Raw genomic sequence first — 72,089 nt, forward strand, 5'->3', positions numbered from 1 at the left:
GCAGTGCGAAAAGGGCCTGGCGGGGGCATGAACTCCCCACGCTCTTATCCCACTGCGCCACTCACCCCTAGTAGACCCTCATGCCCCCCCGCCACCCTTCCGACACCCTGCTTTGGTCCCATCACCTCCCCCATCCAACTCAACTCCTGCCCAACTCTGTCCTCCCTCCATGTGTCACGTTGTCCCTCCTTCCTGTCCGACTTTGTTACCATCAGAAACTTAAGCTGTACATTCTGCAGGTCAGCAGAGTTGCACCAAACTGTTGTGTGGGGCTCCATGTTCTACAAGAACAACACCTGTCTTAACTATAGTGTTATTTAAAAGTTATTGCTAGTTATTTCAAAACTATAATGTGACATAGATACAGTAGTTACATTGGTCTGTTAATTACTCAGCAGTGATAATGTTTTTTATCACGTTATTACCTTGATGTATTTAAGTTACATCTACATTGCGAGTTAAGTATCTAACTTAATTCCTTTACTCATTAAGAGCTGTATCTAGTGGTAGAGAACAACCCTCTTGTTTTGCTTACATTTCCGTCACATCTACTCAATTTAGCATGCTTCAGCTAGCCTTAGCCCACTTTGCACGGCTTGCCACTTTCCGATACCGAGTCATTGTAGCGCCCATGCAGCCTGCACTGACTGTTAACACAATGATGATGAAGACAAAACTAGTAAGTTAACAGATATTATTGCTAAGAGTGGGTAATTACCAAGAGTAACACAACAACTTTAAATACAAACTCTTGTTACTACTTTTGTATTAGGAAATCCATACATGAGCAGACAGCACCACACCTCTGGCCTTTTCAGGCCAGTTCATCTCCTGAATGAAAAAGCACAGATATCAAATTTACATCAAACACCTGGTAAATCATTGACCAAGCCAACCCCAACATATCACAGTAGCAAAACATTACATGACTTACTGAATTTCAAATCATTAAAACAAATTAATCACATGATTCATATGAAGAGATCAGTGCCAGTAGAAACTGTACTTAAATTCAATGAATGTGAATTGGTCATGCTCATTTTAGAGCAATAAATTCAATCTGGAATGAATCAAACTTAATAAAATAAAACTGCAAAAAACAATTGGATGCCAGTTTGATATGGAAGAGTTACAACAGAATTTTGTCTTTAGCAATAATTTCATATTCAGTATGAATATCTTTATGAGTATCTTTATTAGGAGTCATTATTTCAACATAAATAAGTTAAAATGGACTGCACTACTGCAGCCTCTTTCCCCTTTCTTCTTCCCTCTTTGTTCCAGAGTGCCTGTTTTAATCAAATCACATACTTCTTCTCTCCCTTCATTCGGGCCCTCACCTCTAACCTCTCTCACATAGCTCTCCTTTGAAGTCCTCAGTAAAACGCTCTATTCAGTCCCTGGCAGTATGTATCTGATTGTTTGATAAAGTCTGTGAAACAGAACAATTACAAAGCACTAGTGTTTTGCCTAACAGATGGTATCATCGGTTGGTCAAATGGTGGCCTTTTGGCAGGTCGAGAGGAGCTGGTGTCGTGGGCAGTGATGTGTGAATGAGTTGGTGTGTGAGTCCATGTTTGTATGTCTGGGTTGGTGTACGTGTCTTTGTATCCGTGTGTGTCCATGTGTTCATGCAGGTGTGAGGGTTACAGGCGGTTTGTAGGTCAGCGCCCTGCCCCTGGTGTCACCTTGCTCTGTTTGGCCCTAAACAGCCACCATAACAGGGCCTCTTCTCTTCTCTTCTCTTCTCTTCTCTTCTCTTCTCTTCTCTTCTCTTCTCTTCTCTTCTCTTCTCTTAATTGTTGTATTCAGTTCAATTAATTTTGTTTCTGATAATAATTTAGCATATAGTATGTGCTGTTTCTTCAGGTCTATAAAAATATTTTTTCATACAGAATGGGGGTGTTTTTTTTTTTTTTTTTTTTTTTGCCAAAGCCATACAAATTTTAAGTAATAATATTACTAATCTCCACTCACAGCACACAACACTCAGCATGCATGTGTAGGGATTGAAAGAAGCACTGTTTCTGGCAGGTGTGTGTGTGTAACAGAGAAAGAGAGGGAGACTTGGAGAAAGCAACAGTGAATAGGACAGAAAGGTTTTATAGGGCTAAGCTATTCTTGGTGGTAGAAACAGTTGTCATTGGCCATGGAAACACGTGTAGCTCTTTTATTAGCATAAGCTCCCGCTTTAGGTGGTCCCCACCACGTAGTCAAAACAAAACTGAGTTAGTTTCAAGCAGTAAATTAGAACAACTAAAACCCCACGCTTGTTTATCAATGGGGGGTGACACCAAGGAAAGTGTTAGAAAAGTTTGTCAGAAGTGAAATAAACATCAACATCTTGGATAATTTAGATAATTAAAGACATATCTATTAACACACAGTTGTCACTTTGTTTGACCATATGTGTAGCTGTTGGTTGAGGATCTCTGAAAGGCTGTTGCCCCGAACTGTGATAGTGACAGCTCAACAAAAATAACACTGGCCTTAATTATTTCACCTCATGACAGGCATGTGCCTGTTACGCAGCTTTGAACTCCAGTTGAACTTTTGATGCCAGTCAGTCAGTTCAGAAATCTTAAGCCTCCTTACTGCTTCCCATTGTCTGATAGTGATCCATATAGTGTTTGATCCATATTTCAAACCCTGAATTATCTGCTTGTAATTTTAAAATGGACAATATCAATATGTATAAAATCCATCTCACACTCTTATATTTTGACCTTCAATTATGTTTTTTTCAAGAGGTGAAGGTTGAATTGTTGTGTTGCCTTCAATGATATTATCAGATATGTGAATTGCAATATCAGTGATCAGCCTTTTCTCCATGAATACTGTCTGATGCCCAGACTCAGCCTTTCAGCTGACATTCCCTTCACCGTTCAGCTATCTGAGGAGAGATGGCTGGATTAGAAGGCAGGTGTGCACCCCAACAGTCCTGTCAGCCCAAAATAACTTGCAAAAAGATTGAAAATCCTGTAGTTACTGATATGGTCATTGTCAACTTATTTGCAAGTTGCCAAATATGTAAAATAACAACATAACTTAGTTAGTTAAATGTATTTGTCCCGTAGGAAATTTGTCTAGGAAATGCATGCAGGCTGCTACTGTACATACGTACAAATGATGCATGGTGCATGGACAGGACATTAGTGCATGTACAGTTAAAGTGCATCACAATACGTCTACAAATATAAATACAAAAACCACAATCATACAATCACAATACACTATACTCAGCGTTGATACTGCTTTGAGTTCAGGAGAACCACCGAAAGTGGAGTTATGTTGGTGACAGTGGAAATGCATGTCTTAATGGCCTTGGTTTGGTCCAGCATGGCTAAAGAAGGCTACATCCACACTACTTACTCTACATCTCCTAATGCTGTCCACACCACTCTGAGCCCTGAAAACCTAGACTGAAAAAACAGAGATAGACTTAGATGCTCACTTTTATCATCCTCAACTACCATTGGTGAAAGCAACATGAAGAGCAACCAATGAATAAACCCAAAATGGACTTTATTGTCTTTGTCCCATGAGCCATTGCAGTTTTTAAAATGCCTGAATGAAGCATTACTCACTTAGTTTATGTCAAGAATTCATTCATCAGTGTTACTGTGTATGACACACAACCAGATAAACACCATTCCCTTAAGTTACAGCAAACTCCAGTCAAAGCTGTCTCAGATATTTAGTGTGACAGATGGACAGACAGGCGGGGGCCAGGCATTGTGGGGGGACAAAACAAATGTTGGTGGGTGGCTACAGATCGTGATCCTCAGTTATTTGGTAAGCTGCTGTAGATTCATGAATCAGAAAAGCAGGCAGGGAAAGATCTCGCAGAGCAGGTAGGACATCTCGTATTCTCTCTCACTCCCAGCTCCCACTCAGGAAGTAGCAGTCACACAGCTCCTCTGTCTTCTGCAAACTGTTCTGTTTCCTTAACACAAGATTTTTAACATTCCAGCCTTTTGGCCAAACATTTCCTCCTTTAACAACCCTAAGCCCCGTTCCTCACAGGGGGTCAACCTGATTTGACTTCTTCCTGACCAAAAAAGACTGCAAGTCTACTCTCTTCTTTTCAAAAATACACATTTCCCCTCATTCTCTCAAACCAACCACATTCGATTTGACAATCACAGCTCTTAAATTTCTACCATCGATGTGTAAACTTAAGTAACAGAGAACTCTTACTTCAAACTCTTTTTTTTGACGGATTTCCTGAGGGAAAACAATGTTTCCACTGGGATATACAGTAATACCCTTAACATCAACAGGAATATTTATGATATCATGATTAAAGGGGTGGACTGTTCTTAGTTTTATCCCACCCTTGCCACACCTATCCACATCAATGACTTTATGGAGGTTGTAAAGTGATAGAGTGAGTGGTTTCACAATGACAGTAACAAGCTGTAAAAGTCATTCCTAGTCCGACATTAGGCCTTCATTAGGTTTAAATGGCTTGACACCTACCCGCGTGTCTGTGCGTGCATGCATGCATGAGTGTGTGTTGTATTTTCTTGTACATTACGTCATATACATAACTGATAATTGATTCCGAGTGTAAATACAATCAAAAGATTGATCCATTATGAATGTGAGATTTTCTGTCCCGTTTGTGACTGTGTGTCTCTGCACTTGTGTCTTGTGATTCGTCCTTTGAGTGCTGTCGTCACTTCGTTTTTTCACCCTTCCTGACCGTGTTTGTGAGAAAAGATTTGCTACTAGTGGTGCAGGGGGATTTTCTCCAAAGGTGAAAGGTCAGTATAGAACAAATCAGTGTTGAGGTCAAAGGTGGTCCTGACAGACTTCTTCTCTGTCACAGAGTCATCATCATGCCTCACCTCACTCTGTGTGTTATCCCTTGTTTTCCTAATTTCTCTCCTCAGTTCCTTGGGTTGTTGGATGAGTAGTGTGTTTGTGATGGGGAGTAGCTGAAGGCTTCACTGGGCCTCAGTCCCAGGACTCAATTCTGAGGTTATCTGCAACTCGTGGTGAAAAAGGTTAAACACTGTGCATATGCAGCCCTTTTACTCGCTGACTGACTGAGTGATTAATTTGCAAAATTGGTAACCCAATGCTGCATGACTTTGTCACTGTATTTGTTGACTTTCAAAACCCCTTAGTGAAAAGCAGCCAACAACAATTCTGGCAATTTCTTTATACAGCCCAGAGCTACTTTCTGGAAAAGAGAGTTGACAGCACTGCCTCACGAGTGTAATTTTGGGCTTTCCTGATTTTGTAAGACAATGTCACGGTTATAAAATCTAAATTTAAGCAGCAGGGCAGCAGTTTGGAAATGGCTTGAATGTGCCTGCTAGAAACAAAAACATGTAAATAAGATTTTTTTTTTAATTAAGCTGTATTATAATGTTGTGTGTATATGAGCATAATTATGGATAAGGAGGTGAAACTCTATATTTTAACCTGTCTCATACTTCTATACTCCACCACTTACACATGGACCTGTTTTTCATGCAGTTGCTGTTTGCCTTCATCCATAAATCTTTCACACCTACGCCTTCACCATCCTTCCAAACAGTTTCCCGCTGTTTACATTTTTGTGGTCTATTTGAAGAAAAAATGTATTTTTGGCTTATCTGTGGCTTCTTCATAGACCAAAATAAAATGACTTAATTTCTTCTCCACCGTATATGTAATCACAAGGCAGAGAAGTAACAGGAAGAGGAACTCCTGAAACTTTCACACACCTTTACAACCACACACTCATACACTCACATGTTTCTCTGCATCAGTCTCTCCACAGACCATTCAGGCAGGATAGATTGCTATGTAAATGCATCAGTGAATAGCAGTGAATGGACAGATTTAAAGCAGATTATGTTAAACTGCTTGTTAGTTTAAAGACACAATGAAGTGCATAAATGGAGATTAGCAGTTGTGCTGCTGTGCCACAGAGGTGTTTCTCTAAAACGGACTTAATCCCTTGTCTGTTCACACATCAAATAGAGGGATAAATGCTTCTAAAAGTGAACCAGGAAAAGGTAAGGTGGTCTTTAAATCCTGTGGTGCAGATGGAAATCCCAAAGCAGGGACGATTTATTTGAATAACAAATACCCACGTATCTGAAGCCACAAGTATGCCAAGTGTATTAGTAGGTTTGCTGCATTGTAGAGTCCATTCCACCAGTTGTGGTGGTTGTGTGCTTCTTACATATTAAATCAATTCTTTCTTTCTTTCTTTCTTTCTTTCTTTCTTTCTTTCTTTCTTTCTTTCTTTCTTTCTTTCTTTCTTTCTTTCTTTCTTTCTTTCTTTCTTTCTTTCTTTCTCTCTGGTTTAGCATTGCATTTCTGAATCATGTTGAACTCGCACTGGACAGAACAAAAGCTATGACAAATCGATGCAAAATAAACCTTTTTTTTCTGTTGACCACATTTTGTTTCTTCTTTTGCTCTGTGTTCTTTTAAGTGTTGACACTGAAAGCTGCTGACATGTGAAGTTGTCGTGTTATGACAGCATGTCAAAAATGATGAGCGAGTGAATGCTGAATAGAGCACAGTGACCCCCAGCGCTGGTGGAGAAACGTCATCTGAATGTGTAAAGGGACCTTGGATACAATTAGCATATGAAAAACAGACACATTCTGAAAAAGCAAGACCATCTGCTTCAGATTCAAATGTCTGGGCAACTTTATTTTTAACCTAAACTAGAAATGTCTTGCATATTCATGGCCTCCTTTTATCTTTCTCTGATCCCCACTGTCCATCACTCTGTCCTCCTCTTCCCATCCACATTATTTCTCCTCTCTCTGAGCTCCTTCTCCCTGAAAGGTCAATACCTCCATTTATTATCTGAAATCTTCTACTTCAAACCACCTCAATCATCATTCTCCTCTGATCTCCTTTTGTTTTTCTTGTCAGTAACCTTTTCTTTACTCTTCTTTCTTTTCTTTTTCTTTCAGTTTTACTGCTCATCCTTCACTTCTGACAACCTCCGCCATTCATCATAGGCCCAGCAGGAAGATGACACTATGAAAGACTAGCAAACGTGTGTGTGTATGTGTGTGTGGCACTGGTCTACAATACCTTAAAGTAACTGTTTTCAAAGGGGTCATTGCTCAATCTGCATATGATATCCTGTCTTCCAGCAAATCGCTCTAGACATTCATTACTCTCTCTCTCTCACACACACACACACTCACACTCACACACTCGCACACACACAGCTAGTGGGGATTGGGGGCACATGCTGTCACAGTTTTTAAAAGGCTTCCCGTGGTTAGACATGCTTGAAATGACATTCTGGTTCACTGGAGGAGGGGAGTGGGAAAAGGAGTGAAGGAGAGAGAGACAGGAGTAGGGGGGGTGGGCATTTGAGGGCAGTTAGAGAGTTAAAAAAGATCAAAATGAAATGTAAGAATGATAACTGTGATTTAGAAGATCAGCAATTTTTTTTTGATTTAGCAGGATGAAGGGTTCTGAGGTTAAGGATACGTGAGTTTATTGCGTTTTTTAAAAGATTATTTAACATGCATAAATCTGGGTTTGTGCCTCTGGCTGACCTGCTAATACAGTATGTCAACAAAATATTCCTGAAAAGAACTGTCAGGAACCAAGCTGATCAGAGGTCAGACTGACACAAGTGTTGTCCTGAAAATGTTTTCAAATTTAATTGACAAAAAAAGCAAAGAAATACCAAATATACTTCTACGCAGCACACAAGAGGTCAAAAGGGAAATGAATAGACAAACCACATTAAGTGGCTGATCAGGCCATTTAGACTGGCGTCCACAAAGAGATAACTCCAGCAGAAACTAGTGGCTCAAAGAAAACTGACGTAACTGAAAAATATGAAAATAAAGGTTGATGAAACTTATATAGCTGGAGATAAGATGTGTACATCACATTTGTGCTCCAATCATGTGTTTGGAGTGTCATGCTAAAAAAAACAACAACTAACCAAATAAGTGGAATGTGTGAAATGTTTGTTCACTATGTGGCTGCTGGTGTTCATCTTTGCATAATGTTGCTTGAACTCATGAACACATGAGCTGATTTGATATTTTCAGCTTTAATGTATTATGTCTTGTTCTTACTGACGGGCCTGTGCAGTAGGTTTGTGCTATACGGTTTCAGTAAGGTTCATGTGGGAAAGGGGCTTTAGAGAGGAGGGAGACAGAAGAAGAATACTGTTTATTTATGAAGTGATTTTCCTTCTCATCGAGGAGCGAGGCAGCCAGGGCGCCTATTGTCTGTCACTAATGAACAACGTGAACAAGTGTGAGAAAGAAAAGAAGTGCAAAGAACAGCAGCAGCTACAAATGAGACAGATTAACATGAAAACAAAAACTGTTTGCCCAGTCTATTTACTCACGCGATTTCAAAAATCACCATTATGTGTTGTTGGGGGGGGGGGGGGGGGGTACTGTTTCAGGGCTGTTAAGTTTTTTCTCAGCACACACACAAACTTTTGTCTGCTGTAAATGCATTGCAGGCAAAGGGATAGCTCTGAGAAGGAAATGGTCTATTAGAGTGTCTCAACCAATTTATTTATTAGTATAAAAGCTCCGGGCTGGTATGATGTAACCTCTAACAGCTCTTTTAAAGTGTCTCTGCTACCTGGTTTGTTAATAGCACACCACTTTGTGAAGAGGTGTTTTGTGGAGGCTTTCAGAGTTGTTTTTGGAATCCAGGTCTCCTATTTTAATTTATGTGCCAGGCTCAAACATTTTCCTGTCTTAGAAAAAAAAAAAAAAGCCCTTCCTATTAATCCCAGTGTAGACTGTAAAGTTATCTAACGGACAAACTTTGGTACAGTTTGAGTTGAACATTGTTTTACATAGGCCTGATCCAGATCTTCTTTCAGGCTAAGACTGAAGGTCATTACCTTGGACCCAAAACCTTAGCCATAAGGGCATGTTAAGTACACTGCAATTTGGCCTTCTCATGTATCAGAATGAACAATTGAAACCCACTCTGTTTAGCACACTTGAAGTAGGCTCTTGCTCTTAATTACTTTGCCACTTTGGGCTGCTGCACACAGTCGTTGCACCCACAGTTCACACTGTTGTTACTCTGCTTAAGAGCTTCACATATATTTGCTGAACATATACTGGTCAGATATCCACAGTTAAGAGAAGGTCAATTGTGTAGTCATGCAAATAACGTGCATGTGATGTTTATGGGATATTAGACAAAACTGACTCTGGTTGTTTATTGAGTCGTATGTAATGGTTTCCCAAGTCTATAGTCATGAAATGCTGCTCAAAAACCAGTTTGATCAACGATTTGTTCCACTTTCCCCCTGACAGAATTCAAGCAGTAAATGAAAAGTGGGACTAGCTATCTTTTAAAGCTGCTAAAGTCGCAGAAATCCTCAGATCCTGCTGCTTGTTTTCAATATCCTCCTCCTCACCCTCCTCCCACTTTTTTCAAAACCCCATCTTGCTCCTGTCTGCTCCCTGCCCCCGTTTTCTTTCCACCCATGTCCTCCCACCCTGTGTGTGTGTGTGTGTGTGTGTGTGTGTGTGTATGCGTGCGTTTGTGTGAGCGGGTCAACCCTCCCTACTAGGCAAGTGAAGTAAACTCCCCCCTTTTGCCTCTCTCTCCCTCTCTCTCTCTCAGCTGGGCTGCTACTGTCAGACTGGGCTGGAGGACAATCAACTGCAACTGCTGCTGCTGCTGCTGTGTCTTGTGTGGTGTGGACTTTCTCACGTTGTGGTGTACATACACACACATACACAGACACAGAGGAACTTGCATGCCCAGTACTCCCCCCACCTCTCTCTCTCTCTCTCTCTCTCTCTCTCTCTCTCTCTCACTCCCTCTCTCCTTCTCCCTCTCTCTCTCTCTCTCTCTGGCACGTACACACATACACACACACACACTCTCAGAGGAAGAGGCAGTGTGAGTGGAGGACCCTGTGGAGTGTGGAGTGTATTGAAGAGAGGAGAAGAGAGAAGCGGAGCAGCAGACTCTACCATGCCAGTGCAGGGAGGAAGGCTGAAGCGCTGTGTCTCTCTCTGTCTCTGGAGCCGGAGTCCTCTGCTGTTGCTTGGACTGTTCTCTCTTCACGCGCAAGCACACGGTGAGTTACTACAAACTTTCTCCACTCGCTGTTGATTTCACTCGTGTTGCTGTTTTCACTCAGCTTTGCCATGAAGCTGCTTTGCTGCAACTCAACTAATGTTGGTAAGATTTTCTATTTCCACACTGTAAACGTAGTTGTGAGTTTTCTCCTTATTTCAAATTGCCTTGGTGGATTTATACTCTATACTGCCTTCCATGTCTTCATATCTCTCCATGTATCTTTTAGAAAGTTGAGACTTAAATCTGTGTCCCGCTATACAGTGTCTGTAGTCTGCAAGCAACTCGTGATGATGGTCAGGTTTACGAACTGGCTCCAAAACGTAGCAAGTGATATAGATATGAACTTAAAGCTACAACCTGTGTGTAGTTGTTTTATACCAGAAAATCACTTGTATACAAAGTTACGTTTGTGCATCACTGCCGTATGTTGCAGTTTTTCGAAGGCCAGCAGCTTTAAAAAATCCCGACTGACATGGTTGTTGTTTTGCAACGGACAAATTACAGTTTCAGTAAAGGTGTTTTGTATTTTTATTATAATGATGCCAATAACATTAAGGCAAAAAGTCAAAATGTATTACAGAGCAAATAAATCATTGTTTTTAGATTTTTATATCATATAAATATGATAAATCAACAACAATCTCTTGAAGCTAACACTAGCTTTTATACTGACTATATAAAAACAAAGGAAAAGACAAAGACAGTGTATTTGTAGAACTTATAGTAAGGTCATATTTCATTGATTATCTGACCACTTTGTCAAATTCACACTCATCCTGAAGTGTTAGTTGCTCAGACGTCCAGTAACACATCTCCAATATCCACAGTATGCTTGCTGTGTTTTCTCAAAACAGACAGTTGAGTTATATTGTCATGAAGCAACACCGTTACTGTTAGCCACATCAGCCGCTTTGTCTGTGACCATGTTTGGTATCTGGAGTGTGATTGGTGAGGTGTTAAGAGAGAGAACATGTCAGATTTAATAGTCTGTTATGTTTAGTGTCACGATGTGTGTCATTAAGGTTTGACTCTGCTTCCATTGTTTTTCCTGCATGAGGGTTTAACTCCTGCAAAGCAGATCTGTGTACACAAAATCACAGATTCACATAAGAGTAAATACTGAAGATATATAAAAGAAAATGTGCTGTTCAGTTGTCCACAATTCAGGCTCGTGCTGTTTCTTATGAGTGATGGTGCCTGAACATATTTTTTCTCTCTGTCTTTATTGTTGGTCTATTTAAAGTCATTGGAGATTGTTTCAGCTGGGAGCCCTGAAGTTAAGCCAGCAAGAGCTCATACCTCATACCCAATGTGCTATGAGCTGAGGTCGTCCTGCGACCTCTGGCTGCATGTCATCCCCTCTTTCTCGTCCATCTCTCCTGTCATTGTCACCAGTTGAGTCGACTTTCCTATGGGGTTCATGCTGAGTTACCCCTCCTTTTGTCGTGCCCCCTTTGTTTGCAGATAGTGTAATCATTCAAAGCCAAGCCTCAGAGGGACTACCAGTTAAAAAAAAAAAAAAAAAAATTTAAGCATTCGCATTGCACACATCGACACAAACATAAAAATCGCCTGAATGTTTCAGATTCATGTTAACACCGACTGCTCTGTCCAACACCCCACACAGAACAGCTGCCAATGAAGAAGACATATGTGAAGCAGACATAAAGTTGGACCTCTACCAAGATTTCTTTTTTCCTGTTTGTGTTATACTCCCATTAAGTCTTTCACACCATCATTCCCTTCATATTGGCTGGACAGAAAAAGTATATTTATTGCTTTTATGGTTGAAATCCCTCTCAGGCTCTATGGTGCATGTAGGACAAAGGTAAGATCTATGTGCTGTGTCGTTGATTAGGTGTCAGGTGTTGGGATGTAATATTTCAGTCCTTTAGTAATGCCAGTGTAATAGAAGTGTGCCACCTAGGTTAGTGAAACAGGTCCCTCATCCATTTGACATGTTATATCTGGGCTTAGAGCTCAATATAATATCTGGACGACATACTGTACAATATTCTGTCTGCTTCACTTATTTCCCCAAATTTTTGCCAGTATGCCATTACCCTTACTGCCATAGGCTAAAGAATAAAAATGGCAGATCTTTTATTGTAAATGTGAACACAATGTCAACACAATGTGTGCCTCTTTTTTCAGTGTAATGTTTCATTCATGAAAAGATCAATCAAGGTGGGTTCAAGGAAAACACTCCCATGTATTCAAATAGCATTTAGCCAGAGGCCTGGTAGCAACAGGTTCATTCACTGGTTGACATGTAAGATGATTGATTGGACCAGCAACAGGCTCATTCATTGGTCGACACACAGATGATTGATTGTCGTGGCAATACATTCAGCGGTGACTCAACAAGCAAATATTTGTTTTCCAAAAACTGTGTGCAAAAATGATGCAACCGGTACAGATACATATTTCTATTCATAACTATCTATGCATCACTTTACTTTATCTGTGTTTTACTCACAGGTTTGTACCTGTGTCTCCTGAACAACACATGGATGCTTGATAGACTGAATAGATGTCTAGACTCGGTCAACTAGTGTTTCTTGGTTCCATGGCCACAGGTGAACTAGAGTTATTGTAGGTTTTAGACAGGCAGCAGGCAGCTCTAGTGTTGTGTCTGCAAGAAGGTCACAGTTTGCCCTGCAGCATGTCCAGGCCATTGTCTCTGCAGCGAATGAATAGAGGACGATGTGTTCATTATTCTTCAAGGAGAAATGAGAGCGTAGGGAATGCACACACTTATGCACGCTGTATAAAACACACACACACACACACACACATGCATGCACAGATCTGATGTGACCTTCCACCTACGCCAGGCTGCAGCCTTCAATGTGAGTTCTGGGAAGTGAACAGTGAGCGTGATAGCTTACATTTCATTGTCCTTGGTGGAAATAAGCACCGCTGTATCAGTTTTCACAGTCAAAGCTCTGCCAGTTGCTTTGCTTTTGTCACTGCCCGCTAATGAGACTCTGTTGCTCTCTGCAGAATTGCAGGTTTTTGTTTGAACAGAAGAAAACACCTACCTAGTTTGTAGCCAAAATAATCCCTTCACACACTCACAGACACACACACATCATTTGACACTGTGTTCTCTAAGCACCGTGAATGTGCTATGCCTTTCTTAAAATCTGTCAGTGAACACCTTGCTGGGTGAGTTTGTTATTAGCCTTCATTGTCACTAAATGGGTGTATCACCTCAAAGACATTCAGTTTAGTCTTGCAGGGACTCAAGAATCCACTGACAAAACTGTCATCCCTCTGGAAATCTGATTAAGAAATTTGTGAATGAAACACAAACAGTTTTGAGAAAAGAGACGTAAAAATCATGAGAGCTGATTCACTCTACCGAAGTGCTAGTAGTGCTTTCTGCTCCTCAGTCTCAAAGCTTCCTGACAGGATGTGTTGAGTTCCCTCGCTGGAAACTGATATCTCATTAGAACTACTGATCTTCTGGCTGTGAAGCTGAAACAGAGAGGTAAGGTGTTGCTGCTGGCAGCTGAAAACAAATAGCTGGTGTCCCGATTTAAGCTCACACCTTAGATTTACTCCTTTTGTTATATTCATGTTTTATCTGTTATTATTTCCTCAACAACTGGGCGCCACAAACCCAGCTCTGCTTGGGGAGTGTGTGAAGCGATGAGGGGTTAATAAGGCAGGACCTGAAGGGCTAACGTAGTGGCAGGAGCTGATGGATACAGGAGTTTAGTGACAGAGCAACGACATGAATATGAGTCCCTGATGTACGGGCTAGACACTTGGCCCTTTTGGCTGAAAAACACAGGAGAAAAATTTGTCTTGAAATGACCTCTGAAAGGTGGAAGGTGAGGTTTGGGACTGAGGGGTATTACATCCTGTAATGGATACAGATCCAGTAACTTCTATCCCAGTCAGATTACCGGTCTGGCCCTGACTTCTTAAGACGCAGCTGGAGCAGGGGAAGTTATATATCTGTGTGTGTGTGTGCGTGAGGGAGTGAGGAAGAGAGAGTCTTTGTAACACAAAGAACAAGCAGTGTTTTTAAGATTGTGAACATGTGGTTGAGTTGTTTTTATAGAAATGAAAATTGATTTTGGTAAGTGTGTGAAAGAAGCAGCAAAAATAAAAGCGGTATTCTCACGTGTGTGTAGAATAAATGTTACATTTATGCAATGGTTCACATCAATGACAGAGAGCTCAGGGCAGCACTGTACAACACAATACAGTGATGGACAGATAACAGGTGAAGCGGAGCAGTGCAGAGATGGCTGTTGTAGGCACAGTGCACTGGGACTATAAGGGCTTAGGGTTTTCCATGCACTCACACGCCCTCATTTACATGTTTCTGTGTGTGTGAATCTAAGATAAATCACCTTTTGATCTCTTAGATTTTTTTCATATTGTTTATTCGTTCATCCCAAGAAAGGAGAGCAACCAAAGACTGTGAACGATACACACAGAATCAACCAGCTACTTAAACATGGCAGTGAAAAATGAATACATTTGCAAGGTATAATTTAAGGTAATTTGTGGATGTCAAGATGCTCACTTTTGATCAAATGGCTTTATAATAGAGACATCATCATACGCTGTGATAGGTACCTAATGGGTGTCCAGATGGGAAGCGTGTGTATGTGTGTGTCTGCGTGCGAATGGGTCTAGCCGACAGCATGTTTGTCCAGTGAGATAGTACAGAGGAGGCCTGGAGCCAGTGATGGGTGATATGTGACTTCGTTAATGGGAAGCTAATCACACAGAGGAGACAGTGGGGCGCATACAACTGTAAACACACGTACACTTACACAAACAAACTTGCACACACTGATACACGTAGAAGAAACGTATTGGCGTTATGGATGTTGTACCAATACACACTAATGTCCACATTCCACACATTATCCACACAATACTATTAAACATTAATATCCCCTCTGTCCACAGCTATATACTGTATGCGCACACACACATATACACACATTCTGTACACACATGCACACATTCAGGCTGTAAATGGATGGAAAGTTGGTCAGCTTGTGGAGATGACTGAGACGCCACAGGCCAGAACTCTGGGAAATAAACACATGGCAGCTGTAATGTTAACACCATCAGCCCTCCCTCTACACACACATGCACAGACACACACAAGCTTTAAAAAAAGAGAAGAAAAACGCACACAGTAACACACTCTGCGCTGCCACAATCAAGGCACTTACCTACTCACAGATTGGCATGTTTTCATTTTCAGTATAAAATTTTGTTGATTTATTAATTAGCTTCACCAATTTTTGTCAGTGGTTATAAGTTCTGCATGACAATGACTGTGTGTGTGTGTGTGTGTGTGTGTGTGTGTGTGTGTGTGTGTGTGTGTGTGTGTGTGTGTGTGTGTGTGTGTGTGTGTGTGTGTGTGTGTGTGTGTGTGTGTGTGTGTGTGTGTGTGTGTGTGTGTGTGTGTGTGAGATCATTTTGTAACTGACTAAGAGTGTTTTGATTGCCCCTACTGAGGACTAGATGTGTCCTGAAAGAGAAATTATAGTTTCTGGTATCTTATTACACACTGTTTGTGCGCACTCTGGAGCTTTTATAGTCGTACCACCAACTGTTTCATTTGTATGATGTGTGTCAGATCTGTGTGTGACACTGCATTTCTTCGTCTCATCTTTTAGTTGTTTATAATTTATGTAAAATTTAAATCTCATCAAAACCAAAGATTGAGGGGAATATGTGACCTTGAAGCCATTTTATTATTTATTGCAGTAGCTTGGCTCTATACTTTAGTTTTCAGGTAAGCAACTCCAATTACCCTTAATTTAAATTTTCTTGGATGGGTACGACCTGGATGACTGAGAGTCTTCACAACAAGCAAATATAGAGGCATGGTAAAAAAGCCTCTGAAAATGTTTTACCTGGACAGAGGGGATCAAAAAGTTTTTAACAGTTTAATTTAAACGTATTGTCAAACAGAGTTAACACAAAGTTCCTACATTTTCAGTTTATCTTTCTTCCTTTATCAGTATGCTACGACACATCATTCCAGAAATTACCTTCGAAGCAGCATGACCTGGGTTACTTTGTCTGTTTGGTTACTGTGACCCACGTAAACAGTCTAAACAAATTTTAACATTCAATGAATCAAGCTGTTTGTGTGCATACCAAATTAACAAAGTTAATCTTGTGGGTTGAATATTTGGAACCAGCAGCTATTAAGGTTTTTTACAAATGCCAGACTCACTATTGACCTTTGAATTAGCATTTAATTTCAGTCAATTCTAAATCTACATTTAGATTTGTAATGTCTGTCCTCCCTCTCTTTTACACGTGTCTGTCCTCTCAACAGTTGCTTGTCCTTTATGTCTTTCTTTGTGCTGTGCTGTGTATTTAAAGTGTGTGCGTGTCACTTGAAGTATTTATTTAAGGAAATGATGCAGAAAATGGATGTTTTGAAGTGGTAACATTTCTCAGCCCTCCAGGAAGGGAAAAAAGGGTGTTTTTATGTCTGTATTTGGCGCTGACCATGAGATGAGTAACTGTATAGCATCAGTGTCTTATGTTAAAGTTGGATTTCATAATTTTACTGATGCTTATAGTGCAATGTTCTTAATATTTTTTTTTTAGATTGTAGCTTTCTTCAAAATGTGTGATAGCACTGGCTTAGAAGTGGGAAAGGAGACTCATTACATGGACCCTGTACACATACACAAACAGTTTAATGTGATTGTGTGTCTCTAAGACCCCATTCAGACCTGGTATTAACATCTGTCTCGGGTTGTTTTACCGTTAAGTAGTTTAACTTATCTCCTGCTAGATGACACACACACAAAGTGCCATCAACTCCCCCCGGGTTTCTAGGAGCAAAATATTACATCTCCCAAAAATGCAAGCTATCTGTAATATGCTGTGATTCTCCATTTCCCAAAAGGAGATTTGACTAATGAGAGCTTGTGTGTGCGTGTGTGTTTGCAATTGCCCTGTTACAGAGCAAGAGTATACACAGTTGTGTGGAATTCTAAACTTGAGTTGCTATATTCGCTGTGGCCGACTATCAACTTGGCGAGTTCAGGGCTATTGTTTATCAGTTTATCTGCTTGATTTCTGCATACCTCCACCATGATGGAACATTGAGTGATAGGATGATATCATGGGAATAGCATATCCAATAGGGTAAAAATAGCTACCAAGTTTGAATGGAGTGTGTGTATATTGTAACTCAATGCTACTTATTACACTGTGATGTGTGTGTGCATCATAGTGTAAACATGCTTCATTCTGTGACAAAACAGATTCAGATTATGCAGGATTAATTTGGAATTATATCACGTTTAGCCTTTCAAATGAGAGTGCTGGGTTTATAGTGGGAATATGTTTTGGGCAGACAGTCGGATCAGGCTACTGAGGGAGGCTTTATTAACCTATTGTTTTGTTTGCAACACATGCCAGTTTGCAGGTGAAATCTGGTTTTACCATTTAAGGAATTTGTTGTCAAGATCTGACTGACTGCAGAGATTCAGCATTATCCTTTTCAGTCGAGCATTAGACAGCCTGATCTGAAGTTTAGATTTCAGGTCAGCATCACTGGATCACACACACATATTGATTCACAGTGAGTGTTTGGGGCAATATGAGTTTAAAAACCACATGTTGAAGGCTGTGGAGTTGGTGTATGATTTGTTCTGAGGTCAATATTGCTTAGAATTTGTTGCAGAACAAACGTGTTGGTGTACACTCACAAAAAGAACAAACACCATAGTGAATCCGCCAATGGAACTAATTGGTAAAAGTTCATCAACAGTTCATTTGATGTCAGTAATTGCCACAGTCACTGTGGTTAATGCAAATGCTACATGTTTGGGTGTGGAAGAGCTTCCTGATTAGAGTGTTGGTTATTTTTATGCTTTAATAGAACAAATTAATTAAACCCAGAGAATTAAAAACATTTTTTTTCTCTTTTCTACCTATTTTCATATGTTCGTAAATTGTTTTTATACATTATACTTGACCTTTGTAAAAGATATATAGCTGAGTGTCGGACATGAATCAGAGCATGTTGCATTGCAGTAGACTATGTTTACTCTCTGATACGTTGATAATGTGCCAGGCACTGTACATGTTGTGTTACTCTGTATGCTCTCATACATGTTAAAGCATTCCTTTGTGACACACACATTCGTCTCATAGAGCAAAAGAGCAGCTGCTTTAAGGGATCTGGAGGAGATGCTTCTTCTAGCTTCATTTGTCTTCCACAGCAGTTATTTGAAAAGAGATGTAGGAGGACACTATCCATCTTCTTTGCATACATTTTGAAATGCACCAACTCCGTTGAACTATAACATTTGAACTTTGAAGGAAATGTTTTTACCAGCCAGCTGTTCTCGCGGTTGCATTTAAGCAGTGCCTCTGGGTACTGATTCGAGTTTCAATAGTGTTTATCAGGTGAGTAATATATGCTTTTTGAAAAGTTTATCTAAAAGATGAATGATAAAATAAATTTAACATTACTATGTATTTATAAACAGATTGCTGGGAATATTGGGTACCAGGTGCAGAGTGATGCAGCTCAAAATGAAAACACAGCCTGTTAAATGAGCTGAAACATTAACTGCAACAATAGTTTTTTATATCACAACCTGGTTTGGTTCATTACATGCATCTGTTGCTTTCCACTTTTGGACAAATGTGCTTTAATTTGGTACTTTTCCAATCAAGACAAAGTTTACCAGCCACTTCTGAACTAGTGGCATCAGAATTACTTACAGTAGTACACAGCCACAGCCTTCTGATCCAGCCAGATGCCCGGTGCCGGGGAATTGATGTGGGCTGTTTTGTGATGAGTAGCCCACATATGGCCATGAGAAGGAGCAAAGAAGCTTTTGATGAAGAGACCAGCTGGTTTCCTTTCCCTCTTTTCTATGCTTCCCTCTCTCACACCTCCTCGAAGGGCCAACACCATCATTTCCTTGTATTCCAAAGGGAATGCTCAGGGCCTTCTGGACTGCACTCAGTGTTCTGGGATCCTTCTTGTGTACCTGTCACTCATCCCCATGAAAAGAGATGCACACAGACGCACACACACACACACACACACACACACACACACTGGTGGCCGTATACAGCTGGCAGATGACAGCTGTATAACCAGAGAGTGGCACTGGCTCATTACTGCATCATTCATCAGTGTGACATAATGAAGGAATGCTTGAAGAGCTGTTGATGATGATGTTGTGTTTGAGGATTGAAGGGCTGAATGCAGCTCCAGAAGCTTCCCTGATCCCTACTCTCACTAGTTCCATTGTGCCATCCTCGCTAAATAAAACCTCCTGCAAGCTGTTTTCCGTCTAAACCACATGACATCACTTCCATATTTTGTAGCCACCATATTTTGTAGCATACTTGGTGGTCAGTTTTAGTCCTGTTGGAGAAATTTTTGGGATCAGTGCAAATGTTTTCAGCTACATGTATTTTTTATAGGAATGAATGATTGATGGATACATTTAATTAAAATCAAATGGCAGTTGCTATATTTCCCTCTACACTCTGCTTGAAGTAATAACACTTGATTCAGAATATATCTGTGAGTTTTAGGCAAGCGGATGACTCAAGAGGTGTTGAAATGTGGGAGAAGAAAGGAAAAATGTGGTGGAAGAACTATATGTAGGGGAGGAAAACGGCCGAGTGGGGTTCTTTTGAAAGTTGGGACAAGGAAAAGGGGGTGGAGGAGTAATGGTGCATAACCCCTTCCTGCCCCAAGGCACCATACAGTATATATACATCAAAAATACCACCATATATATACATAAGATATAAGACCATGTGCCCATGAGCTGGAGATTTAGAAGCTAAAGAAACACTTCTTTCCTTCTCTTCTTCTACCCGTAGGTTAAAAGTGTAATGGATTCTGTCCGATCCTCTCTTCTTTTAATTTGAGTAGACTAGTTTAAGTTTTCTGTATCTCAAAATGGTGTGAAGTTAACATGGTCAAATAAGCAATTAAGATGAGAAAACTGTGGGAGTGCGATTTTTGTCTCAGGAACCCGGGGCAAAATACATTTGAATTTTAAAGCAAATTTAGCCAAAACAGCAAGAGGGACGGCCTCAACTTCCCAGCATCCAGCCTCCAGGTCACTAACTGGGGTTCATTAAGACATTCCTGCACATGTGGGAATGCTAGGCTCATCTCAACACTGACAGGAAGAAGAAAACTGAGATAAAACCAGGCCCTGAAAGTACATGGAAGTGAAGAGAGAGAGGCACAAACTAAAGAGTGATAGAGAGAAAGAGAGGGAGAGGAGGAGGTAAAAAAAAAAGAAAAAAAACCTTTTCACCTTTCATGTTTCTTTCTCTGTACAGACAGCACTGTCAAACACCAAGAAGATGAACTACTACTTAGAGAGGAGAAGAGGGGAGCAGGGGAGCAGTATTGTCAAATGAGTGTGTCTTAAGTGGAAGGGGGAGGCGGGTAGTGTTTACATGGGCTCGGTGAAAGGGCTTTTCTGGTAGGCCTTGTTTGACATGGCCAGGATAACTAATGAATATATTCTCTGTCCTTCTGTTTCCCCATGTCTGTCTATCTTCCTCTGAATGTCCTCGCTTCATCTCTCTACCTCAATCTCCCGGTCCCTTATTGCTCTCTCCTTCGACTATCTAAATATCTGTATTCTTCTTTATTCTTTTTGTGTTTCAGTTTGTACAAAGCAGTATCTGTTGAAAAGAGGCCTTTAGCTTTTTTTGGGAGGAGGGGCACATGCTGTTGATTGCGTGTTGACAGTGGCCCCTATATCCTGCCATCAAGCCCGAAATATTCTATAGGGGAGACCTGAAAGCTCACACTGGTATCTGAAAAGTCATTTTAGTGAAAGAGCTTGAAACAATTATAGTGTCAATGAAATGCTGGGAAAGTTTTCCAGTTGCAAAGTACAAATTGTTTAGCTTGAAGCACGTTTTGACATCAGTGGCACAGACAGGTTTGGACTGCAGCCTTGTTGGTCAGTGCAGTTTTTATTTTACATGAATCTTCCCTAAAGCAGCCACGGACCAAACAACAGGAGCAACGTTTTCTAATGCTAATGTTTCTAAATATTAATCTTAAAGTGTTATCAGTTATTGATAACCCACACTGAGTACATTAGAAAGGCTGCATTGTGTCTTTATGAAATAGTTTACAGCAGTGTACATATTTCTTACCAGCTAGAATACCTACATACAAAAAAAGAGCAAAATATGTTGCCTTGAGTCACTTTCCCTCCCAAAGACAAATGGGTCAGGCTCATAGAAAAAAGGCTCATTACCCAAGGACTAAAGGGGGAAAAAGTCTCTGTAATCAAAGTACTGTATTTGGTAGATGGAGACAGAAGACAGATGGAGATACAAAGAGGGAATAACTCGTTCTCTTGCCTGGTGTTCTAAAGTCAGATTCACAAAAATGCTATAAAGCATTAGGCGTATACCTGCCAGCAAAGAAAATTTATGAAACCTACTTTGTTACCTGGATTCCTGTAGTATTTGCTTGTATAAATCAGATAATTCAGTGAGTATTGGGTTGGAATTTTCACTCAAGCCTCTAGTTAGGTTTTGTGCAAGGAGCATGTAACAACATTCTCTGTGGGTTGAGACTTTTCTTTCCTTTAGCCCTGTAGTCCTTTCACACACACACACACACACACACACACACACACACACACACACACACACACACACACACACACACACACACACACACACACACACACACACACACACACACACACACACACACACACACAGAAAGTGCAGCAAGCCAGGAATCCCAGGTGCAGGATGGATGTGAAAGGCCGTGTTTTGTCAACAGCACAGCAGCACCTCACATGACAATCCGCTGGACTCACATAGGGAAGACAGGGCAAAGAAAGTGGAAGATGAGAAGAGAAAAAGGTTGGGGTAGAGGAAGGTAGGGTGGTTGCAAGGTGGGGAACAAAGCCAAAAAGAGGAAGAAAAGAGGATCTTTGAATAGAGGAAGAAAAGGCTGTGAGTGTGAATGTCAGTTAATTGAAAAGGTGCATTTAGAAAAACAGACAGACGGGCCTAAGGAAGAAGTATAGAATGAAGAGGAAAGGTGGAGAGGGAGAGAGAGGTCGGTAACAAGTAAAACACACAGTGACTGAGCATTAGGGAGTAGGATGGAGTAAGTGACAGGAGGGAGGGGAAGTGGGGAACAGTGAGAGAGAGGGTGGAAAAGGCCAGTGGTCTCTGCTCTGTCCCCTCTGTGTGCTGCTAAACTACCCACCAGTTCCCCGCAGTTCTGTCACTTCTCATTTGTTAATCCCCTGTTCTTCTCCCCCTCCTACTCTTCCTCGCTCCCTTTCTCTCAAATCGGTCAGTTGTTAATGTGACCCCTTTAAACCCCACCGTCCCTCTCTCGCGGTATTGTCAACACATTATCAGTGTGTACAAGAGAGACATTTAGAAAGGGAAATGCTCGATGACAAGTGACTATAATGGTCACTTGTCAAAAAAATGCACAAGTTATTTTTTTATTAATAGTTCCCCTTGCAAAATGAACATTGTTTATTATGAACCTACTGCTGCCTGTGAACTCGTTTTCATTCATCAATGAAAGACAGGAAAACAAAATGAGCACTGACAAACTTTGAGCAAGAAAAGCAATGACAACTCTCATTATTAAGCTTCTTACAAATGGTTGTATAGTCCCATTTATCACTGTCACTGAGAATGAGATGAATGAGCTTGACCACCTCATCCATCCCACAGCACCCGCTCCTGGATTGTTGCTCAAAGGAGAAAATCAAAGCATCACATCAGAATATAGCTGGCAAGCTACAGCTTTTTAATCTTTCTAATAGCATTAGGTATGAAGTAACTCTCTTTGAGCCCGGATTTCTCAAGTGAAGACCACTTTATTAGTTTGGCAGCTGTCTATGAATACTGATTTGTGAATGCCATACAACACAAGTGTATAACACATTGACAACAAAGCGCATGGAATATTAGTGACATGTATCTCGGGAAAAAGATAAATTTAGCATGTGTGTGCATGTGCATATATTTCTGGCTAGTGTGTGTATTGATGCAAGTGAGTGTGTCCATTAGGGAGCTTTAAGCATTTATCCCCAGAGGAAGTTCTTTGATGTTTTGTGAAAGACAGCTGAGCCAAGATGAAAGATGCCACCCATTATCTAATGTTTGACTGACAGTTTGTATAACTGTCCTGTAACTTTGCAAGTGCCCATCTAATCCAATTTGTTTTTCAGTGGTTAGGCTCTTTCTTGATTGTTATCTCCCATCTTTCCAATGAGCATGCTATCATAATCTCATTGCTATATGTCCACTTTACACTGTGAGTGTGTCCATTCATAGTGCCAGTCGCTCCCTCGGAAGAACCTTTCACCGGTTTACACATTTGAATTTGAGTGGGTCTCTCCACGCCCTTCTTAAAGTGCCACTAGGTTTGTTCTTGTTTGTTTTTAGGGTGTATTTCTAGAGAAAATGCAGGTTAATGACAGTGTTTCATGAAACAGCTCATTGTCCTTGATCTTAAATGGGGATTTCAGACCAGTGAATGAACTTTCCACATTTCACAGTCAATTATTATATACCCATAGAGTTATCAGTTTTGACTCTGGCTGTGCAGCAGGTGAGTTTCTTATTTGCAATAACTGTACTCATAGTTCCATGAAAGTTGACATTAAAGCTAAGATTGAAACTTAAGTAAAAAGCTGTTGGCAGTGATTGGCAACATGAGTTGAAAACACAAGAAAATATGTGCCCTTCAGTCAGTTTGAATGTGGTCACACTGCCACGCTACTGCCGGGTCACATTAACCATACAGTGTATTTAGCTATTCTACTTATCTGTGATAGATAAGCGTTTTAATGTAGATAAGAAAGACCCACAGCCATGACATCTGACACATGTTGGCTTCTATGCTTTACACATTTTTCATGAGATCCCTAATACACAGAAGCCTCTTTTTGTTGAGGACTGTTCAGCTTTAACTCCCTTAACAAGAACGGCTAAAATCCATGAGAAACGAGTTGCGCCAAGTGCGAGTTGCTTCTTCTGTGATTTGGGCCATTTATCACTTCATGGACATTTCTGCAACTGTGAACATTTATTCTTTTTTTCATAGCTTGAAAAATGCACAATATTTCCTGATCTATATGGAAACTAGAAAAAATGAGTTATTGTGCTTTGACTTTCAAAGAAAGTCACAATGAGAGCAGTTGTTGTGAGAAATTAAAGTACATGGTTGGTTATACATTGCAAGTGTAATGTTTCACACATGCTGTGTGTTTATTGATACTCAGACTTTGTGAGAAGCATCTGCTGAAAAAGAAATCTGAACTGGGAACAAGAGATTGAAAAAGGAGCAGCAGAACAGATTCTGTATCTGCTAGTAGTTTTTTTTTTTGAGAGGAAGGACTCATGCTTATTTTGGAAGATCTCCGCTTGCAGCTGCTAAGCATCTGGTCTTAATACTCATGCTGGAATGAATGAAAATCTTAAAAGCCATGAAGGAAAGACACTTCCGTGATTTTTTTTCTTCAAGTGACAAACAGGTGCCCTTTTGAAATCGGATAACAGAGCAATAGAGCTTCGTTCTAGTTCTTAGGAGCTGTATCAGTTGTAAGAGTTGAAAAAAACATCTGCTGTGAGTGAACACATTTCACCGTTATCAGGTGTTTGAGCTCAGTTTGGTTTTCTTTTTCGTATGTGTTGCTTGTTTTTCTCCAGTTTTCTGTCATCTGTTTTATGCATTTAGATATATATATTAGATTTAATTCGACAGATCCATTATTGGTTCCATTGCACTAAGTTAAATTATGTTTCAGTTCAGACAGCCAGCTATAACATTGAATGGATTTATGTTGTGCAGAGCAGATATTTGCCGTACTGACTCTGACCTTGTCTCTCCCTGCAAGCATACACTGTCCCAGCAGAAACTGGGGAGTAAATATATTAAACTTCTTCCCCCAGGGGAAGGTACAGTACAGCCCTGTAGGTCCATGCTAACAGTGTTTGGGCTCCTGAAGTGCAACATGAGCAACAGAAGCATCAGCAGTATTACAGTAGAAGAACCATATGAGCCACAGGATTAATCCATCGTAGCTCATTTTCTAAAGAACACTAACTTGACCATCAAAAACCAAAGATCTGTGAAACATCAACAGCCTCTTCCTAATTTCAAAGAACACTGACAGAACAAAGCCAAAACATGTGGCTCACAGTAAACATAGTGGCAGTAAAAAAAAATAAAGCATCTGTCTGAGCAAAGGGGAATACTGAGGTGGAGTATTGACAGTGTATTATCACCTTATTGCAAAGGGGAATATACATGTTGGATATATGTGGATCTTGTACAATCAATCAATCAGCACAAGTTGAAATTTCTGCCTGAACAAGTTCAGGATTTATGAAATGTGCTGTATCTCCTTTCTCAATCTTAGTGTAACTTTCTTTTCATCTCATGCTTCACACAGATAATGAAACCACTCAGCCTGGCTGTGTTACTGCAAATACCTGCAGACATATAACATTTTATATTTCTGATATTATGGGTTCTTTGATGACTTATAATGCACTACTTGCCCCTGGCAATGTTAGGATGATGTTCCTCCCTCTGTAAAAATCTATTATGTATGATGCAAGTGTGCAAGTTGAAGATTTTCTGTCTCTTTTCCAGCTAAATTTCTCCTGTTATCGCTTTCTGTTTTTTTATAGGCAACATATTGGACAGTATGCTGCTGAGAGCATCCAGTAAGGAGGCAGTGGAGAGTGGGAAGGAGACTAGTGGCAGCACAGCTCCTGCTTCGTCCTCCCAAAGACTGCTGTGGTGTCACTGCTATCACCACTGCCCGGAGGATTCAACCAATAACACATGCAGGTAAGGAGCTCAAACACAAATATGCAATAAATATAAAACAATTGCAAAGCTGTTTGGTAGGAAGTAAGAAATATGATAGTGTAGGCTGTACTTACTGTAGCTAAACTTTGTTTTCCAGGACTGATGGCTACTGTTTTACAATGGTGGAGGAGGAGGGAGGTGTGCCGGTCCAGACTGCAGGTTGCCTGGGGCTGGTTGGGTCCGAGTTTCAGTGTAGGGTGAGTAGATGTCTCTAACAATCTGTATGAGCTGCCCCTTTTGCAACAATCTCCTTTGTAACTTTAGTCTCAGAGGCTTAAAACATTTTACTTCCAACAACTTTATTTATATGGTAATGCTTGACCAGCAGTCTAAAATGTAGCTATCATACTATACTGTACCATCAAGAGAAACATAATTAATTTCTGTCTTCTAGGACACAGGGAGCTCACGTCAAAGGAGATCACTAGAGTGCTGCACAGACCAAGATTACTGCAACAAAAACCTGCATCCGACACTGCCACCGCTCAAACCACCTCGTAAGTTTATCCATCGACTCTCATCCCTCCACAAACTCCTTCTCACCCATGAAACACAAGAAAGACTTTACAGAGCCACTTGTTCTCTAGTTGTCAGGTGACAGTGACAGTGTGTCGATGACAGCGATACAGACAGGGCCAAGAACTGTGACCGATGGTGTTACGACACACGGGATTCGGAGATAGAGATATCATGACAATGTCAGAGAGTCAAAGACCCTCTGAAGTGGAGGAGACAGCAGGAGTTAGTGTCAAACTGTCCTGCATGGAGCTCGGCAAAGCCACTTGGTGTCAGGAGAACACTGAGGCCTCCACTGTGTACAACACTATACTCTGTGTGTGAGTGTGAGAGTCTTTCTGTGTATTTGAGAGACAGTAAGCCTAGATTCCCAGGGAAATCACAAGCCCCAGCAGAGACTGAGGGCAGAGTCATCAATCTGAAACCCTATCATAGGGGATCAGGAAGATAATTCATCGACTAGGCTGAGGGCTTCCTCCCGCTGTTGACTGGGGCCTTGAGGGAAAAGAGTGTGTGCCAGAAGAAAATGAAAAATTGATGAGTGAAATATGATTTGTACTTGATTTACTGTACACCAGTCCATTCAAGTGACTTGTAAGGATGGCTGATTTCTTAGTATAATTTTCTCAATTTCCTCCTCATTCTCACTTTCTCTCTTTTTTAAAAAAAAACATTATGGATATCAGAGATTTTGATTTGATTACCCTCCTTTGTTTCAGGTTAAGTTTCTTCAGCAGGACTTGATTCAGTGTATTTTTTTGTGAGAACATCCAGTTGTTGCAAATTCAACAGACTATTTTGTATCACCTGATAACATACAGAACAGCTGAAGAAAATGTGTCTGATGTTTGGTGATTTAAAGCTTTCCTGATATGTTTTCATGTCTTCCTTGTGTTTTCTCTCCACTACACCCCCTTCCCTTTTTTTCCTCATACCCACCCCTTTCTAGTCTATGTAGATGGAAAGATCCACCACATGGCCTTGTTGATCTCAGTCTCTATTTGCAGCATTATATTGGCTGTAATCATTGTCTTCTGCTACTTCAGGTAACTACACCACAAACCCACGCTCCTTTTTTCCATTTATAATATACATTGCTTCTTGTTAAAATATGATGGTAGTTTTTTAAGGATGTGTGCTGAATAATGCTGTTGTGCAGGTATAAACGCCAGGAGTCTCGTCCTCGGTACAGTATTGGTCTGGAGCAGGATGAGACCTACATCCCCCCTGGAGAATCCCTGAAGGACCTGATAGAGCAGTCACAAAGCTCTGGCTCAGGCTCAGGGCTCCCTCTATTGGTGAGATACCCACATTGCAGCCAAAACACCTGTTGCATGAAAAAGATGCTCTGTGGATCCACTGTTTTACCACATGTGGTGAGATAGGAGCTGTCAATTACATACCCACAAGATGTTTGAAAAAGTTATTTATAGGTATTTTCTACTTGCGAATGGTAGTTGCTAAGAAACATCCTCCTTTTACTGGCTACTGCATCCATCTGAGGATCACTGAACCTTACACTGGGGTTTACAGTTTCCAACATAGTTTAGAATTGTTAGGTTTGTAATACAAAACTGTATCTGAAGTTTTCCAAACTTGTGCTCCTCCTCAGGTCCAGAGAACAATAGCCAAGCAGATTCAGATGGTGAAGCAGATCGGCAAGGGGAGGTATGGAGAGGTGTGGATGGGCAGGTGGAGGGGAGAACGAGTGGCTGTCAAAGTTTTCTTCACCACTGAGGAGGCCAGTTGGTTCAGAGAGACTGAAATCTACCAGACCGTCCTAATGAGACATGAGAACATACTGGGTAAAACCAGCCTTCACTTTGTCCTGCCCACAATGTCTTCATTGACCTTTTGCATTCCTGTGACTGATTTCTGTTTCTAATTCTTTGTCTCCTGTTTGCCTCAATCTATTTATTTCTCTGCCTAATTTTTCCTTGTCCAAATTCTATACAACTCATTGTTCTCAGTGCCCAGCAGGGTTTGACGGGACAGATAATAATAAACAGACTAACAGATGGATGAAGTGGTGATAGGAGATTATGTCTGGGTTTTGAAACAAAAAGCAAAACAGTTATAAAAAACAACAACAACTTGCCATAGCTGGAGTTGGACTGTGGCCATTATGCTTGCATCACACACACACACACAATTATAGGCAAGAGACAACAACAGACTGTAAACCAAAGCTTGCATAATTAAACACCCCAAGAGGCACAGTAATTAAGTAGTGGGGCAAAAGATCACTTGCCAGTAAACTAGAAGCCTGACTAGATGCTGTAATGCATAATGTTGTATTCCACTGTCAATTCTACACTATGTATTTTAAACATTTTGAATTTAGCACCAGGATCTCAATTATAGAATCCACAAATCCATCACAGAGCTCACTTGCCCTGGGGGGATAGGGTTGGGGGCCGATGTTAAGCTGCCCTAAAAAGTTCCACAGCAAAATCTATATTTTCAAATTGTATGTATTTTTATTCTTTAAAATCTTTGTTGCGTTGTTGACTGTTATATTTGAACTTCTTTACCATCTCCTCAATCATCCACAAAGCACTTTGACTTGTAATAACTTGCACTGATTGATTGGTTGAATAATTGATTTGCAAGTGAGATAATATTCAGAGAATATTCAAAGATCTAATCAGGCATTCTGAGAATGAATTATAGGATGTGCTGCTGACTACGCAGGGCTACTTGACTTAATTAAAATGTTGCTTTGTCTTACTTAGCCATTTGATTTTATTTGGGTTTATTTTTAGCTGTGCACATGACATGCATGTTCCAGATTCTCCACTCAGCATCACTTTAAGATCTGAACTCAGAAGAAAAACTGAACTGTTAGTTTTAAAAGTAGTTTCCCCTACGATGAATGAACACACTCCTGAGTCATGTATGAAAAGTGGTCTGTTGCGCTCCGCTTCTGTGATGGAGCCTATCTGATATGTCTTCATTGTGAAATGTTTTACAAGTTGACAAGTGTCTGCTGTAGTCATGGGAGCAAAAGCCACAGCAAAATTAAAGAGTTGCACATATAGTTGTACACAGTTATATTTCATGATCAAATTCTGCCAGTGATGTGGAGATTTACTCTTCCTCTACTTTTCTCTCCTCCTTTTCCCCCCCATTCCTCTGCCATCCCATTCACAGGTTTTATAGCTGCAGATATTAAAGGAACTGGCTCTTGGACTCAGCTCTACCTAATCACAGACTACCACGAGAATGGCTCTTTGTACGACTACCTCAAATCAACCACTCTAGACAATAAAGCCATGCTACGACTGGCCTATTCTTCTGTATCAGGCCTCACTCACCTCCACACGGAGATCTTCGGCACGCAGGGCAAACCTGCCATTGCTCACAGAGATCTGAAGAGTAAGAACATACTGGTGAAAAGAAACGGTACCTGCTGTATAGCTGACCTCGGACTGGCGGTCAAGTTTATCAGGTGAGTGTGTTTCTATTTAACATCATTTGAAGAGATGCTCTTGATTTGAATCCATGTTTTGCTCAGTTTTAACTCTGTATAGGGTCAGAAATATTCACACAGATCAAAGTATTTTAAACTTCTATTATTTCAAAGGATTCAGTAATGTTCACAGAGAGTTGATCTTTAATTTAAAAGCACTACTTTGATCTCTGACTTGGCAGTGACACCAATGAGGTAGACATCCCTCCCAACACCAGAGTCGGTACAAAGCGCTACATGCCTCCCGAGGTTCTGGATGAGACTCTGAACAGAAGTCATTTTCAGTCGTACATCATGGCCGACATGTACAGCTTTGGGCTCATTCTCTGGGAGATCGCACGGCGTTGTGTCTCAGGAGGTACCTACACATTTTATGCATTTGTTGCCACAAACATCTAGTAACAACCCCAAGCATCTACCACAGACATCCACAGAAAAATAAGATAAAAATCCCAAATACTTTTTTTCATGAGTGTGCAATATGTATTTTGAAAACACCCAATGTTTGGGAGCTACTTTGAAAGATCTGATCAAGTTATTTCTGAATCTATTTACTGTAGGGATCCTGGAGGAGTACCAGTTGCCGTACCATGAGTTAGTTCCTACAGATCCTTCATATGAAGACATGAGAGAAGTGGTCTGCATCAAGAGACTACGTCCATCTTTTCCTAATCGTTGGACCAGCGATGAGGTAAAATACATCAAAGGATGTGATTCTACACATACACATGCCCATGCACAAACACACACAAACGTATGACCTTCCTAACATAAATCTCTGTCCCCACAGTGTTTGAGACAGATGGGGAAACTGATGACAGAATGCTGGGCGCACAACCCAGCCTCCCGCCTCACAGCCCTCCGAGTCAAAAAGACACTTGCCAAGATGTCAGAGTCACAGGATATCAAGCTGTGAGCATCCACTGCCAGGTGTGTGTTTACACACATAGCAAGGACACTAACAATCACACTGGCACTGGTCCAGGCTGCACAAACCTTGTTTTCTTGGAAAAGGAGGTGGGACAGGAAGCAAGAAGATCACTTTGGAGATCACAGGATCGTAAACTTTGAGTCTAGATGCCCAGAACTCTGCAACCCAAGTCCCCTTCAAAAGAAAACAAAAAGATTACAGGACTATGGTGGTTTACTAAAACTTAAATTAATAGAAAACAATCAGGCCTTGTGTGGCCCCGTTCTGTCCATCAAAGAAGATGAGACAATCTCATTTCAGGCTAGTATGAGGACTCTAAAACCAGATATAGGTTCCTGTTCGCATGCTCCAATGCTCTTGGAGAAAGAGATTGAGTTTGACTTGGCACTGCAGCTGCAGAGATTTGCAAACAGGCTACTGACCAGTGAGTGGAATACTATATCACTGCTTTCTGTGAAAGCAACTCTACCTGTAGATGAAGGTCTGACTGACAGAACTGAAGGGATGTGCTGAAGGGCAATTTGCCACTGCAGCCTGACACGTCCTTTCAAACACTGTCAACCCACTACTGGCTTTATATTGTAATTGGACTGAACACATTTTTGTCACTCTTAAACTGACTGCTCTTTGTTACAAGGACTGACACTATGTGACAGGAGAAAAAAAGATATTTTGAGGCTTTAAAAGTTTTGTTTACGCTGGTAACGTTTGTAGACACTGAAGTAAAGGTAAACCTGTATTTTTGAGTTGTGGTGGGCTATGAAAGTTGCAAAAGTGTATTTTCCATGTAAAACTCAAACTCTTTAAGACAATATGTGAAAAAATAAAATGTATATGTCTAAACTAAATTCTGGATTGAGGCTCTAAGGCCTCTGTGTTTCCTTGCCCTCTAATAAAATTATTAAAAACAAAGGCACCACATGTGATACGGTGCCATCCGTAGGCGCTCCGCAGCATTACAGGGAGGGAAGTCTGTTGTACACTAACTGTAGCGGTGATGTCTTGATGATGTAGTGATCTATTGTAATTGTGTGGAATTGTGACTGTGTTAGTTTAGAGGGAACCACAGTTTGTTTATCATGGGGGATTGCTATCATTCAGTCATTCCCAGTACTACAGAGGCTGATGATGGACATGTGTATTTCAGGCAGCTGGACCAAACTGACTGGACCTGTAACAGCCATCCCAAACTACCACACCACTAGAATTACTGAGGTCAAATTTACAGTGCATGTCTATCTGTTTGACCACAATCAACCATTTGCAGCTGTCACACTACTTTTAAATGGCAATTAACTTTAATAAACGTCACGTAGCTTCTATCAAACAAGTTTCTCCATGAAGTCATGTAGACACAGTCAGGTTGTTACCTCTGTGTAACATGGTTCTTCAGGTAAATCTGGACACCTTTCTTCATCACAGACTGTGAGGTCTTCCACACTGAGCTGCCATCACAGCAGTGCCTGGTGAGATTTACCTCAAATGGCACTAACTGACTCATTTTTAGTGTTTGTAGTCTATTTGTAAATCCCTTGCTAAACTTTCCTCCAGAGTTCAGTGAGTTTCTTTTTTTCTGGTCTTTGCCGACTGAAATTATGGGGTGCTAGTCACCACTGAGGGTTTGGGTGTGACAGATTTGTTGTGATATAAATGCCCTTTCTTTCCTCTTGGGTGTTGTGCCTTATTTAATCTGTACCTACTGTAGTTGTCTGTGAGAGAAAGTGGTGTTTTTCTTCAGTGAAAAGGTAGAACATTCCCCCAATAAAGTGTTTCACTCATCCTCATGGCTGATGCACAGTTTGTGGTGGCTGAATGAGGTGCATACTAACGAATCACCTGGGAGTGCCTCTTACTGTTAAGGCATGCTCTCCATATTTTCTTTGTTAAAATACAGTGGCATGCCTCATTACAACCGACCAGTGCTGCTGAACCCACAGCATGTTAAACAGTGACACCATAAGGATTTTCTGTTGCAATTTCTTCCCCTTCAGGCTCCCTTATCCAACAACTTATTGAGTCTGGAGCCTTTAAAATATACAATTTCACAGGAAAAAAGGTACGTAAATAAACGTATACAAACCAAATGTATATATATTCATGGTCTACAAACTGCATCTTGGACTACTCCCCATAAAGTACAAGCTGTTATAGTTTAGATGTGTGAAATGTAGGTGTAAAGCAATTTCTGGAAATAGCTCAGTTGAAGTAAGCCAAGCAGGAGACATTTTCAGCATTGCTTATAAATATAATTTATTAATTGTCTTAAAAATTCTTTCTTACACTTTGTACAGAAAACAATTAGAGGAGATAGAGAGGCGAGCATTCAGCAAGATTGAGCAAGATTCATGAAGCGTGCCAGAATTAGCTAAAATGGACCAACACTACCCCGCACTAATCAAATCAAATCACTCCTGATAGTAAAATAAAAATGCACTTACAAGGACAGCTCTAGTTATAGACTTCTATCATGATAACCAATGCCAAGTTTGCATAGTAGACACTGCTTTTACAAAAAAGGAAAGAAACTTAAATAATAAAAAAAAAACTTGAAACATACAAACTAGTATCTAACTGTACTGCTCTTTTTTCATATTCTGAAATTTGCCAAATATAGCTGACAGTACACAACTGTACATACTGTGGATAGAAAATATTTTTTACATACTTTGATATCTTAACACTCCTTTTTTCATTTTCACATCATGAAGGATCACTTCTGGAGGCATACACATGTATGCCGCTCCTCATATGGAAACTTCCATTATCAGTCTGTTAACAGTCTATCCTGCTGGTAAACTGTAGACTCAGATCATGGCAAAGAGCAGATTTTGGGTGAAGTTACACAGCAATTTCTAACTTAAATTTATTTTTCTTCTTTTTAATATTGAAAATGTTTCATCAGTTATAAATGAGATCTTGTATGAATGTGAGTTCTCCCATCGAGTTAATCAGATGTCGATGATCACATTGTATGAAAGAGACATTGCTGTCACCTTTGGGTTCATGTTTTGTTCTGAAACAAACTGAATTGATGAGTTGATGTTTTAGGCTTTTATCCCTTTGATTCCCTCGCATCTGACATCAGCAGTTACATTTGCAAACGCACAAGACATCCACTTCGTCATTTAACGGTGCATCTTTTCTGATTTGGTTCATAAGGCTGTCCAAAATCTAAACACACACACATTTTGGCGGCAGTGTGTACCACGCCTGATTTAACACTGGTACAAGAGGTGTGATGCTTTACTCGCACATTTCTGACCGACTGCACAGAAAGAAAGAAAAAAATCGATGTGGAAAAAAGAAGGAGAAAAAAATCAATGTCTCAAGGTTTCAAATCTGTCATAACCAGTTGAAGATCTGACCTTTTCCACCAGTGTTAATGCAGCCTCTGCTTGCTTGGTTTTCTTTACAATATCCTCAGTATCTCCTCTACGTACCTGATGTTCAGTTTCATATGGCGTCTTTCCATAGTCCAGAGCAGAAATATCTCAACTCCAGGTTTTGAATATTTTACATGTATTTCCTTTGAACCGCATGTTCATGCTGAATAGAGTTCATGTCCCCAGGGGCATCAGACAGTTTTTCAGAAGCCACTCAAAATAAGGCTGTTTTTTTCCCCTCAAAGCTTGCGTATAGAAGTTACATCTTTTCATCAGACAAGTTGTCCGGGGTCAGTGCATACATTTGACAGCCAGCCTTGGTTCACAATGATGTTCTGCAAAACACAAATATATTACACTTCATTTTACATCAGCCCCCCTTTGAGGTTATCTTGATTTTTAGCTCTAAATTGCAACTTTTTCAACAAGTACACCACAAGTTGGAATGTTAGTTGCTGACAGAACATTGTTTGAGAAAAAGGGCAACTAACTGATATGTTACAGATCCCCCACCACCCGCAGTTCATGTCTATAAAAACAAAAATGGCAACAACAACAAAAAAAAGTTAAGGTAAATAACACAATATGATGACTGAACAAAAAAATATTATGATAATACAAGGTCATTAGAGTGACCATGATAATCATGTATTTACACATTTCAGACCAAAAAAAAAAAAAAAAAAAAAGTAAATGCTTGTTACATTTCAAAGGCCACTGGATGGTGCTAGTGACCAGTAAAGTCATGGTGGAGATCACAGATGAAATCACATGTGGCCTGATGGCAGGTAACAACTGACATCCTGTGATGATGTAACACCGAAAATATGAAAGAAATATATATATATAGGCTATATATATTTTAGTAAATTAAAATATGATTGGTAAAATCAGTATGTTTGAGTACATTTTGCGGTAATGAATGATATCAGCTGTTTTTAATTCACTATCACGCAACACTATCGGACCTCTGTATTTTAAAACACTTGTGTTTTTCCCTTCTAGTTCATCCCTTTTTGCTCCTCTCTTTTCTCTGAGTTGGAGTCTGTCCAGAAACAAGCCCCAGCAGTCAATCAGAGACTCCTGGATCTGAGGTTGTGGTTAACCATACGTGGTAGTGAGAGCTGGAATTCCCCCAGGCGACTCCTCTTTGGAGAAATGTATATATATATATTTTTTGCTCAGTTCTCCTGAACAAAAATACACACATTTCTAAAAATAGTCAAACAAACAGATTCTATATTGTGTATTGCGTTAAGTACACTGTATATAAATCTAATAAATAACAGACGGCCTTCATCTTTGTCTTGATCTGTTTATCATAAGTGCAATTTTGCATATACCTCAAAACAGACAATTTAACAAATCCGTTAAGTCTCCACTGAGACTGGCAAACAAAACCCTAGTTTACATCCATCAGGAGTGTAATCACCAATAGACTGGCTGCTTTAAGGAAATTGGACGATAGAAGTTGGAAGGCAAGTGCACAGCAGGTTCAGTTGCCTTGAAGTTAATACTACTAAGATTTCCTGTTATCTGGACGACTAAATATCTTTATGTATTGTGGAAGAGAACCACATTCTTAATACTTAATCTTACACTAATTTAAACATTGCTGATGATGTTATGTGAGTCGTCTGGGGCTTGTTTCTGGCCATTTGTTGATTGACAGTCACTGTGTAGCGAATTCTGTTAGCAGGAAATGATCCACACATATGGACAGCAGAATACATAGAGCGTTCCCTAGGAAACGATATAAAAACAACAAACTGTACTCGCAAACACGTACAGCCAAGGCTCGCAGGAAGAGAAGTGGGATCACTTCTTCATCTCCCCTCTCTCTCATTATCTGCTTTCCATCTTGTCCTTTCAGATGATCATCTGCCGCTTCTTCCATCATTTTGTGTTTGCATCTTCCCTCCCTTTTGTAATCAGTTTAGCTCCTCTCTGTGTTTACTCTCATCGTACTAAAGAGCCTCTAACTCACTCTCTCTCTTTCCTCAATCTACCTTCTCCCACTCTTCTGTAATCAGTTTAGCTTCTCTCCCTTTATGATTCTGTTCCATTCCTATAGAGGTTTTCAAGGTCACTGCCTCGGTTGCTTTTTCTTTTCTCTGCTTGTCTTTGTTCAGTATAAAGTAACAGCAAGAGAACAACTGGTGTTACACTAGACATGGTCTTCTTTTTTTAGGCGTGTGTATGTTTTGTTTGTTCCTGATAGACTGTTTGTGTGGTAGGTAGGGTTATCTCTCCTCCGGTCACACATACACGACACTGCAACATCGCGCAAACACACATATAAAGATACGCATAGAGCTCCAGCACCAGCTCTTCTGTTACCATGTCGGCATGATTACCATGGTATTTAACTGGCACTCAATCACCATGGCAACAACTTTTCTTTTGCACACATCTAAGTCGTTCATTGCCCTCGCTGCAGTATCAACCGTAGTGAATTCACGTGTAATCGTCTCCTTTCGTCATTGTCTGATAACCATTTTGCTATGTCAGTGTTCCATTGTCATGGAGGCAAAGCTGCTGTCATGGCGACCCATCTCTTCCAGCACAGCGGCCAGTTCATTTAGGTCTCCATCGGGGAAGTGCTGGGCCTCCCAAAGATCCAGGATCACACCCGTCGGACTGGACTTAGTAGCAAAGTAGTTCAGGTACCTGGAAGAATCAAAGAATGAGGGACAAAAGTTATGATGAAAATTTACGTCTTATAATTCACACTATAAAACTAACATACACTGAAGCTACAGGCTGCAACAACCAAATGTCCAACACCTGAGGGAACAAAATGGGAATTAAACTATACGTGTTTGAATCCATGATACGTAGTTTAGACAAATGTGGGGGACAGGTCTAGAAATGGTGGATCCAAATTTCCTCCTGAAATGGTAAAAACAAAATCATGCTTCAGTTTTTCTAATGACGACAAAGACAGACACACAAATGTCAAACACAGAGTGCAATACCAGTTATGTAAGCTGGGATATGGCAGCCTGTCTGGAAAGCTTGAAACACACTCAGGTGATGACATAAGCACCTTGAACAACCCTCAGACAAAACCCTTTCATAAGCTTTTGCTGTTTTGAAAGGGAATTGCTGCAGTGTTTGCTATGTTAATATTTAACTGGTATGTTTTGCAAACAAATACTAATCTGAAAAATGACATTATATACATGACATCAGACAATGTAACACAATCTTAACTAACTATAAAGATCCATTGCAGATCAAATGCAATTTGAAACTCCGATAGAGCATAAAAATATACAAGCAACTCTGCAGAGAGATCCATTTTTATTCTAACAATAAGAATTACAGCCGTTCAAAGTCGAGTACACAATGGTGGCGGAGGAAAAGTCAAAAGATGAGCCATCTGTGACAAAGATCTCAACGCTGCTTCAAAGTGGAAAAGCCATCAAATCTCAAGTCTCGTGGGGATAAAAATGGGACTTTCTGTTCCTGTGTAAATCCTGTGATTGCGCTGTTGGCACACTCTGCTACTGTTTAAACACAACCACAGACATGTACAACACTCCTCTGCTCCTTTCAGTCGGTTTTTCCTTCAGCACATTTTATTCTTGTTTCATGCTCCTTCCTCTCACTGTAAACAGCTAATAAGCTATTTTCATTATTTCCTTTCTTACTTCTTCTTCTTTCTCACTTCTTTCTGTCACCATCTCCATCTGTCTGCAGCATGTGATAAGGGGTATCCTGCTGTTAAGTGAACTCGGTAGCTGAGACCCACCTCTTTGTGTGTGTGTGTGTGTGTATGTGTGTGTGTGTGTGTGTGTGTGTGTATGCCACCAGTTGTGAAAGTTGTGTGAGGAGTGATGGCTGTGACGCCAAAGCATGAGTCATACTTTGAAGTCAAACAGACGTGATGTGGCCGTTACAAAAGCAGAGAGGAAAAAAGACGGTATTTCCTTTTTGGATCATTTCATCATGCTCCTTTTGAAGAGCAGCTTTTAGCAGAAATGTGGAAGTAAACAACGATTTGGCTAGCTGTAGATTTTTTTCACCCACTGATCAGGAATATTTCGGTGCCCACATTAACAGACTGCATCATGAGCTGGCTGCCTGTCGGGACAATGAGGTGCACTTGTGCCCAATTATCCTCTCAATATCTGCCTCTGCTTCGCTTGCTGCTGGTAAATGAACCTCCAGACTGAATCATTGAGACACACTGGGGATAGAGATATTAAGGATGTTATGTTTGAGTCAAATGCAAATAGAAAATGGCATCCTCACAATTCAGGTGAATGGGTGTCCAGCAGTATTTTATTTTACGAAAAGGTTTGAAAAGTACCAATTGTGTTGAAAGTGAGTGACCAGATACTCTGTTTTTTATGTACACATGTCTTCAACTATAAGAAAAGAAAGTCACATTGAAGTGATGTTATCAGACATGATCATACCTATTATTTGTACATTATATTGTATCTTTGAGTCCTTTGGAGATGATATAAGTTATATAATAAGGGAAAAAAAGTGTGACTTTATCTGCCTGGACTCAAGTCACATTTAAATTAATGGAATTTGACTCAGACCAGACAACCTTGATGGTCTGCATTCGTGTATGAGACAAACTTTTATGACTAAATGATGTTCTGAACCAAGCAAAACACCATAGGGAAGCATTAAAGAAACAAGTGATAAAAAATTTGTGTGCATGTGTCACCTGTCAAGGTTGAGTTTGCGTGCCAGTATCCTCCAGTCATTGCCTCTTGCCTGCGGTGCATCCAGACTGCCACACAGCTTTTGTCTGATGGATAAAGGAATGCGGAAGGCATTAGGCCCCACTAAGGTTGTAATGTTACTGGCAGGGTCCATCAGGGATGTGTCTATGCATTGGACCTCCTGGAAAAACAGAGAGAAGCTGGTCAGGTGTTTTTTGAAAAGTTAAATTCATGGGGAAATTAGGTTTATGTGTATCGCTGTTTACTTGGTATACTATTCTAACTTCTGCAGTAGAGACACAAGAGACCAGAGATGGATCAATGAACAGTATGCATTAAAAGTACAAAAAGAGTCTTAAAAGTAAAATATATGGATCACACTGAGGGTTTTTTTTTAGGTTATTTTGGTCCCTCTGGCAAATATCCTCTCGTCTCTCTGCCTCTGGCCTTCAGTGTGACCAATTACAGATGAGTCTCCTAATTAATACAAGAATGAAACAAACATAAATATCTGTTCCCCAGTGCTCTCTCTCTCTCTCTCTCTCTCTCTATGTCGCTCTCTTCTCTCACTGTCGATCTATGTTGCTTTCTAAGCCTTTATCCCATTAATCTGCCACTCCTGGGCTGAAAGGAGGCAGCGGTCTAATGAATGTAGCTTGGCAGAGGGAAACAACAACTGCCACTGTTGATGTGAATGATTACTATTTACAGCGTCTACTTAGCCCCAATTTACAGCAGAAAGCTCTCTGCGGCTGGAGAGTGAATGACTGATGCAAAGAGACATCTCTGTTCCTCTGTTGAAATAATAAATGTTTCAAATCTGCTTTACTTTCCATTGTTCAACATGTTCAACACCGCTGGCTGGTTGGGGGTCTATACTGTTTTATTTAACACATTATACACACACACACGCAGGATTGCTTACAGCTTATTGTTTAAGCTGTTCAGCTTTAATTACCATACATGCCAAAACAACTAATGGGACTATAGGAATGACTAATTTAGACGAGGTGTGGCCTATGTAAAATAGAACTGGTGACTAAAAAATTCAAATAAAAAATTATTTCCTTCAGGCAAAAAGTGTGTTTGCCCAAAAAAGAAAGTAGCTAGAAGGGAAACTGCAGGATGGGACATTTCTACCTTGTGTGACTTTGTACTTTTGACAGTTTAATAACAGCATGAGAAAAGTTACAGAAGCAAATCATCACAACCTTTTCATATGGATGTCGACTTTACAGATAAGTTGTGAATGAAAATTGATAAGTGACTGCAAAATTCATTTTGCACTAGTTAGAATTGGTGGCAAAACACATATTAAAACTGTGGCTATTTATGGATTTAGTGGGTCTGAAGTAAAGGAGGATAACTGTCTGTATTTGCAAGAAAAGAAAGATGTAGATATTAGCCATCCCCCCAAAATTGAGAAAGTGTCTCTATTAAATAGTCTTTTTCTATCCGAGACCTCTGGCAAGTTGAATATTCTAATCAAGCTTTTATTGATATTGGTGTGGGTCCCAAATATCTAGTGCATATCCGTGGACAGGATAACACGAGAGTGGTGCAAGGAAGGTAGACATGAGTGGAAAAATGGAAAGAGATGAGGCAGTGCTTCTACACTGAGTACAGGTGATATGCTTGGATAAAGGCTGCCGAGTGATGACTAATCCTTTATCACTTTGGGAGGTCCAATGTGTTACTTAAACGTGCACTACTGTACATGCATTTTCTCTGGGTTGCAGACCTTAACTTTTATTCTCATTTTACCCAGTGAGCAATGCAGAAGAGGACAAAATATACATATCCTTCCATTGATGCTGTAACTGTTCCTCTACATACACAGAAAAAAGCGTATCCATCTCGCTTGGTTAACCAAGGGTTAAAAAATTCTAAAGTGCAACGCTATCATCCGTGAACACCACGGGAGAATTCAAAGCAGTGACATTCCAACCGAACTGTCTGACCTTCGACCAAAACGGTTCACACATGGCCACAGTCGGCCACACCCGCACACACACTGAGACACACATTCAGTGACTTTGTGGTTACATGGAGCAGTGAAATCAAAGATGAGTTATTCCTCTCGTATTATGTGACCTCTAGCCCCGCTATGAATGATTGAACAGAGTCGCAGAACCACAGCAGGAACCCTGAGTGTCTGACAGACAGAGGAAAACTTGGTGACTTTAGGACCTTTAGCGTCACAGTGAAGAAGTTAGTACAAGGCTGTTGAGGGAAGTCTCTCTCTCTCTGTGTAACTGTGTTCAATTCTTTGTAGCATGTACTCCATCCTGCCCTCAACCATTGTGAGTCGAAGTTGTCCTCACACAATATCCAACAAACGTGAATGTGAATTCCCACAGACTTACCTCCTCCAAAGTGTTGCTGAGCTGAAAGATCTGTCCTTCTCCCTCCACCTGCCGTACACACAGTTTGCAGCACATCTCTGTGGTGGCTGGACTCAGTCTCTCCAGGGTGAAGGTGCAGTGAAGAGTTCTCTGACTGCCGCTCCACACCTGGTGGAATGGGATCTCCTAGAAAGTAAACAAATAAAAGGAATTGTTTTACAAAGAGACATACATACTTTACTCTGTGCTAGTGCAGCAAAAAAAAAAAAACACTAACCCAAAGCCTTACTATAAACAGACTTAAGTAGAACTATAAACAGTCACATTTAGTGTGTGTCTGAAGATCATTTGCCACATTGTGTGTACTGTACCTGGTACTTTGCGATGAGCTTGCTCTTCCAGTGTGTGTGTGGCACGTCGTGAATCGACAGTCTTAGATTGTGTGTGCTGTCTTTAAAGTTCAGCGTCTTTGGCTCGTCCAGAAGCTTCCCTCCCATCTGGGTCTCCATCTGAAGAACCTCCTACACAAAAAAACAAAAACAATAATTGCTTCAAATTGCTTCTCCTTCATCTCACTTACTCAACTATTTATTCTACATACAGCATTGAAGATAGTAGAGAGCCTTTAATTTATCTGGTATAATTACTGCAGACGATGCCGTTGTGAGATTTCACATGTTGCCTTGGAGCAGCTACATGGTGCGGTGAAACACTTGAAACACATCAAAGTTTTCACAGAGATATCATCACACATCTCAGTAGGTGTATTCCCCGGATTTAAGCAAAGCTTAGCTCTGCTAATCACTCTGAACCAAAGAGATATTTGGATGCTCAGTGATCAGCCTTGATTAATAACACACCTCCAGTCAAAGCCCTGGTGTTGTGAAATGTGGGGAAATGAAACATATCTTTCATTGAACACAGGGAAATCAAATGACTCCCATTACTTTGATTTAGCCTCAATGCACCTCAGTACTTATGAAAAAACACAGAGAACTTAATTTAATTCTGATCATTCAAGATTTTGTAAGACATTTTTAGATAAGTTGCTGATATATCAAAGCAACATTCATAATCTGTATACTCTACCTACTACGTCACCAGGACAGATTTAGAGAGGTGATGAACTGCATTAACAAAGTTAAATTGTGTTTCTATTTTAGTGTCTCAGTTTTCAGCAAATGAGAAAAAGTCATTAAATGTAAAACTCATATTGCCCATTTGATGTCTTGGTCCACTTGATGAAGGAAAGGAAGAAGTTCATTTTGCTTTACTGTGCTGCTGCAGCTGTTTCAATAAAACATTCCACACACAGTCCTCTGGGGATTTCTGCTCATCCTTTTCAAATTGACTTCTGTATATGAACTAAGCCTACACCATGATAACACAAAGAAACTATCTGTACCCTGTAGACACACCAGCATGTATAATGACACACACACACACACACACACACACACTGATAACAACCTATTTACATGCTCTTGAAGTGCATTCACTTAAATGAGCAAAACACAACCAACCACCCACACACAGACACACACACATGTATTTTCTGATGGAGGAATAAGTTATCACTGTGACTTCTGATGCCTCCTACAGTCTTTTCACAATAATCAATTCCTCCTTCCCATCATCTTCCTACATGGCAGCTCTACTGTAGATACGCAGCGGAGACTTCCTCTTTGAAACACCAACCGATCAATTATACTACACAAAGTCTCCATCATTAAAAACTCCACCTCTCAACTTTGTTTTCAGCTCCAGTCGCTTGAAATGTTAACACTGGGAGTGTGTTGACACTGTGTGTGAGCACGTGCATGGCTGTGTGCCACACTGACACTTGACTTATCATCGCATGCATAAATTACCAGTGTTAATCTCCCATATCAGATGGTCCCCCCAGTGCTTTGAATTTGTTTGAATTCTAAAGCATCGCTATTTTGACATTGCTTGACCCTGTTTTGTTTACTGCTTCTCGGCTCATTTCCAGAAGACTAGAGGTGAGGAAACTTCTATTTATGACTCCAGACAATCACTTCTATTCCAGCTATAATATATTTTTCAAATTCAAATCAGCGGGCAAGTGTTTTAGAACAGGTGGTCAAAGAGAGAACAAAATCACTCTCAGGACTAAAGAACACAACAGCATCTTAAAATATCACACCTCACCTCATTACCTGCACTGCTATTTAAACTTATAGATACATCCTGTAATATGCATGCACATAGGTTAATTTGGGAGATCAAAACTAAACTGAGCCAAACATTTTTGAGGGTTATAGTCATTCAGTTTCAATACTTCACCTTCAGTGCATCCTGTGTATCATCCAGACAATAGACCCTGATGTGATAGTCCAAAGTTGTGCATGAGACAGGTCCAAAAACAGCCAGTTTGAGCCTCTTGGCAGCTGCCTTGCCCATTGATTGGCCCACCAGGCAGTAAGTCCCGAGTGTCTCTGTTAAGATGTGACATGCCTCTGAGTCCATCTGCACGTAGCAGGGGGTGGTGAAGTTTTCCTCTCCCACGACAACCACATCCTGTAGGAATCGTAAAGCACAAAGTCACACAATTTTTAGACTTTGTGCGAGTCACACTGGGTCCATGATGGGCAGCTGGGACTGGCACTTTGTATGTTTTCAAATACTGAAGGGTTGAGTTGAGCCATGTGAGCTTTTACTCATTTTAACCAAAGATAAAGGGCATCACTGAAGATAGACTACTCTTAAAAATGGCTTATTTCTTTCCAGTCTGTATATACTATTACAGATTAGTTAGTAGCCTGTTTGTGTTTTAGCCAACTCCTGTTAATGACAACAATGTGCTGCTGTCAAAGCAAACTCTATCTGTTTATTGTGAAACACCTACAGCAAATACTGAGTTCCACCAACATTAACACAAAGAAAAACAAATCTGTGCAGAACCTGTCTTTGTTAAACAGTGTATCAGTATCACCATTTAAACAACACACTACGAGTGTAGAATAACTATGCCCCTGTGCTGATAGAGAAACTGGAAATGGAGATTATTCTGCATTTACAGAGTCGACCACAGCTCTGGAAAACGTTGTTTCACCCCCCTTTTTAAAATGTGAAACCAGCCTTTATTTGTTTATACACCACGATTGTTAAATCCTGGCCTTTATTTGAAGACCGGCTTTATTTGAGAATTTACGGACATTAAGCCACTTTCTCTCTGTTAATATAACACGACTGGAGCCATTTCCACTAATGCAAACAGCCCCTGTGTAAACAAGGTTGTGGTTTATACCTGATACATACCTATGTTGCTATAGACAGGTGTTTTCCCATGGGATGACAACACTGATGTGTGAAGAGCTTTGCCAACTGCACATTTATTCTTTCCTTTTCAGCAAATCTGACTAAAGATGTTGAGTTTGAATTTTTTTGGCTTGTGCAAAAAAAAGGACAATAAACCAAGTGGAACTGCTCGTGTTATTCTGGTAATTCATCTTAAAAAAACATGCTATGGGACGTTTAATTAACTAAATTGTGAATGTATTCAAGATGAGAAGCTGAATTGAAATTTGAATGCGCTTGAATGAGTGCGCTTGTACATATGACCTATGAAGGCAGATCACGGTCTCCATTAGGGGAATGATGGCACTTGTCCTGAGCTGTTGTCTGTGAAGTGTGTCTCCCTCTATGATTATCTGGCTGTTGCTCATATCATTCCCACCATTTTCTGTCACAGCCTGAATTATGGTAAATCCATATGGATCTTTGGGTTAAGGGAAGATGCACAGGCTCACTGTGTTCTTTTCACATGACTTTTGAATCTTCAATTAGTCGTGCACATATCAGTGCTTGCGTGTCTGACTGTGAGTAATTGCGTGTGCATGTCCGTGGATGCAGACTCACTGCAGCATTGGATGTTGTGAGCTCTGCGTGCAAGTGTGCAATGCAAATATTGAGCTTGGAATCACAGTTCCTTCAGTCGTGTTCCTACAGATGCGCTGAATCAATACAAAGGGGGAGGAAAGCAATATGGTATGAATCTGTTATTACTGGTAATCATAACCGTGGCTGCTCCCCCCTGATGTGAGGGGAATTCAATTACCTTCCTCTCCCTGTTTTGAGGAAAACTTTCTGATGGGAAATGGATGTTCTACTGAAATAAGAGAAAAACAAATCGACTTCCTGATGAAATTCCACTTTTCATTTTTCTCGTCTTTACCCAGTCTGCACCCAACCCTTTCTGTGCTCTCTTTCTCTCTGTCTCTCTCTCTCGCACACACACACACGCTCACACACACACTCACACACACACACAGAATCTTATGCATGGCTAATTGTGCAGAGACATTGTGTTGAGCTGTGATAAGCAACAGAAGACAGCATACGGGGGCCTTGTAGACACAGTGATGCTGCAAGACAGCCTTATCACCCACACCCACACACAAGGATACACACACGCACACACATCCTCGGACACAGAGACAGACACACAGATGCACACGTACCCAGTCACACACACACAGAGTAACAGATTGCTGAGGTAGAGACTTCATGCTGAGAGACACAGGAGGAGGGAGAAAGGGAGAGAAGGGTGGAAAAAAAGAGGGATAGAAACATAAGAAGAAAGATGAGAGCAGAGGAAGATGGCAGGAGCATAACAAATTGCTTCTGATAGGAGTCTTCAACCCCCTACTTGTCTACTAGCCTGTAGGCACTTTGTGTTTACCAAAATTTCCCTCCTTTTCTTTCTTTTCCTCTCCTTCCCTCACTGCATGCGTAATGCAGACTTCTCCTCAGGGTGAAGTAATGTATGCGCACGATAATGTACGCGTGTTTGACTGCATATTAATATTTTCTTTACGTGCAGGTGTAAATGTATTCAGTGTAAACACCTATGCAGATACTGGTTCCGATTAAAGCAGTGGCATTGAAAAGCTGCACGCTATAAGAACAGAGCTCCACACGCAGGACACACAAACACAAAAGACACAGCGCTGAGCACTCACCTCCCATTCTCCCATGGCCAGTTGGTTCTTCAGCTGTATGAGCCAGTCTTCCTGGACATCATCAGCGCAGTGGTGAATGGTGAGGATCACTGGTCTGGTCAGTAGGGCTCCTGGAGGTCCACAACTCACCACAGGGCTCAGCACCGTCTGGATGTCCTCGACTGGGGGTCTGGAAAAGACAGATAACACACGAGGTGAAATGATTCTTTAGAAAGGAGCGACAGGAGGGCTGCACTGTTGGCTACCAATTAGTGTGAGCATCAACTGCAGAAAGCTGTATTGATTTCACTTCTAGTCTTGTGCTGTTTAGTCATAATGTTCATATATAGAAAAACCTTGGCTGGCATAATAAAAAAAAACAAGACAAGTGGACAGTTACACCAGAGCAGTAGACTATCTTGGAGCAGATGAGAAAATCAGAGAACAAAACAGATTAGAGCGGAGCAGCACAGATTCAATTAGAGCTTTGTTAGTGCAGTCAGCAGGGCTTCAGACGGGCCTCAGCTGGAGTCAGTAGTTCACAGCTCATGGGCGGAAAAATAAATGACTACTGGTCACGGATTCACCTGTGTTCCACAGCAGAAGAGCTGGAACCTGTTGTTAAAGCAACAGAATACTTCAGCTTCTTCTACTGTGGATAAGTGCCAGATTACACATACAGTAGAGAACTCCATCCGTATTTATTAGCCCACTGTCATTTGTAAATTGAAAAGTAAAACCCACATCCTTAAACAATACTTAACGATGAAAGATACGTAAGGAAATGACTGGCTGTGCTCTCCTGTGTGATCCATTATCCAGTCATTTTCTTGCCTCATAGTGCAGCAGATATGCATTGACTGGGAAGTAGCCCATAAAGATAGAGGAGATGGATCTAAATTTTAAGTGATTTTTTTTCCAGCCCACCTTGTGTCAGGGGAGCACTAATCCTTAGCGGCATTATTGATTCAACTGCTGGAGCTCATTATTGACTCATGAAGGGTTCACATTGGGTAGGAGAAGCTAACAGATAAAAACAGTATGACTCAAACTGTAACAGCAGCCTTTGGTTTACCTAACGCAGGGGTCATCTCTTAATGAATTACAGTGTTATTGATTTCTAATGTTATGAATCTTTCATCACATAAATAGAGGATATACATATTTTCAGTGTGCACATGTGGGAAGGTCAGGTTTTAATGAGCTAAGCCACATGCATCTGGCTTGCCCAGTGTTGCTGAGGTAAGTCAATGTAGCCATGTGATTTTTGCTTGCCAGCTATTGACTGAGATGAAGACAGAGGACAGTGAAGAGGTTTGACTCCTGGAAATACTGTAGCACACTGCAGGGGAGGGGTGGGGGCTAATTCTTATTGACTGCTGTTGATTGAGGAGAGGCTAGAGTGCATACAAAGGGTGGAATGTGTGATTAAAACTGTAACAAGTGTCCTAAAGCTCAGCTCTTGTTGATGCTTTAAATAGTTTATTTAAGCAAACTCTTAAGGAACATATTTCCTTGCCTACTCCTGCAGAAGCACTTGTTTTTTTAGATTGTTTTTTTTTAGAAATACTGTTGCTGCCACCGAGCAATAAAATACAGGTGTTTTTAGGGATTTCAACATAAAATGTATATATTCAAAAGAGTCCTAAACATGTGTAGTTCAAAGGCGGAGTCCTTGCTTACAATGGAAGATGCACAAACCTTCCTGCTAAATGTTTTCACTGAAACCAAATTCGTCTGAAGAAATTGCTCCTACTGTATGAAAACTGGTGATAGCGTACTGAATGGATTATCCCATGTAAACTGACCACTGATTTGCTGTTGAATTTTCACAAACAAAATTAATTCACCTAAACTAAGTGAGAAAGTGTGGAGTTGTACAGGCCACTGGACTGGGTTTAGTTCTGTTAGTGGGGAGAAGAGAGAAGATGGGCAGGCAGAAAGATAACACGTCTCCAAAATAAACAAGTAACTTTGAAGGGATGATGCACAGCAAGGCAGAGCAAACCAGCAGGATACATACTGACTCTGTTAACTTGAATCTTTAACCATAGCAACAAAAATATGTATGCTTTTAACGCTTATCATTTTCTCATCTTTTCTCCTAACTTTCCAGTAGAGCACCAACACAAACACCAGATTGGCATCGGTACTGGAATAAAGAAGTCTTCGTCCTTTCCTGTCATGTCCTAAAGACAGCTTTACCTCAATCATGCCCATGGTTTGGGAGTAAAGGATTATAGTATATGTAACAAGATTTCAGTACCGGTAATCCCAAAAATATCCACTAATCTGTTAGTTACTGTGGAAACAGTGATCTCTTTGCATATGCTTTCAAAGGCTCAATGTTTAGTTATTGGATCTATAACATGAGGAGAAGACAAATCTGCCGGCTGCATCTTGTTATGAGCATGACATTTATAAACTTGGATCACTGAATAACTAAATAAATGCTGTGGATTACTGTAGAGATTATGATGTTAAATTGGTCATATTTAATATGTAAAATGTTCCCTTACAATCTCCACAATTTTGCTACTTAAGGAATTTTAATTCTTGTATTAATGTGGGAATTCTGTGGCATTACCCAACCTATGCTGTGTGAATCATCAAAAGACGGTGTGTATGGAAAAAAGAAGAAGAAAATACTATAAATAATAATGATTCATCCCTTTCTGTGCAACCTAAACCTCTGTCACACCATGAAAGCCTCCCCATGCATCCATACAAACAGGTCTAAGAAGCTGCTGCCCAGGGAAAAAAAAGAGAGGGAAAAACACAAACAAAGAGATAAGGAGAAAAATGGGGACAACAGAGAACAGCAGCGGGACGTAAAACCACAGAGGAAAATTCAGTGAAATAGAGAGACAAAGCTTACCTCAAGCTGTCCTTCCTGTGCACAGTCACATACATCTCGTACACCCTACCCTGAGGAACAGCACCCGCTGGAACCAACAAACTCACACCTGCAGGAGGGAGGACAGGGCGAGCAGGATGGATGGAGGCAGAAATGAGTTTCATCCCTGGATTTATTAATTTCACCATGCACAACTGAATTATTGAATATGAAAGCTATTATCACTTTATCATTATGATTAATAATTGAATAATCATTTTTAAAGCAACCCGTGTAAAACTTTCTCTTAAATATATCATCAAGTGAATTGTGCTTCGATGTTTTATGGCTTCTGAGAGCTGCTTCCTATCAGAGGGTTATATTATTCATTTTTGCCTTTCTACTGGTTTTAAATCTGAACATAAGTCTACTGAAAGTTTCTTCTCTTGAACATCTCAAGGCTGTTTTGTCTAGTATGTGGACTGTGTTGTACAGAGACACTCTTATTTTATGTGATCAGTTTTAAGTTAAGAAAATGGATTTGATCTTGTTTAAATTCATAATAATTCCTATAAGACAATATTAACTTTGAATAAATGTAATTCTTAATATCATCAGCAGTTAATGCAATGAAGTCTCATTTCTTAATTCAAGAAGCAAACACTGAGAAAATCATCTTGGATCTGGAACCCAATGCTTAATAAGAATCAACCACATTTATGCTTAGCCATCGAGTGTTTTCAGAATACTAAGTTTACCAGAGTTTGGAACGATTAGGTGTCCTCCCTGGTTGTTGAAGGACCCGTGGGCTGTGCAGGACGGGTCTCTGGTCCTGGCTAAGCTCTGGTTTCTGAGGTTCATGGTGTCGCTGTTATCCAGCAGTGACTGAGTTATCTGGGATTCAAAACACAGCAATGAGAGAAATAAAGATTTGCAGCTTGTAAGAAAACAACACATGATGAAACTGCCTGTAGTGGATGTGTTGCTGAAGTTTTTAAAAGTCACTGATGAATCAAGGTTGGATTTGGCTGACAGTGTTATATAGCAGCACCTTAGAAATCTTTTCCTATATATTATATTGTGCCTCTATTGTATAAGAAGAGTCCGACTGTATAAATGATGCTGCAAACAGCATCAAAATCCTTGGGACTCTAAATCTACACAAACGTTCTTATTAACATTAGAAAGAGTGGTTAGTGAGAATGAGTTCTGTATTTTCCGTTAACAATGTTAAATGTTAACACAGTTAGTGTATACTACTATGAGTACCATCGCACATAGAAGCTGCACCTACACTCTGAGGAGTCCGAAAGACACGGACGAATAGATAAGCAGAAAATCAATGTGGCGTGGTCTGAAGGACGAACTTCCTCTGAAAGAGCTGATGTCAAGTGTTGCAAATATACAGTATATCCTTGTGAAACCAAAAGTTCAAGGAGGTGCAGGAAAGTCATGTGTGCAAGGCCAACTTCTGGCTGCACAGATGATTCAGCGCAGTTTCATTTTCACCAGGTTGATTAAAGCCAAGCTTGAAAGGGGAATATGTTAATGCTCCTTTTCCACTTGAATTTTACTGCATTCATCATGGTGCTTTTCTTTTTTTCTTCCAGTATATTTTCTTGGTATCCACTAACTAAAATGCAATAGAGAAGATCTGCATCTGCCTGGGAGCACTGCCATAGGGCTGAGCTGGCAGGCTGTGAGAACAGCACGGATTTACAATAGACCCATGAAAGCACCTTAGGGTAAGTGGTAAAATATGACCTTCTTTGCATTTCTTCATCAAAATGTCCACTGTGAGATGCAAAATAAGGACTTAACATTCAGTAGTTTACTTCGACATCACATAAAGCAGACAAAAATTTGCTTCATCATGTTGAGGAAAGACACAAAACAAAAAAATAAATAAATGTAAAAAAAAAAAAACTGAATTAGTCAGGCAAGGCCAGTCACAGACAAGTTAAAAGTTCAAAAAGGCAAAATTAAAAAACAGCCATAATAAAAGATCAGTTTGGCTCTTGTGCTGCCTGAGGAAAGGGGCTGTGATGAAACCGAGCAGTTTCATCTATATTTGTGACAACTGACTCTGGTATTCATGCCATGTAGTTTACAGAGCACAGTGAGGAAACTGGGGCACTGAACCGCATGTATACTAATGGTGTTTGGTTTTGTATTTATGTGATGGAGAACACATAGCTAGCATGTGTCAGTATTTCTCACTGTGCTCCTGCAGTGCAGTGTAACCTCACACCTCAGGATGCAATATTTAAAACCTCTCCCGTGTACATACGAGAGGCTTTACAGTAGGAGTAGAGGAACAATTCAGGCATTAGTGTTAGCTAGACGTTACCTTAGGAGATAGTTTGGATGCAAAGTCTCCTCCAAGGTCATCCTGCGGTGTCACCAGACCAGAGGAGTTGTACACTTTGATCTTCAAGTTGGGAAGAGGATCCAACAGCGGGGAGTTGGTCATTGGGATTTTATCTGACACATCGTGGAGGGCGTACACTGGACCACGATACATGGCAGCCGCATTTGTCAAGTCAGGAGGAGCTGTCAGTAGATCAGCTGGAGGGATAGAGTGAAAGATGGAGAAAAGACAAGGAGTTAATGAAAGGACAAAAAAATGAGTGAAAACACAAAAACAAAACAATTTTTATATGAATCCACAAGTGTTCAGCTAACAGCAAATGTGGTCACAGATAACGTCTGAAACAGAGATGAAGCAGGGAGGCTAATGCTAGATGCTCTATATCCTCGGTGGTATGAAAATACATGACGGCAGTAAGAGATGTGTAGAACTTGTAGCAAGATCAGTGAGCAGGAATAAGGGGAGTGAGACGAGGGTAGGCAGGGCTGCTGATAAGGTATCAGTGTCTGGTATGATACACTGCAGTACACAGGGCCATGACCTGGATCAAGGACTAGTCACGGATCCTGCACAGAAAGAGAGAGAAAGAGAGAGAGGGGGAGGGAAGAGACAGCTAGAGAGGGAAAGAGAGAAAATGTGCGCATATTTTTGAAGGCGATGCTTAGACTTCATCTCATCGGTGTTGAAACTTGGGTGAGTTTAGTTCATATTTACATCTGAGAACACAAACTCACATATTCCTCATTTGACCTTGCTCTGTTTCTAATGTATAATGACAGTATGGCTCCATGCCGCGCTTTAAGCTCTTCAAACTGTTGTCAGCGACTCTTGACTTCACCCGCAGAATCAAAGGGGTTGCCACACTTTAATCACATCACTGTCTATTTTTAAAATGCAAACTGTGTCAGGACTCAAAAGTGACTGACAAGACCTGCTGCGCACATTAGCACGTCGTGTTCATTGACTTTAACGATTGTTCAGACGGATCTGAGTGGACGGATTGGAGATGGTTATGTTACATTGTATGTACTGTTTTCTGAAAAGTCTTTCTTCCCTCATTATGCAAATATCATGATGTGAATATACACATACTTTATTTAGAACTGAATGAACAAACACAATACTCAGTGATCACTATGAAATATTCAAGCAACCCTTGTAAATCAGTGCACAAACCAAAACCTTATTCTGCTATTCTATCCGTCAGTTGCCTGAAGCTTTAGCAGAGAAGAGACTTATCTCCCCTGTACTGGCCTCTTGTCACTGGTTACCAGTGAAATATAGAATTGACTTAAGGATTCTTTTATTTGTTTTTTAAAGCTCTGAACCTCCACGTCTGAATCACTGATCTGCGCTCCACGCACCCAGTTCAAAACCAAACTCTGATCAGGGATTTTCAGTTGTTAGCTCTAGATTATGGATTGGCTTACCACAAACAAACTAATTTCTTCTGCCAAACCCCTTCTCAAGCCCTTTCGATTGTCATCCTGTGGACTTCTCTGACCACACTCTGGCTTTTATTTATATTTCATTTGTTGTTGTTGTGCAATGCTGTTTGTTTGAAAGTTCTACTCACTTGTAAGTGCCTTTTTATTTGATCATTCTTGTGTTGTTTGATTGTAATCATCAATCACAAAATGTAGTGCAACAGCAGATTTAGAATAAAAATGTGGTAAAGTAATCAAGAGGCATAAAGTTAGAGTGAAGTCTGCATGTCATTTGCACAACTTCTTTGTTAAGCTAGGTAGCTACTGTAATATTAGTAGTGCACACATTGTTTAAGATATTTAGCTCTCTAGCTCTCTTGCATACCAATAACATGTAGCATATCTAATCCTTTATGAACATACCACAAATACGTATTACATACAGTATATTACTGTATGTGGTGATTACATGTCAGTAGGGATCGATCGGCAAGTCTTTCTTAGATTCCCCTCTGTGCTCATCATGGAAAGGTTAGTGTAAGCCAGGAGGCAACTGTAGGAACATGGTGATTGCTAATCAGTACAGTATGCTAATCCATGTACAGGCAATATTCAGCTAGTCTACAGTATGGTTACGAAATGCGACAACCTCATCTTTAGCTTTAGCGATCACTCTGCTCCTGACACCCCAGACTTGGGGTGAATTAGATACTGTGGTGCTTTTAATGAGTTCTTCCTTGGACTAAACATTGATCTTCTGCAGGAAACTCTAAATAACACATTCTTGTAATCAAGTATCAAGTATGAAATTATTGGAAATGCTTTAACGGCAATGGCCAGTTTGTTCTATCTGCCACTGTAACCTCATTTCCTTTTAGGTAATTGGTTAGTGCTATTGATTATAACAACAGCAATAATAATAATGATACATTAGCCAATGGGCATAATACATTGGGCTCAAGTCACTTCAAAGGAGCTATCTATCCTTCTGACTTTAACGCAATTTATATACAGGGCTTAAAAAGAACGAATGGTGCTTCTTCACAAACAACTCACCCTTCAAAGGAGCAATACAACAAATATTCAAGATTTAATTCACACTGGCACAGGAGGGCCAGTTACCTGCTGAGGACAATTCCAGTTTTGTTCACACCAGCCTCCTTTTGGTCGTGGAGCGTGAAATCCTGTTGTTCCCTCCAAGAACCCATCCATTCTAATTTGAAAATCCCTCATTATCACCCCCCAAACCCCAACCACCCCCACCCCACACACACACACACACACACACACACACACACACACACACACACACACACACACACACACACACACACACACACACACACACACACACACACACACACACACACACACACACACACACACATCTGTCACCTATCACTCTCTTTCTCTCTCTATCACCAGGCTGTTTACCCTTAAAGCCAGTGGGTATTCCTGCCAAATCATCCCTGCTGAAATTTAATTAACAGCTAATGGAAAGCCACAGAGAGAGAGAGAGAGAGAGAGAGAGAGAGAGGGAGGGAGAGAGAGAGAGGGGGGGGGGGGGGGGGGGAGTGTGTGTGTGTATGTGTGTATGAGAGAGAGAAAGAGTCAGAAAGTCAAAGAGAGAGAGATTGCAGGGACATAATTCTTCATTAATAGTAATTGGAGATGGTCCCTCAGTGCAGAGTGACAAGCATCCTAATACTTAACTGATAAAATCACCACACAGACAAAGACATTCACCCTTGTACATGCACACGGACACACACACACACACACACACACACACACACACACACACAATTTGCCACAATGTGAATTTTAATTGTCCACCCACAACTGACCACATAAACACACACACATGCCAAACTAGATTGACACAGAATCTACTGTATGTAGATGTGATCCGTGTTACTGTAACTGTAACTGTTCATGCTTATGAAGTAGTATGAAGACAAGTGTGAGCATTTTTATGTGAAGCAATTTGCAGTATTTAATTGAAACTTGTGATGGGGGAATGAGTGGACAACAGCTGGCGAATGTGCCTACTGCCTATTATGGGTGAATCTTTGAGCCTGTTTGACAGGTTTATGGTATGTTTTTAGACATTTTAAGCCAAGTGATTCTTGTCACCCCTTTGACAAATAAAATATCTAATAGGATAATTCATGAGCCTGTGGTATCTGTGGACTGACGCCTGATTCATACCAATTTCCTGCCCATTCCTGGTATTTCCAGTAAGCTATCAAATGCATCTACCTAAGTGTGTGTGTGTGTGTGTGTGTGTGTGTGTGTGTGTGTGTGTGTGTGTGTGTGTGTGTGTGTGTGTGAATGCATCCTTCTTGTTGTCTTATCCACTTTCCCAGACAGTGAGGAAGAAATGACAACACAGACAGCAGAAAGTGAAACACTTAAACAGGAAGACAAACAGGGAGGGAGTGTCCAATGCAGTAGGAGTCACCGTGACGGGAGAGACAGAGACATGGCTACGGAAAGCCAGAGACATGGAGACAGAGATGAAAGAGAGGAGGTTGCTGATAAACAGGAAATGTGATTGACCTGAATGTGCAGATGGTAAGGTAGAGAAAGAGTGAGAAAGAGAAAGGAGAATGACAGAGAGACTTCTTGATGGAAGAGAGTGGTCTCTGGTAAAAACAGAGATTAATCCAAACCAGCAAAAACTGACAGCCGGAGGCAGAGGAGAGAAACAAAAATGAAACTGGCATCAAAGGCTCAAAGTGGACGGAACAGGTAGTTGTTTCCATCAAAGAATCTCTATATATCCGTCATTAGATTATCCATGCATATATTTACCTATGGATTTGTCATTTTGCACATTATGTTATGCCAGAAATTAAGAGAAACACATGTTTTGTCATCCTTCTTTGTGAGGGATTGAATCTATGTCCTCATCAGTCCTGGAGTTGCTGCTTTTTTGCAGACCGAGCTCTGACCTTACTGTGTGTTCTCTATGGAGCATCAGTACGTGGTTAGTCATTTCAGCTCTTCAATGATAAACCCTTATAACACAGGAGTGCAAATGGGAAAAAAAGAAGAAAAAAAGGAAAGATGCACAGATGGGAGAATCCACCCATCATTGAAATAAAAAATAAATAAATAATAAAAGATGTACGTTTTTTGTTTCTACTGGAGGCTGATATTCTAGTATTCTTTCCAATCTGAATCAAATGTAATTTTTGTGATATTCCTTACCTGATCTCGCTGTTTTTATATTGACTGACTGGAAGCCTCCATTGAGGGCTGAGGTGTCGATGATGACTGAGTCAAAGTCGCGGTGTGTCTTGCGGTAGACAAAGAGCGCTACAATGACGGAGATGACCAAGCACATGATGACTGCGATGACAATGCCCACGTATAGCGCCACATCATCTGTACTTGGAGCAGCTAGAGGGAACACAGAGAAAAAAACAAGATTCAGTGTTAAACAGAGAAGTATTGATACAGTAGAGCCAAGCGTGCTCTGAAGATCTATTGAAGAGAAAAATATGAGAGAAAAATGGTGATAAACAGCTACAGCAATGGTGTGCTGTCAGGGCAAAGCAGGCAAGTTGTGCTTTCCCAGATAAAGCTAAAAATAGACATTAATTTACAGATACTGATGTGAAGGGCATATTCCTACATCTGTTCTCAGAACAGAGCAGTCAGCCTCATAAAGGATCCGATGCCTGTTTATATCCATCATGTAATTCTGTAATGTAATACTAATAGCTTTACTAACAGGGATTGTATCTTCTGTCCCCTTCTGGATGTGACAATGTCCCATTGACAGAAGCCGCTTCTTGTCAAATCGAGGGGTGAGTGGGGGGCAATATTTTTAGGTTTACACGTGCGGATTGAGGATAATCCTGTCATCTTTGATGGGTGCCCAGGTGCAGTGAATATGTACTTGAAATACCATTTATGGTCAAAACTCTCCTTTATTCATCTTCCACATTTTGAGATCAGTTATGATGCTGCACAATCTTGCGCTTTAAAAAAAAATTACTGTTAGTGACCAAAAGGTGATAAAAGTTAGCAGGACAGCAGGGATCATGGCAGTTGTGGATTTCATCAGTAAATACATGCTACCACACCTGAAGACTAAAATTCTCGCCTTCTCTCCCCAGTGCTTCTTAACAGTATGAATGATGAGCCAGGAAATGTGATCAATACAGAGGGAAATGCAGATTCTCTGCTCTATCACTGGAGAGTGTCATTGTCAGTAAATATTCTGAAGATTACCACAGAAGTGAGAAATGTTTCTTTTTTCTAATGTGTGTACATCAGTTCAGTGGAAGTTGTTGCTCTGCTCTCCCATCTGTAAAAGTCACATCACTCCACTGAGCTCCAGCAGTGGTAATTCTTATGAAAGAGCAGGACAGTGGCAGAGAATATAGCAATATATTTTTATGTAAGACAAAATGAATAGCATTGAAAATTTCAAACTAACTTTATACGGCTCTTTGTCATTCTTAACTTGTGTTCGACAATTTCACTATTACCTCAGACCACCATCAGACTCAGAGGACAATCTCTATAGGTTCCATTTCAAATGAAAATTTTAAACAGCCCTCCAGCTTGTGTTATATGATAATTTGTCTAGACAGCGGTAGCAAGAAGCAGAGACACCTTTCATAAAAAAACAGAACGGTACCAACTCTTAAAATTTAATAAGGCTGTTAATTATTTTACAAGGGTCCTAACATTCTTTCTCAATCCGGCTGAGACTTTAATGGTGTTTGAGTGAGAACAATGGTAGAGTTGTCATTCATGATCCATATTTTATAACAGAGGAGGGGACTGAGGAAATTTTAACTGATGGGTGATGCGGATGGGAAGAGGTATACGCTACTCAGAGGAAATGAGGAGAGGATGAGAGGGGACACGGTAGGAGCAGAGGGGAAGAAAGATGAGGGAATAATAGGAGGGAAAGCCAAAATGTGGAGAGGAATATAGAAAAGATGACACACAAGCAGATGAGGAGTGAAAAGAAAAGAATAGAGAGGAAAGAAGGAGATAGACGGATAAGGTGACAGGACAGTAGAGAAGTAAGGGTAAGAGAATAAAAGAAGCATATTAAAAAGAGAATAAGGAAGCAGGGAAGATGAGAGGAAACATGTAGGGCACAATAAATCAGGAGAGAAGAGGGAAGAAAGAGGAGAAAGGTGATAACAGCAGAGCGGAGGAAACGGGGCAAAAGCAGCAGCAGTGCACTTAAACTTCAAAGCAACAAAACAAACAAGCCTACATATTTAAAATGAAAGCGCCTGTGAAACTTTCTGGAGTAGTCTCACACTTAAAGCACTCCTCGAATAATCATGTCCTCTGTAGCTAGTAGGAGGGGATTTGTCTGCAGCTATTAGGAAGACGACAGAAAAGTATAGGAATGTTCCTTTTAATCCGGCCTTAAAGTTGAGAGGCAGATAACGGGCTTTTAGCTCCAAACAGCCCGAGTCATTTGCTAAAGGATTTGCTGTTGTCGCATCAGAACAAGTTCAGAAAGCATGAACCTGATTATGCAAGAGAGAGAATACTTTGATGAGCCACACAAACATTCATGCTCACATATGCACACATACACAGTCACAGAGTAGAGGTCACTCGTGATGCTGTTAGTTACTAATTTACCACTTGAGGGAGCTGTGAACCACTTCTAGTGTCTCTGGGGAGGTAAGCATGTCCAGGCCAAGGCATGTCCAAAGCATGTCAGCCATAATTAAATCTCAGACTGTGATGAACCAAATGGCTCTGGATGCTGTGCCCAAAGAACAGAAAAGTTGTTAAGTTTTTTGAAATGGTGTTGTCAAGCCCTTTGTGAAATTTAATTTCATTTTGAATTTCCAAATTTTTGATTTGTGCACAATCAACAACAACAAAAAAGGCATATACTGTACAATCAAAAATGAGTAGTAAATAAAAAATCAACTATTAACCTGTGGAAATATATATCTAAATGGAGCAGCATGGTGTTATTTCTACTTTGAGAAACATGTATTCTATTAGTGACATATTTCTTTATGCCATGATACAAACAAAACAAGAGCCAATGGGATTAGTTGACTAATTAGACAGAAACCTGTTTTGCTTATTTATGGTAAAAAATGTCACATATTTACTGGTTAGCGTCTAAAATGTGAGAAGTTTCTCTGTGAACTACAGTATAATGAGCATTTCTCAGGGAGTTATGATGTCTCAACCTCTGCCAGATGTCTGAAGTTGATCTCCCCAGTAGCTTCACTTTGAATGTGTGAAAATGTCACGCTCGCATAAAGAAGATTGTGGCAGAACAAACAAAACATAAATGATGTTTACCACCTCTGATCTGCATTTCACAGTTTGTGCTCTTCTCACAAACTTCTTTGACACCTGACACACTGCCAACTGTCTGTTCATCACATTTAACACAAACTTAATATCTAAGTTCTCCACCTTTTACATCTTCAAAGTTTAACCCATGCTGATTTTGTCTTTTCCTTTTGATGCTGTTAAAAAAATCGCTGTGAATTCCCTAATGCCCTAACTACACTGCTGCAAAAAGTTGCCCTGTTATCAAGGTCCTTGCTCTTGCCAAGGGGGAATAGAATTGGATAATCCTCTTAAGTACCAACTCCCTGATCTTAATTATGATCATCATCATCCTCATCTATTAAGGGAATCTTTATCTTGTTTCTGCTTTAACTTGAAGGTCTAACTTCAGAACATCATGGATTCCAGGAAGCTATATAAAATATCACTTCTAAACTTGCTTCTCTCGATCCTTTTTTTTTTTTTCCTATTGAGTGTGTTGGGACACTTTGGGAAAAGTTAACTAGGCTATGGCCTGCGTGCTGAGTTCCCAATATGTGGTTGTGTGTGTACTGCGTGTAACATGATTTATACCAGTGGGCTTAAAAATTCTTTCTTCACTATCTATCAGTTTAAATCCCATCTCTCTCAGATCCTTCTCTCCTTCCATAGCTCACACCTCTCTCTCCGACTCCCTCTGTCTCCCTGTCTCCATCTGTTTGATTTGTAGATGAAGGAAACAACATGTCCCATTAGAGCTTCTACCTGCCTGAGTAACCTACATACAACTGCAAATACCAAATGTTTTCTTTTTTCACCTTTTTTGTGAGCATATTTACTTACAAATGGTGTTTACTGTAGGTAGTAACTACAACAAAACTAAACATGGCCATTTATCTGTTATTGAATTAAAGGGCAATCACACAAAAAACACTTACAGTACTGCAAAGAGTAAGGCCCTGTAACATTGCTATATACATTGTTGAACTAATCATTTCTTGGTAAATCAGTGGCTATACAACTAAAATGGTTGTTCAATTCTTGTTATTTCTGAAACAGTACAATTTCTTGGGTCGATTGATTTCTCAGTCTCTCTTGTACCACTCACAGAGATCTTAGAAAAATGGCAGAGAATTTACAATTAGGAAGAAAAAGAAACACTAATGTACTGTAGCTTTTCTTGAGCACTCAAACCCTTTCTGGACTCTGCATGCATCTTGTTCTTTGGTTTTTTATTCCTTTGTGTTTCAATAAAAACCAAAAAGCCGCTTTGGTGGGAAACTACCTATTCTTTTATTTTGATGCTCTTTTACTTTCTGACAGCCTTACAGCATGGGCTGTCTTTTTCTGACAAGATGGTGCTGAAAAAAGGACTGAACGTGGGTGTGCACTTTTGACCAAGCCCAGATGAATGAATAATGTGTTTGGACCTCTGCGTGTATCTGAGTGTGGCCTGCGGCTTCACTGTGTGAAGCCAGAATGACAAAATCTGCAGTGATAGAATGAGGAAGGAGCACAGTCTGACTAAGTACTGATAGACACACACCTATGTTCATTTTTATCGGCACTCATGCGAGCACTGACACTCACAACGAACACATGGAAAGACGTGCACACATGGACATCCATATTAACTTTTATCCACAAGTCAACCACCTCCTGCGCTTTTCCTCCCTTGTAGCTGACAAGCAGTTTCATGTCTGGAGCACTCACCCGCGAGCCCGGATAAATTAGTGTAAGATTAAAAATATGTGCCTTTAGTGGACAGACAAGAAGGAATTGAATTAATAATAAAACTTCTGGCGGGAGAGAGACACACATTCAAACATCTTGTCCGTGATGTTTCAGGATTTTCAGGATGTTTCAGGGACTACAGGTGGAAATTAGCAAATGTTGCTACAGCCTGGCTCAAGGCATCTTCTCTTGTTTTACAAAATTAATGTTTTTGTGCATTGTCCCTGTTTTAAATAAATAAATTCCTATTCCTATAACATATAACCACAGGTTTGAACAAATGCATCAACAACCAACCCATACACATGTAAACGTGCATTATGACACAGAAAATTATCATATTGATCTATTGGGAGCCAAGGCCAATCTAAACAATTTATGGAGAACCGACAGGCCGTGCTTTGTGTGTGCGCGCGCGAGTGAGTGAGAGTGTGTGTGTGTGTGTGTGTGTGTGTGTGTCTGTAGAGACTTTGAAGAAAACCGTGAGCTTCAATGCTGACAGTATCCTTCAGTGCCTTACAGTATACCTCTTTTTATCCTCACGTGTATGAGTTTGAACACTTGTGTAAGCATGTACTCGTGGTATTTTGTCAGTCCACAATGAAGAAAAAACTACACCTTTTGAGATGTTTTTGACAGATTAAATTAAATTTTTTGATCCACGGTCGTTTTGGAAATCTTGGTGTTTGGCATTTGGCATGTATGAGGGTGGAAAATATGTTCCATTCCTGACAACCTACCATCTTTCCTCCTTTTCACAGTGCGAATTCTCTGCAATTTGTCATAGTTTTGTATAACAGGGTTACCGTACAAGAACAAGATTGAATATTGTTTATGTTGTGCCTACAGTACATATGTGATCAATGCCAAATGGTTTTCAGTTGCACAAGCAAAATTATTTTGCCAGTGTTCACTATGCATAAGCCAAATTCAGTTTGTCTGGGGCGCACAGTTTAATTGACTGAGTGAGCTGTTGGGCGTATATGTCTGTTTGTGTGTGTGTGTTTGTGTGTGAATGATGCTGCATCTCACTGTGTCAATAATAATTGACACTGCAATTGGCTCACCTTTATTTACTTAAAAAAAAAGATAAATATCCAGTTATAGTATGTGAGTGTGTGTGTGTGTGTGTTTGTGATTATGTGCGTTGTAGTATATTAACTTTTGAGGCTGAGACAATCCCAGAAATCATACACAAACACTCTCTTGCACGCTGTTGATTATACACACAGGCAAGCAGAACAGAGGCCGCAACTCAGCCTCAGTCAGCATGGATTTCTGTCTATTGATTGGCTGAGCTTTCTGTCACTCTCTGAGTCTATCCAATCTGCCATGGAGAGGATTTAAAGAAGGGGGAAACAAGGATAACTCAGCTTAGCTCGTCTCTATCTTCTCTGTGATCTGCATCCAAAGCAGAGCTGTGGACAATCACTACTTGAAACTCATTCAACTGCCTTTTTGATCTTTCTTGGCACAAACATGCAAACGCCACCCATACTGCACTCCTGGCAGACACATCTGCTCTAAGTAACTGGCACGGATGAACGGAAGGGAGAGGAAGCGAGAGAGGGAACGCAAGCAGTCATTTGTAAATGTGTCTATGCTTATCTCCTCTGAGGATGGGAGGGGAAAATGGAGGCACTAAGGCCAGAAGGTGTATTTCTGTGACTACAAACAAGTCTGTCTATGAAGTCGTCAGATCTCATGTATTGTGTAACAACCATGTAACACAGTGCAACTGTAGCCCCTGAACGAACAGACTGAAAACAATCCTTCCAATGTAACTGAGAGGGACATTACGACCTCTCTTAGTGGCTGCTGGCCACAAATATGAATCAGAAAATACTAGCACTCCCCCTCCACACAAATCTATGGCTTAGCTGTGTTTCTTCCCAACCTATTTCATCCTCTCAAGCTGAACTGATCTATAACTGACACAAACAGCTCTGTCAAGTTCTCTGAAAAAATACAACAAAACAGTAATAATTATAAACTGTTTTGTTATTTATTTATTTATTTTTTGGCTTCATGGTAAGGATTTTAGCCTTCATACAAAAAATACCCTGTGGCACTGTGCTTGCTTATGAAGCAGTGTGACCATGACAACTGACTAAGACATTCATGCGACACCTACTATAGGTGTGAATGACTCACAGACCTGGTTGTCATCTTGCATCTTGCATGGAGAGCTCCCAGACAGAGAATATGAAAATGTGGGACTGGATCCATGTTTTAGAAATCTCAGCACATCTATATAATTATTTTGCCATTTGGTATTGATCAAATATCCTATCAACTCCCTGCAGACGGAGCACGGTCATGACTGTGCAACAGAGCAGTGAAAGTCCTCCATATTACTTCTTTAACTGACAGCTGAGGGAGTGCAATCTGATTTTGGTCACACTGGATGCTAAACCAGATATGGAGGTGGTTGCTTCTGCATTTTCAATATGACTTATGGCCTTAAAGCAGAAGTGAGTGATCCGGTCGTTTTCGCTAATGCTGCGTTCCAGGCCGGCTTTTGAAATCGTAAATTACAGCTTCAAGTCACAACTTACGACTTTGTAGCGTTCCAGGCAACCCACTCGTGTTTTTCCGACCTGTTTTACCGGTGAAAGTCACTATAACGGCCACTCGTAACTTCTGACCCGTGAACTCGTACCAGATCGAACTGGTACGACTTCACGGTCGGAAAAATACGAGTTTCCTTGAACGCACCATAACAGTCCTCGTCCCTACGTCACCACATTCACGGCGTCCCTTGGCTGCACACACAGCCCTGCATGCCGTTCTCTCTCCTCATTGGATAAAAACTGTAGGATACGATAAATGTTTTCTCCTCGACTCAGAGCAGAGCAGAGTGACTGACAGACCCGTGTTTCGGTCCAAACACTCTATGTAAGTGATTGCTGTCGGAAGATATAACTATTTAAGACTTATATTAACACAAATATATCACTTACTTCTGCTTTAAAGGGACAACGAGGAGTTTGTATTTGGTTATAAAAAAAGTTGGATATTAATGTGGATGAATCTACGTTAACCACACTTGTTAATGGGTCCACTTTTGATAAATATATCGTTTTGTCTCTATCGTTATTTTGTTATTATTATTAGTGGCGGAAATGTTGGGCGAGCCGACCAGCGTTTCCTTAATTTCGGTTTCCCGGACGCTGCCCGCCGGACATGGGAATAACGCCGAATAATCGCCGTTTATGGTCGGAACTACGACACTGATCTGATCGTCTTCGAACCTCCGACTTTCATTCTTGATCAATGAAAACATTGTTGTTTGTCCAAGAATTTCACCGTGCATGCGGAGGCTCATGGGAAACGTACAGTAGTGTGAAAACACTTCGCTTTCCAAAACTCCTTGTTGTCTTTAACATACACCAATATACAGACAAGGAGATGGACGTTAGGCATGCCACATTGTAGCACTGGGTGTTTTAATCACTGAACAACTTCCCCTTATGTACCTTCAATATACAGTATGTCATACTGACACCTGCAGCTATGTAGATACTGAAGGTATAATTATTTAAAAAAACATTGAGCACTATGTAATGGAAAATAGGACAAATAAAGCCAAGGAGAATATACTCCCATAAATTGTATTGTTAAGACTAAGTCGGGAAAAAATAAAACAAAACTGCAACTGTCGTCATACTCTGGGAAAACAGGATCAGCTCTGTGAGTCTCTAAGCCACTCATGCAGCCTCCCAATGCTCATGTTACCGACTGTATTTTTGAATATTAAAACCAGAGTGACAATCTGTTAAATGAGGTATGACTGCTTCTATCTCCTCTCTTGCTCCCTCTGTATCTGTATCTGTCTGGGACCAGTCATCTCACAAAACACTCCGGGATGATGAAACTGCTTCAGCAGGCCCTAAACGAGAGTCATTAGAACACATCACAGACGCTCACAGATTGCTTTGAAGATAAAACGAGAGCTCCTGCAATAAGAGAAGTAAGGAGAGATGGTAATAATAAGTGGCCAAGGTCCTTTCCCTCTTGCACCTCTCAAAAATCCTGTCTGCCTCACAGTTTATGGTAAATCTTCTTCATTATGTCACTTTGAGGGACCAATGGTACCAGTGAGAGATGGAAAGAGGCAGAAGATGGGGGAAAGAGAAAGAGAGAGTGAAGAGAGCAGGGCATAGCAAGTGCAGCCAAATACATTTTACACCTTATTATCATCTCTCACTATTTTTATTGCTCATTAAGAAGCTTTCATACCTTTCAAAGTGCTGCTGCCCTTGTCAGGTGATCTTGCGCCTTTCTGTAAATTATTTTTTACTTCCACAAATGAAGCTTTAGTGATGGGCCATTTTGACAAATTAATCATTCATTTGGTGGAGACTTCAAAGAGAAGGGGTCAAATCAGTGACACTGATTAGAAATTTCAATCAGTTCAGCGTCCATTGTTGAAACGTACTCCATACCGAGCTCTGAGTGAACCAATACGCTTGTAAACACAAAGCAAGTGTTCAGAACTAAGGCAAATTGCCTGTTTTGGCAGCGATTCAAAGTCGACTGGCTATTTTCCACAACTGCAACAAACTCACAAACTGTGAATCAAGTGAACTAGTGCTGAATCGATTCACTGCTATCAGACAGGAAGAAAGAGAAAATCAAGTTAATTAAACGGAATCTGTCACCACTGTGATTGCATTCATTTTCAAGACATCACTCATTGATTTGGCACTGACACAGTCTGATTTATGGAGGAGTGATTGTTTTAGTAGAACTCCTATATGTACAATATAAAAACACATAAAAAACAATAATAAAACAGGAATGTGTAAGACAAGGTTTATTGCTTCTGGGCAACGCCGGCACAGTTGGTTTATTATAGCGCCTTTCTATTTGTATGATGTCATATCTTACCAAGTCTAAGTAGCAACCACTTCTTTGTTTTACACAGATTAAGAAAAAGGAAATTGTTGTAAAATAGCCTGGAATGGCAACTATAGGTAACATTACTACAGCTGTACAGTAGTAGGGAAGTTCACTTTAAACTGTGATTTCTGCTGTTATTGTTTACGACCCAAAGGATGGTAAAAGCAATATGCAGACAAAATTCATAGAAACATTCCCCTTAAATAATTTACCATGAGTATATAGGCTCTGCAAACTCTTACTTCCATCAAACAAGCAAAGGTGTAAAGGATTAATCTACCATGACTTCCTTTGTCTGAGAGCGGAATGAAAAATGATTGAAGCTACCGTTTGAAGACATTTGTTTCATCAGCACAGCAAAAAAGATCGGACATCAAGAGAACGGAGCACAAGACAAAGGCAAAACCCTCTTTTTCTCTCTCTTAAAATGACATGTAACAATAAAACACAAAGGATGAGCCAAAGGTCAATGCTCAATCAAAGAAAGAAACATAAGATGAGTGGGACAAAGGGAACATGGACGGTGAGAGAACAAAGAACATGAACTTACTTGGGATTCCCATATCACCCTTTATTTTGGACTCAGTGGTCTTCTGAAGCAATGAACCTTAGGACAGGAATAGAAGGGGATGATGGAATGGATGGAGGAAGGGAGAGGAACAAAACAGAATCAAAAAATCAGATAAAATGGGACAAACATGACAGGACACAAACAAACACAAAAAATGCACCTAGTATATATGGCTTTCTTTCTTTGTGTCTCATTTACAGTAAGTTTAGTTGTTTTAGTCAACAAATCAATGTTAAATGCTGTTTGAAAGAAAACTGGAAACTGCAAAACAGTTGGAAAAATACAAGATAATTTTAGAAACCCTGATGCCTGTAAGGCCGTTACTGCTGTGTCATGTTGAGTGGATCCACTTAGTCAGGCCAGACAGGAGGTCTATGACATAGATAAACTGCTGATGTATAATGTATAATTGAAGTGCTGGTGTATAATTAATAAAGGCAACACGGCAACATGGTGCGCTTAAAAGCTTCTTGCTAGAGCAGCTGACCGCAAAAGACACGCCGATTGGGCACCAAAGAAGAGGAAACACTGACAAGGTTAAGTGGGGTGATGTGCCAATAAAAACAAACTGCACATATGATTTCAGTGTTGCAGTCTCATACAGGTGGGCTCAGTTACATTGCCCAGGGGAATTACTCAGGAAGTTCTACTGTAATTTAGTGACTTTTCATGTTGCTGCTGATTTAATCTGATTTCTTAATTTCTTGTATTAAATGACTTGATAAATGACTGCATTTACATGTCTGCATCTAACAAACGTCATGCTGATTAATGTCTGACTCAGTTGATAATAGTACTAGGAACAGCACGCCATGACAAAGATTTGTCATGTTCTAATTATAACACAATTGTTCAAAAAGATATGAAAACATGATGGCAGTAAAATGAAGTGTGAATGATTTAGTAAGAGCCAACATTAGCGTTACGGGGAGGAAAGATGCAGTGCAGTAAATTTGAAGAAAGTGTATAAGGAAGGAGGGAGGAATCGGTGCAAGAAATGATACGACAAAGGCGGTTACAGTCTACAATAAGAAGAAACAAAAAGGACAGGAGGAGAGTTGTCAATGGACAGATGGTTTGTTCAATGTTCTGCAGTACCTGCTGATAATGCCGATCATTTTGTATAATAAATAAAACACTATAGTTACATAACAACGAATCTCTGATTACTGCAGCACACACACAAACGTGCGTGCGCACACGCGCACACACACACACACACACACACACACACACACACACACACACACACACACACACACACACACACACACACACACACACAGTAGGTAGAGAGTGAAATGTCATGTTCTCGAGAATGCGACAAAGAGGAGCTCTGAGTGAATCTGTTCCAAGAATCCTGATCGATGTGTCAAAAAATGTCAACAGGCCAAAACGAATAAAACAACACTAACAACTGTAAAAAAAAAAAAAAAAAAAAAAAAAAAAAACATAACCCCCCCCCCCCCCCCCCCCCCCCAAAAAAAAAAAACCTTAAAGACCTACAACTCTGGTCATAGTCTCACACATCCAAGGCTCACTCACTCACACATACACGCAAAAAGAGAGGAGGCACTCCATGTAGGGCAGACATGAGGTCAAATGGATTTCTACCTCTCAGGATTTAACAGGAAAACTTAAGAAAAAAGGGAGCAAGAGACCGAGAAGGAAATGAATACAGGAGGTGCTTGAGAGGGGAGGTGTTAGTGGAGAGAGAATGACAAAGAATAAAAGATTGAGAGTAGAGTGAAGTGCTTTTTGAGCACAAAGTCAATTACAGAGCATCATCTAAAACATTAACTCCCCCTCCGTGTTGACAGTGCATCATCAGTTCATTCATACTGTAAGCCCGAAATCCTAAGTTATTTTTGTTAGCAACAAGCCACAGCTATACATTTTTAAATTGTATTTATCTAGTCTTGTTAAGCAGAGCCTAGAAACATAATGGCCATAAGAAATGTAGAACCAAATATCTATATAGAGGTTTCCGTTCCTGTTTTCTCCACAAAACAACTTAACATTTTTGGGTGTCACTGATGGCAAACAACTTTAAAATATTAGTGTAACAGCTCCGTCTGGGTACCACAACCAAGGACCAAGTTTCAGTTAGTGTAAAAATCGAACTTTAAAAGCTTTCAGATCTACTCTAACTATAAAATGCTCCACATGCAGCAACACATGCACACACATATACACATGGATGGATTCCTGCTAATGCTACAGGAAACTGTAGAAACATTAGTGCTGACATACAGTGCAACCATGCGTGTGGAGTCATTTGAAGACAGAAAATCAATCAGGGGAAATGAGCCTAAATCTATACATCTCTATAGTCTCTAGGTTTTATCCCAGATTCTGAGGCTGTACCTCACAGGCCTCAGGGAATCCTTCTGATGGATCAGAGACATGGTATATAATACATTGTGTGGGGAGTGGGCAGGGCTCTGCATATACAGTAAGTTCTGTCAATAACGTGCCTACAGGAAAAGCTTTTTGAGGGATTATATAATATTATTCCATAGCTCATGACAAGGAGCATCTATTAAATCATCACTAGTATCCACTCCCCTCTGGCTACAGAGGTAAGTCCCTCACAAGAGTAAAGGCTCACTCAGCTCTAAGCTTTAAGCCCGCTGATAAAGTATATTCCCTCTGAATAGATCTCATGACAGGGTGTTAGTAAGTAATTTATTTACTTTTTATTTGATCAAGAATGAGTGCCTAAGCCAGTACAGGGAACAGTAAAACACAGAGAACACATCTATATCACTTGATCGGAAAAATACTTAATACATATCACCAATAACTGTCGCATCAAAGCTCCCACAAAAATAATATATTTGCAAATGAATCCAAGAGTTACGGATATCATATAGTACATAATAGATCTTTTGTCCAATGTGACGCATGCAGAACAACATGTCCTTGGATCAAAGGGACATAAGCAACTATTCACACTGTTTTGTTGAATTTTTATGCAGTTTTCACTCAATAACTGATCATTCTAAGACCATACTGTAAATGTAAAAAAAACCATCTTGTTTTCAAAGCACAATTCTTTGCCAATCCAGTCAATCTTAACTACAACTCTGAAGAATGGTCCTTACAGAATTAATTTCTTGAGATGAACAGACATGCTCCTCTTTGGTTATCATGTTGGGGTGGAACAAAGACTAGTCAGAATAGATGGCATCATTGCAAGTGTAATTGTGTGTGCAATTTTAAGAAGGACTGTTTTGTTTTGTTTTTTTTTGTCTTTTTACGTGTTTGTCCCCTTTGCAATGAAAGTTCCTTCTTTCTCTCACTCTCTCTATCTCTTCACATCAGATGCTTGTCTGCCAATTACCCTGAGCAAAGGAAGTAACGAGCTCTATCCCTACAAGTCAACAAATATAATTGCTGCCACCTTGGAAAAACTGCTGCTGTTATATTTGAACTATAATGACTCAGGCACAGTTTAAAAAAAAGTCTGGTGTAAGATATTCTGATGGTGGTTGGGGGTTAATAAATATTAGTTTCCTTATTAAGTAATATAAAATTATATCTTTTTACTTGAGGGATGGGCAAGAGAGAAGAAAAGGTCAGGCTGCTCATCATGGCATTCAGAAACCCTCCAATCATCCACAGAGTACACAAGGGAATGAAGTACATGTGTAAAGCAGAACAAGAGCAAATCACTGTAAAACAGAGAAAGAGGTACAGGAAGGTTCCTGGAGAAATGCATAAAACAAGAGCGACTGATGGGGAGAGCCAAGAAAAACAGATAGCAATAGGAACTGGAGATGTGATGCAAAGAGCAGGGTTTGCAGGAGTGAGATGAGGGAGGATGATGTAGAGGGGAGAGAAAACTACCTAACTTTGCTGCTACTGAACACATAACACACGCTAAACAACAGGTGAAAAAGAAGGCAAAGCAAATCTGATATTCTAACTTCTGGGGGAATGAGGAATTTATTGTTTCAAATTATTTTTAAAAAGACTGTTGTGGGGTGCCGTTTGGCGTAGTGGGTTGAGCAGGGAGCCCCATATGCAGAGGCTACAGTCCTCGCTGCAGTCGGCCCCAGCATCAGGCGACCCTTTACTGCATTTACTGCCTCCCCACTTCCTGTCCCTCTCAACTGAAGCAAAAAAGCCCCAAAATAAACTTAAAAAAAGACTGCTGTGAGATTTCTTGATATGCAGGAAAAACCAGAGTTAGAGTTTTCAGAGTTAGATATTATATAAGAAATAACTTCAACACATCAAGAGGAGATCTATGAATGCATAAGAAGAATCATTATTGTCAACTCACTTTGCATACACAGTCCGTCGGTACAGTTCTGAGACTGGAGTACAAGGCCTTCGCAGTCCTTCCCCCCGTTTTTAGGAGCTGGGTTGTTGCACTCCCTCCTCCTCCACTGGGTACACTCTGTCCCACAGGCTGACCACTTACTCCACTCTGTCCACACACCATCCACTAGAGGGAAAGGAGCCAAGGGAACGAGAGACAAGTGATGTGGAAGAACAGAGATGAGGCCAAGGATCATCAATTACCATGTAGCAAAAGCACTGTATCAAAGTCTCATTAACTAGATGTTCCTAGTATTAATATAATTAGAATAAAGAAGAATAGATTTACCAGTGCACAGTGAGGTGCAGGACAGTTTTTGGATAGCCTGTCCATCACAGGGCAGTCCTCCGTTGAGAGGGGCGGGGTTAGTGCAGCTCCTGGTTCGTTTCTGGATGCCTCGACCACAGCGGCTGCTACACACTGACCACTCCGTCCATGTCGACCAACCACCATTCACTGTGGAAACAGAGAGCAGTCAGAGCAGTTTCCCCCCTCTTTTACTGAAAGTACTTTGAAAATATGTTATATCTATTAACTTATCTGCTGGTTTATACCCATCAGAAGAACATACTGCAAGAAGTTTCTCATAACTGCCAGTTATGAGAAACTTCTTGCAGTATGTCAGTGACACTCAACTCTACTGTAGAATAACTGGCACAAACACAACGACCCCTTGCACAGCTTAACACACAAAAAGCCCCACAGAAACAATCATCACACATGTCCTCTGTGACTACTTAACTACTTTACGCTAAGATCAGCAGCAGTGAAATTTAAACTGCCTGCATGTAAAACAAATAGAGGGGATTTTGGTTTTATTGCAGAGGCCATTTTACTACACATGAAAGCAGCAGCGGTACATGAAATGGTCAATTTAGACTGCAGCCAGCAGATGCCTCTCTCCTTCCAGCTGCTCGTGACGCCAAATATGTCATGGTGAGAGGTTATCCAAAGATGAAAGAGAAACTGTCATTTGTGGACTTGAATGAGTTTATATGCAAAGAAACTGAATACTTAGAGATCACGCTTATATTTAAACCCTCATCATCCATCACAGGTTTCCACAGCCCGCTGCCAAAACATAAGTTGGGGGCTTCCAGTTTTCCTGTTACTGTCTCTCCCAAGTACTCAGGACTTCCTGTTATTGGACCTCTTGGCCCCAGATGCTGTGTTATCCTTACATAACTCCATACTCTCATACAGTCACAGTGCATTCAGCATCATGTACTGTAAGCACAACCAGTACACATTCAATATACCATAATTAATGCACTTTGACACGTTAAGACATAATGAAGCCTTTGAAGTGTTGACTGATGTTCTTAATGCAAGTGAATGAATTGTTGATGCGTATTTGTATATGCATACGTCCTTGCTGCA

The 72,089-nt window shown here is 40.4% G+C and overlaps 2 protein-coding genes across 2 annotated transcripts in view; one reads left to right on the plus strand and one right to left on the minus strand.

Annotated features, from left to right (window-relative positions):
- Positions 1 to 9,951: 9,951 nt before the first annotated feature.
- Positions 9,952 to 30,852, plus strand: bmpr1ba (bone morphogenetic protein receptor, type IBa; the record flags this gene model as incomplete). Its single annotated transcript, XM_083978847.1, has 11 exons — positions 9,952 to 10,057; positions 25,765 to 25,927; positions 26,046 to 26,145; positions 26,343 to 26,445; positions 27,414 to 27,510; positions 27,624 to 27,762; positions 28,077 to 28,269; positions 29,618 to 29,915; positions 30,119 to 30,294; positions 30,497 to 30,627; positions 30,727 to 30,852. The coding sequence occupies 11 exons, from the start codon at positions 9,952 to 9,954 to the stop codon at positions 30,850 to 30,852; spliced, it is 1,632 nt and encodes a 543-aa protein (XP_083834973.1).
- Positions 30,853 to 36,747: 5,895 nt separating this feature from the next.
- LOC310990926 (netrin receptor UNC5C-like) overlaps positions 36,748 to 72,089 on the minus strand; it is a 192,034-nt gene continuing 156,692 nt past the window's right edge. Inside the window, exons 6-17 of the mRNA XM_083978488.1 lie at positions 70,998 to 71,165; positions 70,671 to 70,835; positions 56,098 to 56,289; positions 51,434 to 51,651; positions 49,842 to 49,977; positions 49,126 to 49,213; positions 46,269 to 46,437; positions 43,591 to 43,824; positions 41,655 to 41,804; positions 41,305 to 41,469; positions 38,941 to 39,119; positions 36,748 to 36,920 (exon numbers count right to left, since the gene is read on the minus strand). Coding sequence (XP_083834614.1) covers positions 36,758 to 36,920; positions 38,941 to 39,119; positions 41,305 to 41,469; positions 41,655 to 41,804; positions 43,591 to 43,824; positions 46,269 to 46,437; positions 49,126 to 49,213; positions 49,842 to 49,977; positions 51,434 to 51,651; positions 56,098 to 56,289; positions 70,671 to 70,835; positions 70,998 to 71,165 — 2,027 coding nt within the window. The 3' untranslated portion in view covers positions 36,748 to 36,757. The remainder of the gene's footprint in view (positions 36,921 to 38,940; positions 39,120 to 41,304; positions 41,470 to 41,654; positions 41,805 to 43,590; positions 43,825 to 46,268; positions 46,438 to 49,125; positions 49,214 to 49,841; positions 49,978 to 51,433; positions 51,652 to 56,097; positions 56,290 to 70,670; positions 70,836 to 70,997; positions 71,166 to 72,089) is intronic.

The sequence above is a fragment of the Trachurus trachurus genome (genome assembly GCF_905171665.1).
Source record: "Trachurus trachurus genome assembly, chromosome: 9".
Lineage (NCBI taxonomy): Eukaryota > Metazoa > Chordata > Actinopteri > Carangiformes > Carangidae > Trachurus > Trachurus trachurus.